The 62,841-nt window shown below is 33.1% G+C and overlaps 3 protein-coding genes and 4 long non-coding RNA genes across 8 annotated transcripts; 2 read left to right on the forward strand and 5 right to left on the reverse strand.

Annotated features, from left to right (window-relative positions):
* The first annotated feature begins 25,861 nt into the window (after positions 1–25,861).
* LOC110688734 lies at positions 25,862–27,467 on the forward strand. Its single transcript, XR_002504655.1, has 2 exons — positions 25,862–26,293; positions 27,107–27,467. It is a non-coding gene; the product is annotated as an uncharacterized LOC110688734 (long non-coding RNA).
* Positions 27,468–27,813: 346 nt separating this feature from the next.
* Positions 27,814–29,345, reverse strand: LOC110688735. Its single transcript, XR_002504656.1, has 3 exons — positions 29,219–29,345; positions 28,958–29,054; positions 27,814–28,112 (listed from the first exon to the last, which is right to left on the reverse strand). It is a non-coding gene; the product is annotated as an uncharacterized LOC110688735 (long non-coding RNA).
* A 1,207-nt stretch (positions 29,346–30,552) lies between these two features.
* LOC110688733 (protein FAR1-RELATED SEQUENCE 7-like) lies at positions 30,553–33,066 on the forward strand. The gene is made up of 2 exons (XM_021865496.1): positions 30,553–30,865; positions 31,124–33,066. The coding sequence occupies exons 1-2, from the start codon at positions 30,558–30,560 to the stop codon at positions 31,716–31,718; spliced, it is 903 nt and encodes a 300-aa protein (XP_021721188.1). The 5' UTR covers positions 30,553–30,557; the 3' UTR covers positions 31,719–33,066.
* Positions 33,067–33,699: 633 nt separating this feature from the next.
* LOC110688785 lies at positions 33,700–35,036 on the reverse strand. Its single transcript, XM_021865549.1, has 5 exons — positions 34,925–35,036; positions 34,678–34,837; positions 34,228–34,371; positions 33,907–34,113; positions 33,700–33,813 (listed from the first exon to the last, which is right to left on the reverse strand). The coding sequence occupies exons 1-5, from the start codon at positions 34,969–34,971 to the stop codon at positions 33,700–33,702; spliced, it is 672 nt and encodes a 223-aa protein (XP_021721241.1). The 5' UTR covers positions 34,972–35,036.
* A 12,993-nt stretch (positions 35,037–48,029) lies between these two features.
* On the reverse strand, positions 48,030–51,012 carry LOC110688786. Its single transcript, XM_021865550.1, has 5 exons — positions 50,293–51,012; positions 50,196–50,214; positions 48,873–49,030; positions 48,504–48,680; positions 48,030–48,413 (listed from the first exon to the last, which is right to left on the reverse strand). Exons 1-5 carry the CDS (start codon positions 50,728–50,730, stop codon positions 48,030–48,032), a joined length of 1,176 nt encoding a protein of 391 aa, XP_021721242.1. The 5' UTR covers positions 50,731–51,012.
* Positions 51,013–51,863: 851 nt separating this feature from the next.
* On the reverse strand, positions 51,864–52,408 carry LOC110688791. The gene is made up of 3 exons (XR_002504671.1): positions 52,372–52,408; positions 51,991–52,255; positions 51,864–51,880 (listed from the first exon to the last, which is right to left on the reverse strand). It is a non-coding gene; the product is annotated as an uncharacterized LOC110688791 (long non-coding RNA).
* Positions 52,409–53,509: 1,101 nt separating this feature from the next.
* On the reverse strand, positions 53,510–54,915 carry LOC110688792. Of its 2 annotated transcripts, none has more exons than XR_002504672.1 (3): positions 54,856–54,915; positions 53,666–53,758; positions 53,510–53,560 (listed from the first exon to the last, which is right to left on the reverse strand). It is a non-coding gene; the product is annotated as an uncharacterized LOC110688792 (long non-coding RNA). The 2 variants fall into 2 exon arrangements; XR_002504673.1 differs by lacking the exon at positions 54,856–54,915 and adding an exon at positions 54,578–54,711.
* Positions 54,916–62,841: the final 7,926 nt, after the last annotated feature.

The following is a 62,841-nucleotide window of genomic DNA, read 5'->3' on the forward strand; positions in this document are numbered from 1 at the left end:
ATAAGCTCAAACCCTTCATTGGCCCATTATTCAAAATCGACCCAATAAAACACTTTTGAACTCCAATAATATTTAAGAATTGATTATAATTAATTTGAGTTTCAAATGAAAAAAAAAATTATAAGAAAAAACTAATACTTCCGCTGTTAATCTATTTTTTATTTTATTTTTTATTATTACACCACATAAGTTGGGCACAATAATTTTGGTGGTGAGAAAAAGAAAGATAGAAAAAGGTAATATAAAAATACAAAAGTGTCCATATAATGTAATTGTAAACATAAACTAAAGAATAAGTGTGAAAAATAAGAGTACTTTGGGTATTTGGTGTGTGAACAGAGATAGCTTTTGTCTTAAAATGAAAAGGTGTAATATTTGTGAAACTTTTCTAAAAGGCAAGTGGTGCAATATTAAAAGAACGGAGGAAGTGAGAAAGATGAAAATTAATTCGTATGGAACATCACAGTTCATGCGTCATACGAGCCATCTAGCATGAATTGCCGCTTCTTTGAGTGACGCACCATGTAGTAGCGTACCCTGTTGTAACATACCACCTTATTCACCACTCCCTCCGTTTTAAAATATTTGCTCCACTTTCTATTTTCGGTCGTTTTTAAATACTTGTTCCATTTCCTTATTTGGAAAGCTTTTACAATATTTAATTCATTCGCTCAAATAGTGGGACCCAACATAATTATATTTTATTACCTTTTGATTCTCTCTCCTCCAGTTTACCTTCCACCAACCTCAGTACCTCCTTATTTTAATAATTTCTCCAATTTCTACTAAAACTCTGCGCATGAAGAAATGAAACAAGTATTTAAAAACAGAGGGAGTACTAGGTTAACCTCGTGTTATAGATGCACGACTGTTCAATAATAATTTTAAAAGTTTTTTTTTTTTGAGGCCGCCATGTATAAAATTATATTAAACAATTTAATAAATAACCACATACTTCCTTTTTTAAAAAAAATTAACATCGTTTGACTTTTACAGTATTCACACAACATGCTTTGACTCTCTTTTGTGGTTTATGGATACGATAAAACATATTCATGTGGGATCTTGTTTGAATCATTTCAATGTATATTTTATTAATAGGCCACTTCTATAATTTTACAATGTTGATAATTAGAGATATTAATCGTTAAAACCATGCATTGACAAGCGTGATAATAGAAAAGAAATTTTGTCAACAACTACCAATTATAGCCTCTGTTTTGAAAACATCTACCTTTTAAAAAAAATTAAAACAACTACCACAAAAATGTTATAGCACTACCACATTAGTATTTCCGTCTAGAATCTCCGATGAGGAGGGCCCACTTTTTACCTTTCCCTCCAATATGACCATCTGAAATTACCTTATTATCCCTCATTTAATCCGGACCCAAATACCTCCCCTTCTCTTCATTAATTTCCCGCCTAACTCTTTATTTCATCTCTATCTTATTTACCTGCTCTGCTGTTCACAGAGAATATTCTCCATTTCTCACCTCACACTGTAAACTAGCTTAGGTCATTGAATTACCCAATTTTCGTCATGTTTTCTTTTTCTTTTTATGTGGTCCAACCTTTCAACCCAAAAAACCTAACTTTAGGAGTTATCATTTCTACTTTGGGAAAGAGGTGGAGCTTTAATGGAGAAGGGGAAGATGACGACAGGTCGTAAAGGACAAATTCCACTTAAAATCAGATATATTATGCAATTATAACTAAAATCTATGGGCTTTTGTTTGCGAAATTAAAATTCATTTAAACCCTAATTTTTTAATCTAAAATGTCATAACCCTAAAATAGAAATTAAGTAAATCAACTTGTATTTAAGCAATTGGAGTACCCAATGTGAGTAATTAGTTAAATATTGTTGTTGTTGCTGCTTTGATTTTGATAAAATTGTATTTTATCACTGGGAGCATGTGTTTTTGCTTTGCAAGTGTTGAAATAATCTGCCTAATAAACAATGAATTGAAATCTGATTATACCTTATTTAATTGTAGGCATGTTCCTCAGTATATTGACATGAATGTATGGGTAGGGGGTGTGTTTGAATATAAAAAGGGTAAAAATATTACATTGGGGGAGGAATGTTTATGAAGTTAAGTTTCTGGTTGAAGGAGTTAACTGTGAACAATATAAGGAGAGTAGTGATACAAGCTTATAACTTGGTTGTGAAAAGAGTGCCAATGAACTTCAGCGTATGGTAAAGGTTGCATGGAAGAAATTTGACAAATGGGAGGAGGAAGCTGGAATCAGAAGAGGACTTGATGAATTTGGTTAATGGGAGGGATTTAAATGACAAGGTTATTACATGGGTTGTAGTTGAGCCTGATACTCCACAAATTAGGCCTAACAATAGTATTAGGTCCAAAAATCCAATATATGTTCCACCTAGACTAGCAGCCCCAATTCTATCCAACCCCACCAAAAAGTCACCTCCTAAGAAGTTTAAACCCATTAAAAAGGAGAGTGTTGAGATAAGAAGAAGTTGTAGGTTATCTCCAGCCAAAGCGAGTGGTTCTAATGTGGATATAGATGTTGTGGTTGTCAGTAAAGAGGAGTTTAAAGAGCACATGACTTCAGTTGCTAGACAGGGCCCACTGCTGTCTTATACATCCACCAACACTACTGTCCAGACATCTAACTCTCTTTTACAGTGCATTGCTTACTCTCCTAAACCCATAGCATCTCAAAGTAATCCTTTACCAACCCCTGAACCCAATGTATCATCTCAGAACAACAACTCTCCCTATAACAACCCTAAAACTAGATATGTATCCCCTCTAAGTAAAGGAACACCCAAAAGAAAGAGTGTTGCTATGAAGAAGAAGAAGAAGAAGAAGAAGAAGAAGAAGAAGAAGAAGAAGAAGAAGAAGAAGAAGAAGAAGAAGAAGAAGAAGAAGAAGAAGAAGAAGAAGAAGAAGAAGAAGAAGAAGAAGAAGAACAACAACAACAACAACAACAACAACAACAACAACAACAACAAGAAGAAGACAGGGAAGGGAGTACAGGTGGGGAAGAAAGGGCAAGGCAACAAGAAAGCAAAGAGGGTTCTTAAGTTAGGATGTGCCTTTGACTGTAGTGATGAAGGGCAGTGGTCAAGTGATTCAGAGTTCTTTAACCTTAATGTTGATTTTGATCCATGTGAGGAAGATGATAGTGAAGAACATGGAGAGGAAGAAAGAGCCGTAAGGGTTACAACCAGGGCAAATGGAGAGGGTACATCTCAACCCACACCACAAGATGACACCAAAGGTAAAGCAGATAGTGTGCCACAAGAAGATATGGTCATTGGTTATGTGCAAGAGGTTGAGTATGATTCAGAGGAGCAAGGAAGCTTACATGGATCTGATGATGAGGTAGATCCATACCCCACCTTCAACCCTGAGGTAGATTTTAATAGTAAAATTAACTTCACAGTTGGTTTGAAATTTCCAAATTTTTATGCAGTTAGAAATGCAACTAGGAATCATAGTATTGAGAATAATTATGATTATTATTTGTTGCATAACAGTAGAAAAAAAGTGACTGCATATTGTAGGAATAGGTGTAACTATCCATGGGATAAGAAACATGGGAAAATAAAGGAGTGTAAGTGTCATGATGAAAATAAGTGCAATTTTAGGATATATTTAAGACAATTGAAAGGTGAATCCACTCTTCAAATGAAAACCATGAACCTGAAACTTACTTGTGGCTTTTTTCATTCAAATTCAAAAGTGAACTCAGAGTGACTTGCATTGAAATACTTGGATGATTGGAGGTCAAATCCCACATGGAAGTTGGTTAGATTTAGGGATAGGGTGTACAAAGATTTGGGCATACATATCAGTTATTACAAGGCTTGGTATGTTAGGGCTAGAGCAAAATTGATATTGTATGGAGATGCATCAGAAGAGTATGCCATGATTTTTTACTATGGGTATGCAATCTTGATATACAACCCTAGTTCAAGTGACATAGTTTTCATTGAAGGAATTGAGAGACCTCCCCTTTAATTTCAAAGAATGTATGTTTACTTGGAAGCTTGTAAAGTGGGATATAAAAGGGGTTATAGGCCATTTATTGGTGTTGATGGCTGCCACTAAAGGGTGCTTTTCCAGGCCAGATTCTGATTGCAGTGAGTAAGGATGGGAATAATAATATGTTCCCAGTTGCCTGGGCCACTGTGGAAGTTGAAAATAAGGATAGCTGGACTTGGTTTTTAGAATTGTTGTTGAAGGATACTACCTTTGAAGATGGCCTTGGATAGGGATGACCATTGTTCAGATAAAAACCGAAATCCAATCCAATCCAAACCGAATTATCAATTTGGATCGGATCCAAACTTTAAATCGGATTGGATGGTTGATTTTTTTTTTGAAAAATCTGCTTTTTGGATCGGGTCGGATTGACCTTGTTCGGATCCAAAAAACCGAAATAATCGAATTATAAAAGCGTTATTTTACGAAAAAATATTGTTAATATTAGTCATGTTAACCTATGTTTATGATTATAATAGTAGTAATCATGTAAACCTATGTTTTCAATACTTGTATAAATCATGTACTACTATACTTTCAAGAGTTGAAATTTTATTATTGCGATTTATTTTTATAATCGTATTAGACACAAAAAAATTATCAACGTATTTAATTCGGATTTTCGAATCGGATGCAAATAACCAAATTATAATTTGGATCGGATCGGATTGGATTTGATAAATAATTCGGATCGGATTGGATTTGGAAATTAAAAACCGAAATTTATTTCGGATCGGATTGAATTTGGGCTAAATCCAAACCGAAAACCGAATGGACACCCCTAGCCTTGGAGTAACACTTGTAATGTATTTTGTTTTGTCATTCCATATTGTAACACCCTAGAAATTCCTTTCTTTTAAAATACCTGTTGTAGGGAATAGTTTCAAGCCTTTAAAAATCCCACTAGCTCGAACCCCACTGTGATCATACACTAAAGTACGGTGGCGTCCAAAAGGGAAGAAAATAGAGCAAAAGAGTCGCCAACAAGTTTGTAAGGAACTTGTAAACCGTTCACGAGGTGAAGGTTACACCCCTTAACGATCCAAGAGATCGTCAACTCCATAAGGTCATGAACCAAATAAGGGTCCGGGGATGAAGGTACAAATCCAACCTAAAAGAGATTGAACCTGCCCTAATAGTAGGCCTCTACTTTATTCTGCTCGTATTCATGTGCGCTTTCTGACTAACATACAATCAATAGGATTAACCCTAAACCTGTTTATCTATGTTGGTTAAACATTAATGCACAAACAAATCTATTATTGGTGATCACTTGAAATTATAATCACAATTAACCTAACAAGATTATTAATTATCTTATTAAGCGTGGTTGCAAATACCAATTCCCTTTAAACATGCAATAAAGGTGATCAAGCAATAATAATATAAAATAATATGCATATCAAGCAACATAATAAATAATTATAATAAATCATAATCATAAACATTAGAAAGAACATAGGAAGCATCATACTTTAAATCATACTTGATATAAGTTATCCTAGACATAATACTACGAATCAAAATAACGACCTAAGCATGATATCTACATCATAAAAGCAATTAAACCATTAAAGTACTTACTTGGATGCCTCGTACCTCTTTCTAATTACAAAATACACGCGTTAGTAACTTCAAGGAAAAATAATAATCAAAACAATTAAATTAAATAATTGAAATAGAGATTTGGGACCAAACCCTCAGAAATTAAAACCTTTCACGTCTAGGGCGAAGGCAACTTCGAATATGGCTAGATGTATCAAGATCTTGTGAATGCGGAATTTTGTATTAAAGAGCAAAGTTTAGAAAGAATGCTAAAAGATCAATGTTATCGAAAATTAATGAATGAATGATGAAGATGAATGAAGAGGATTGAAGATTAGTAATTCATAAAGTAATTGTTGATGATTGATGATTGTAGATGATGAATGAAAACGGAGTTTATTAAAACTTAAGAATAAAAAGAATTGGTGAATGATAGATGTAGATGATGATTGAAAACGAAGTTTTTGATACGATATTTATAGAGAAAAACATCCAAAAAAGATAATTTATCAAAACAGAGTCTGAAGATCGAAAAACTAACTTGGCGCCAGCCCTGGCTCATTGGCGCCTGGACCAGTGGCTAGCGCCAGGCGCCAATGGCTGGCGTCTGGCGCCAATCCTGATTCCAGGCGCCAAGGCCCGGGGTTGGACGCAAAACCGGCTTTTAACGCGTTTTCGAAAATCTGATAATTTTACCGTACTTGAAGATAAAATAATATAATTTCAGTCGAAAATGCTATTTGATCTAATTAAAACTCTGAAGAATCCTAATTGAATTAAGAATGATAAAACCTTCTAGAATGTTCTAGAAGACCAAAACCATTCCTAATTACATTAGGAATGATAAATCATATTAGGCCCTCCCCTAGATCATTGGGCCGTACTTAAAGCTCAAATCGGGCCCAGTTTAGTAAATTGGCCATAACTTCCTCAATATTCATCGGAATTGGGCTTATAATATATCGTTGGAAAGGTCTTTGCAAGCCCCATCCAACTACACCACTATTGGACCCATATCATGGACCAACCAAACTGGATTGGCTGTTTTCTTAAAATAAAGTTTTCAAAAAAACAGAGAGAAGAGAAAAGAAATAAAAAACTTTCCGCAACACTAGACCTTTCCACACTTTCGTTTCATTCGATTATTATTCGACGCGAAAGGTACTCATCACCGGGTTTGGTTTTGGGGAGACACAAATGGGTGTCTACAGGTGTAGACACCCATTTGTGTCTCCCCAAAACCAAACCCGGTGATGAGTACCTTTCATGTCGAATCATAATCGAATGAAGTGAAAGTGTGGAAAGTCTAGTGTTGCAGTTAGTTTTTAATTCTTTTCTTTCTCTCTGTTTTTGAAAACTTATTTTAAGAAAGTGGCCAAATTACTGAATTGGGCCCGGTTTGATTTTTATATGCGGCCCAATGATCTAGAGGAGGGCCTATTATTGATTTATCATTCCTAATGCGATTAGGATTGATTATAGTCTTCTAGAAGGTTCTTTTGAATCCTAATTTAATTAGCATTGATAAATTGAATTTTAAGAGTTTTAATTAGAATAAAAGAAGTGTTTTTAATGAAATTACAGTTTTACCCTCTCGTACGCTTAAATTTTTATCAAAATATAAAAACGCGTGGAAAGATTGATTGCAGCGTCGTACGACACGTCTGTCACTTGGCGACAGACCTGGCGTCTGGTGACAGGCGCGTGTTTGGTGACAGCGTCGTGTTTTATTCTTTTCGAAACTCTGATTCGTTTTTTTTAGATCCGGCTGATTTTCTCTATAAATAGCCTCCTAAAACAACCATTTTTAATCATCAATTCTTCTCATCTAATTCTCACCAACTCTCATCAAGAAATTCTTGATTACTCTTTCTCTCTTTTCTAAACTACCTTTTCTCAAATACAAAATTCCGCATTCACAAGATCTAAACAAACCTAACATAATTCGAAGTTGCCTTCGCTTTATGAGGGTTTGGTCCCTAATCTCCATTTCAATTATTTAATTTAATTCTTTGATTTTATATTTTCCTTGAAGTTACTAACATGTGTATTTTGTTATTAGGAAGAGGTACAAGGCATCCAAGTAAGTGCTTTAATTGTTTTATTAATATTATGATATAGAAGTTATGCTTAGATTGTTATTTTGATTCCTAGTATCATGTTTAGGGTAACAACTAAAAATTCCTAATATCAAGTATGATTAAAAGAATGCTTCCTATCTTCTTTCCTAATATCATGTTAGTATCATGTTAGGGCTAAAGCCTTGATTTTTATTGTTTAGTGACATGCTAGGGTTTGTTATTAATCTTGTTAGTATCATGCCTCGGATCTTATTATTAATATTATGCTTTAACATTATTATGATTATGTTAATTATTGCTATGAATACTATTATTATTATTATGTTGCTTGATTATATTATTTATTGTTGTTGCTTGATCACGCCTTTTATGCATGTTTAAAGGGAATTGGTACTTGTAATCACGCTTAATAAGATATATAATTAATAATCTTGTTTAGGGTTAATTTGATTATAATTCAAGTGATCGCCAATAATAGTTTTATTTGTGCATTAATATTCAACCAACATAGATAAACATGTTTAGGGTAAACCTAATGATTGCATGTTAGTCAGAAAGCGTACATGAATACGAGAAGAATAAAGTAGAGGCATATTATTAGGGCAGGTTCAATCTCTTTTAGGTTGGATTTGTACCTTCATCCCCCGAACTTTCAGTCATGGTTCCAGACCAATTGGAGTTAACGATCTCCTAGATCGTTAAGGGGTGTAACCTTCACCCTGTGAACGGTTTACAAGTTCCTAAAACTTGTTGGCGACTCTTTTGCTCTAGCTTCCTTCCCTTTGGACGCCACCGTACTTTAGTGTATGATCACAGTGGGGTTCAAGTTTGGGGAAATGCTTTAAATATTCCCTTGAAATTTATTTCGGCAATGATTTAGAATGAGTGGATGAGACTCGAAACGTTCTAAGTATATCGTGTGCGTAATTTTGATTAACCTTATTATCATATGCATAGAAAAGATCTCATTGGAAAGACCATCCTTAATGAGTTAAAAACATATGATTTTTAAATGTAGGAAACTTGAGGAATATCTTTCACAACTAGGATCGAAATAATGCTGCGAAAAACTGAAAAATTTTATCGAACACAGAAAGCTACTGAGGCATGTAGGAACTGGCGTTTAGAAAACAGAGCCTGTCGTCGATGATGTGGCTCTGTCGCCAGGCGACAGAGCTATATTGCGGCGACGGACTCTGTTGGTTGGCGTTGCGTTCTTCCACTACCGAGCCAGAAATATAAGTTCTAATTTTCACCAGTTCTAGCGTTGTTTGCTCGATTCTACTTCCTGATTGAGTTTTTCTCACTTTTCTGAAACCCATATGTGTTCTACATATGGACATAACCCTCTGGGAATTCATGCTCCATCTACCTGATTGAACGCTCTGTGCAACAAAGGGTACATCCGAGAATGTTGAGTTCACCAAACCATGGAAGCGAGTTTTTAACTCGCGGGGTCCCATCCACTCACGCCAACCCTTCAAAAGGTAAGGCTTCCGCGCGGTGCATCCGAACTCATAACCATGGATCCTCTTTGACTGAACCATATCCCGAACTTTAGAGAACTAGAGCCATGGTTAGGTTGTAAACTCATTGCATCATATTATGCCTACTTGACTAATTGTGCATTATTTGTTGTGCATGTTCTATGTGTTTTTTCCTAACCGTTTGTTTGACTCATGTTTAAGTCTAAATAAACTGATTAATGACTAAAAGGACTTTGCATAATTAATTAATTATTTGAATAATTAAAGTCTAATAATTTAACCTGAATTGACTTAGTACGACTTTAGGCATGTCCCGTAGAGTAAAAATACTGAAAGCAGTCCCAGATTAATGCTCCAATAATGGCACCACGATTTGGGCTGCAGCGCCACACGCTGCTGTGCAACGCCGAGCGACACCTCTGTCGTCTGGCGTTGCACTGCAGAGTGCAGCGACAGTCCTGTTGCTTTGGCGACAGTTCAGCATTTTACTAGAGTTATCACCACGAGTCTAATTAAACAGTTTGCTAATTAGTTCGATTATTTTGTCATTAACAATACCTTTGTTAAGTCCTTAATCGAGTCTAGTCACATAGTCTAGCAGCATGGTCTTACATGAGAATCTTAACATGTCACATACACTCACTAGTGTTAGACCACACTTTATATAGTCACCATGACCATGTCTTAGGTCCATGCATGAGTCGGTTTATTCCGTCATTTAAGTTGGGGGTACATTCTATTCCTAATTCTTTCATATCTCTCCATCTACATCATCTTTCCATTCTCTACGGGTTTTCCCTATATCACAATATTCATTCATCCAACCTCCTTCCATCTATTGCGTGTTGAATAGAGTTTGAGTCAAATAATTAACAATGAATATCCCTAATTTCCCTTTCCACATTACTTGGTCAAGGAGAGAAGGGCGATTAATCAAGGACAACACCTTCATTCAAGTTTAACCTTTTGATAAACCAGTGAGTCAGAAACGGAAAGCTAAGAAGATAATGGCAAGTCAAGAAGAAGTCAATGAGCTTAAGAAGCAAATGGCAGACATGACTGAGGTGTTGAAGACTTTAACACTCTAAATCAATGACCCTGTGAAACAACAACAAATGGAGCTCATGCAAGAAAGCTTGAGCAAAATATCCAATGGCTATAAGTTCCAGGGCATTAGTTCACAAGGGGTCTCGGTGGACAAGGAGCTTCTTCCGCAGAAGTTCAATGCCACTGACATCCCTAAGTTCAAGGCAACAGATAATCCTTATTTCCACTTAAGAGCCTTTGAAACTATAATTAAAATTAAAGGGATTGATAGGAAAGTATTTCATTCTCTATTTTCCTTATCTCTTGAAACCGTTTGTCAACAATGGTTCTTTTCTCTTGATAAAGAGAAAACTTCTACTTGGGATGCTATTGTAAACGCTTTCATTGATAGATATAAATGTAATATTCAAGTCAAAACTAATTATAGACAACTTGAGATGCTAAGACAAAAATAGAATGAAGGCTTTACTTCTTTCTTTAATAAGTGGAGGGAAACTTCCGCTAAGATGATCGAGGTGCCCTCCGAAAAAGAATATGTGAGGATGTTTATCAAGAATCTCCAAGAGAAGTATTCGAAGCATTTAAAATATCAACATAATTTGAATACTTTCAAGGCCGTCTATGATATCGGTATTGGGATCGAAGATGACCTCGCAAAGAAAAAAGCTACTAACAATAGTAACCACGGTGGCTGGAAAAGAAAGAAGAACGACAATCCTTCTTCTTCCGAAAACGCCCACTTTAGTAACAATGTTAGTACCTTTGACCATAACGGTGTCTTAGCTATGGATAATCAAGGATATAAAAAGAAACCCAGGAGAGAGTTCACACCCATTGGAATGACCTATGATGTTGCTTTTGATCGTCTCTACGATCGAGGATTAATCAAACCTATTGGCCCTACCGAGGATCCAACGCCAGAAAAGCGATCTTCAAGATGGGATCCCAATTCCTATTGCAAGTACCATCAAGGAAATGGTCATACCACTGATGAATGCTACATGTTTCATAATCTCATTCAAGATCTCATAGAAGCAAACAAGATCCCATTACCTCTAGCTAGCAAGATGACTGGGTGACGATGAAGCAAACGACACAAGACAAGAGGCGAGCATCAAAAACAAGATTTCACGACCTCTTTTCTATTTATTTTTCATTCTTCATTTCCCCAATAAAGTTTAGCATAGGCACCTTTCTTTTCCCTTAGATTTATTTTGTAAGTTTTTTCTTTTTCCCTTTAATAAAAATGAGCATTTATTTTCTTGCATATGATCAGTGCATTTCCCTTAAAAAAAAAAAAAAAAAAAAAAAAAAAAAAAAAAAAAAAACCCGAATTAAGCACAAGGTATACCAGTGATTTTAGGCACCCTTTGTAGCCATATCATATCATCTTTTACCCTTCAAATATACATCCTTTTTTGATAAACCACTTTGCGCCTCGTCTAACGATAGACCTTTCTTTCTTCAACCCACATCTACCTAACCTGGGTATGGGATGGTGTGCAACTTATGCAAATTCTAAATATGAAAGCTTAAGTGGTTTTACATAGAGCTCAAAAATTCAAAAGATCAAAATAAATAAAATAGAAAAAACAATAAAAGTGTACAAAAGGGCAAGTGTTCCAATGTCTTTGACATGAACATGTCTTTGATATGAACACGTCTCAGATTGCGTTTCTTATCGGGTGCTCTGTATCATGCCTGAGAAACATGAATGTCAAGTGAGTGATAGACCGCATGATCGCGATTGCCTACACTTATAAAAATAAAATAAATGCTAAAGCAAAAGAAAAAAGAGCTCAAAAGTGAGAAACCTCAAGCATAAAACTATAAAGATTCAAAAGCAAGGTTGCACACCTTGGGGGCTTATCGAGTATCTTGAGCCTTTATCCCCTTCTTCTTAAAACCTTTAGCCTAACCACGTTACAACCCTTAAAAAGACCTTTTTGAGGTATACACACTTGTGCGAGGTTCGGCTAGAGCTACGTTCGACCTGATTCCTAACGGATATGTAGGCAACCTCACATCGAGGTGCGACCGTAATAAAAATTCATTCATTCATATCTACTTTAATAAATGATCATATCAAGGGATCTCATATGCTCATCCTTTTTCACTTAGAGCTAGACTTAGGGGCTTGATCCTTACATTATTAGCCTACCAAGCCTAAGAGTCACCACTATTTGACTCTCTTCAAAATATTTTCCATACACTTAGCCTTTGCGACCTAACTTTAGTGTCACTTTCACACACATCACAGATACATGACCAAATATACTTCCTTTAGGAACCTTTGTCATGAAATCTTAACATAACGCTGAAGCATGCCTTGTCATATCAACATCAATCATCATTGCATCACAAAGTATGAAGTACTTAGCCTCCGCGCCTAAGTCACCTAATTACTTTTCATTATCGAGTCAACTAGGATAGTCTAAGATGTTACAATCCTTGTAATGTGAGAGACAACGTTAACGGATTAAGCTCATTCAACATACACCTTCAAAAACTTCACTTCTTTCTTTTTCGCGTGTTTCTTATTCGGGAGAAAGTCGGTACCCTCCACAAAAATGACGGAAGAAAGTCAGTACCCTCCACAAAAATGACGGAAAATTTTTTCTTTTTTTCATTTTCGAGTCGCATAATCACATTACAATGCACACACGAGTCATGTATACATTGAGTCATGTCGTGTTATCATATCGAGTTAACACTCCGCACACACAAGTCACATGAAGTGAGTCGTCATACCTTGAGTCATGTCAAGTCAATGAGTCAAGTAACACTAAGTCTTAGGTTAACCCTAAAGAAAGATGAGCAAAGTCCTATAGTAAAAAATATAAATGCACAGCAAGCGAGGACATTCTCTGATTTTTTTTGAAAAACGGCAAATATGATACATGTAATTCTTCCAAGATGAGAGGAGTTTGAGCAAAATTACATAGAGATGAAGAGATTTAGTTTACAAAAGATTTGAGCATATTTAGTTGAAAGGAAACGACCAAGTTCAAAGTTCGAAGTGAAACCGATCAACGAACAGCAGCAGGAAAGGCAAAATAAGGATGACCCGAATCCAGCGCCAGACGACAAGGCTGTCGCCTGGCGACAGAAGAAAACTATGGAGCCAGAGTCTTCCAACAGGCACCAGTATGGTGACACGATGCGTGGCCCCCATATTAGATTATGCGGACCTCTTACAACAATTTCGGGGTTCCTTGGTACGCCAGTTAGCCCCTATAAGCAAATTGACATGATTAATAGTCGGCTCGATTACAATCGCAGTAAGTGATTGACCTGACGATGATCGTCTCACTTAGCTTAAGCGCCTAAGCATTGGCTCATTACAAGCACCAAGGCATCGGTTCAAAAGCAAGCACTTATACGACAATTTTTCCAAGATTGGATTGTCATCCCCAACTGACAATATTTCCAAATATGGATTGTCGCGCATCTTCTTCAACGACAATTTTTCCGAGATTGGATTGTCATCTCTGGCAAAGTTTCCAAGCGTGGATTTTCGTGCTCCTTCTCTATTTGGCAAATTTTTCCAAGTTCGGATTGTCATCTCTGGCAAGTTTTCTGAGATTGGATTGTCATACACATAGTTCCCGATGGCAAAATTTCCTAAAAGATTGTCGTAGGTCTCCACTCATCATAAATTTCGGCAAAGGTTCCTCAACGTGGATTGTCATTCATTTCAGTAAGTGGCAAATTTTCCCGAAGTGGATTGCCGAGCGGCTCTTTTTCGCAAATATTCCACGATGCGGATTATCAATAGTGGCAATATTTTCCTAAAAGGATTGTCGCATAGCATTGACAAATTTCCAAAGTGGATTGCTTTCAAGAGTTATATTCCAAGATGTGGATTGTCGTTCGTAGCAAAGTTCTTATGATAGATTTTTACGAAGCATTGGCAACTTTTCCCAAATTTGGATTTTGGCAAATTTTTCGAGATACAGATTGTCGCTTCATCGTATCAACATTTCCTAGGATGGTTGTTACGTGGCATTGACAAATTTCCCTAAATCGGATTGTCATACATCATACAAGAGTTGAGTTGGCAACTATTCCCAAAGAAAAGAGGATTGTCATCACCCAAAGCATCAACAGCAAAATTCAAGCAGCATCAAGGATCGACAAGCATTGATCTTCGGTAATTTTCTTCGGAATATTATCGCAACAACTGAAGGTCGTTTCAGGCGAAGCAATCTTCGATAATATTAATTGGAGGCAGTTACAGCGCGTAGCAGTCTTTAGGCGGTATCCCCTAGCTTGAGGAAGATCGTCAAACAATATAAGCTCTTTGCTCAGAGACGCGTGGGCATATCATTCAGAGCTCTTTGTTCAAAGACGCGTGGACATATCAACATTAAAATAGCAAGATGGCGTTACCTAGCTTGTGGAAGGTTTTCACAACGACAAATGCAGCAACAACTCAGACGTGTGCTCGACGGTACAAGATACGCGTTTCTTAACTCTCTTATCTGTTTTAACTAATGCTAGTTTGCAGGTATCGACGTTACAAGAATGATTTAGGATCACAGAACGTTCTGAATCATTCTCCGTCCCTATCAATACTTTGACTTTTGTCTTCGAAACTGATAAATCACATTTATATAGGAATTGTAGGCACGTTTATGCTAAGTTTATAGTTGCTTTTTAGGTCTTTTTGTCGCTTTTTAGGTTGTAAATGCATAAGTTGTTTGTTTTGTAATCTATTACGCTCCGTTTATGTTTTTCTTAATGTTCCAGGTGATTTCAGTGATCATTTAGACGCTTTCAAAGTGTTTGGAGTTGATTCGGATGATAATTAGATGAAAGCCGATGAATTGAGTTTATTAATTGAAGATCCCATGTTCATGGATGTTTATTTCGAGATTTATATGCATGAGGAATTAATATAGCATCCACAAGGGTCGTTATGCACTTTTCGGAATTGAATTTGAGTTAGAAACGAAGAAAAACGATGGTTTGCAAAGGGTCAATATAGACCTTTTCTCACTCTTTTGATCATAACTTGATTTCTACATATTTGATTGAAGTGATTCAAATTGCGTTGGAAACTAGACTTGAAGAGATTTCCAACGATAGGTCACACGCCCCTATAAGCTTCCTAAAACGTGACATATAGCTCCTGAAAGAAGACCCTGCTAACCAGCGGACAACCAGCGCCCGCAGCTCGACGAGCAACATATGGAGGAGCTACTGGTCAGCCTGCTTGGTACCCAGCGCCCGCTGGTTCAAGCGTGTGCAGCAGCAACATGCCTCGTCTTTGGGCTTCACCTTCACGTCTTCACAAGTCTTCATCGACTACGATTCTTTCAATCAATCAACCATTGGATCACTTTTATTAATTTATTTTTCTTATCTTTTATCTTTATTTTAATTATCTTTAGATTAGTTTTAGGATATTATAAATACTTAAGGGATATTATTTTTCCCTTATGCCTTTTTATACCTTTTATTTTACGTTCGTTTTAGTTTTCTCCTTAGCCCTAGTTTTTCATGTCCATGGATTCCTCCATGGATTTGTTCTTTAATTTCTTACTTTAATTTATAGAGGTAATTTTATTTCTTTATTTTTATTATGCTTTCTTCATTAGATTTAGTTTTTATTATTTATTTCATGATAAAGTAGTTTATTTCTAGGGTTTGGGAATCCATGTTTATACAATGAATCTTGATTGATGTTTTTAATATTTTGATTATTAATTTCTCTAATTGATAGTGTTTTATTGTTAATCTTACAACCTGATCAATTGTTTGATTAATTCATGTTAATAAGAGTTTGAATCAAAAGATCTTACTTTTAGATGCTTCCCTACAATTAGCAATTCTGATTATGTTAGCGATCGTACTGCATATGTTGAATTGAGAGCGTTAAGACCCGATTGTAGGCTTAGCAATTGCTCTAGATAATTGATTGATTGAATTGTTATTGATATTTGATAGATTTAGAGCTATAAACATGGTGAACCATAACCCTAGGTCTTTTTATTAATTGTTTTATTTCTATTTTAATTTAGACTATTTTTCTATCCCAATTTCGTGACATAGTTTAGTTTCTCCATACTTTAGAAGTTAGATTGAATAACCGTCTCTCTGTGGTTTCGACCCTACTTACCCTACTACATTGTTAATTGGTTTTGTTAGGAATTTATTTTTGACAGGTGAACGACAACCTATCAGAAACTTGCGTTTCTCCAAACTCAGTCAAAGTGAGGGCTTCTGTAGACACCCATTTGTGTCTCCCCAAAACCAAACCTGGTGATGAATACCTTTCACGTCAAATCATAATCGAATGAAGTGAAAATGTGGAAAGTCTAGTGTTGCGGTTAGTTTTTAATTATTTTCTTTCTCTCTGTTTTTTAAAACTTATTTTAAGAAAATGGCCAAATTATTGAATTGGGCCCAGTTGGACTTTTAAATACGACCCAATGATCTAGAGGAGGGCCTATTATTTATTTATCATTCCTAATGCGATTAGGATTGATTATAGTCTTCTAGAATCTTCTAGAAGGTTCTTTTGAATCCTAATTTAATTAGCATTGATAAATTGACTTTTAAGAGTTTTAATTAGAATAAAAGAAGTGTTTTTAAGGAAATTACGGTTTTATACTCTCGTACGCTTAAATTTTATCAAAATATAAAAACGCGTGGAAAGATTGATTGCAGCGTCGTACGACACGTCTGTCGCTTGGCGACAGACCTGGCGTCTGGCGACAGGCGCGTGTTTGGTGACAACGTCGTGTTTTATTCTTTTCAAAACTCTGATTCGTTTTTTATCATATCCGACTGATTTTCTCTATAAATAGCCTCCTAAAACCTTTGTTTTTAATCATCAATTATTCTCATCTAATTCTCACCAACTCTCATCAAGAAATTCTTGATTACTCTCTCTCTCTTTTCTAAACTACCTTTTCTCAAATACAAAATTCCGCATTCACAAGATCTAGACACACCTAGCATAATTCGAAGTTGCCTTCGCTTTATGAGGGTTTGGTCCCTAATCTCTATTTCAATTATGTAATTTAATTCTTTGATTTTATATTTTCCTTGAAGTTATTAACGTGTGTATTTTGTTATTAGAAAGAGGTACGAGACATCCAAGTAAGTGCTTTAATTGTTTTATTGATATTATGATATAGAAATCACGCTTAGATTATTATTTTGATTCCTAGTATCATGTTAGAATGTTTTATTACTTCCTAGTATCATGTTTAGGGTAACAACTAAAAATTCCTAATATCAAGTATGATTAAAAGAATGTTTCCCATCTTCTTTCCTAATATCATGTTAGTATCATGTTAGGGCTAAAGCCTTGATTTTTATTGTTTAGTGACATGCTAGGGTTTGTTATTAATCTTGTTAGTATCATACATAGGATCTTGTTATTAATATTATACTTTAACATTATTATGATTGTGTTAATTATTGCTATGAATATTATTATTATTATGTTACTTGATTATATTATTTATTGTTATTACTTGATCACGCATTTTATGCATGTTTAAATGGAATTGGTACTGTTGTAATATAAGAAGTATTTTCAAGGCTATATTCTAAAATAAGAAGATTGAAAAGATGATCTTGAGACAATGAAAGAGTACGGTGTGTCGTGATGCAAATCACTGACTTGAAAACGAAATTCCGGCGCAACCGAGGTGCACTATTGTATTCGCCGACACATTCCCTAAGGTTAACACACCACATCCACACAAATGCACTTTTGGGTGGAAGGTTGGAGCCAAGTAACTTATGCCCAATATAGAGTATGTGTTTAAGCAAGCTTGTGTTTGATAAGTATTTCTTATATATATCAAAATCAGAAAACATCCTCCAGTTTATAGAGATGAATGAAGAAGATGAAAGATCACGGAGGAATCTTCTATGAACAAAGAAGAGAAAATCAGAAATATTATGGTGATTAAGAACACCATAATCAACCTCTTAAATGGGGGGTTACAAGAAATCAAACAAGAAGATGTATCCAAGGGAATCGTTGGAGTCCAACGGACAAACACGCGCCCGATCGGGCGGGGCTCGCCCGGTCAAGCGCCAGGTCGGGCGCCCGATCGGGAGAAGCTTGCCCGGTCGGGCGAAGGAACTCCAGAATTTTACGACTCTTCTCGTGCCCGATCAGGCGGTCTCGCTCGGTCGGGCGCCCGATCGGGCGCTCATATCTGACCCTTTGAATTTCCTTTCTTTATTTCCAAGAAGTACTTGTAATCACACTTAATAAGATAATTAATAATCTTGTTTAGGGTTAATTTGATTATAATTCAAGTGATCGCCAATAATAGTTTTATTTGTGCATTAATATTCAACCAACATAAATAAACATGTTTAAGGTAAACCTAATGATTGCATGTTAGTCAGAAAGCGCACATGAATACGAGAAGAATAAAGTAGAGGCCTATTATTAGGGTAGGTTCAATCTCTTTTAGGTTGGATTTGTACCTTCATCCCCGAACTTTCAGTCATGGTTCCAGACCTATTGGAGTTAACGATCTTCTGGATCGTTAAGGGGTGTAACCTTCACCCTGTGAACGGTTTACAAGTTCCTAAAACTTGTTGGCGACTCTTTTGCTCTAGCTTCCTTCCCTTTGGACGCCACCGTACTTTAGTGTATGATCACAGTGGGGTTCAAGTTTGGGGTAATGCTTGAAATATTCCCTACAACACCTGTTTTGCTCTTTTAAAAATTTTAAATAGAAATATCTAAGAATTACCGCCACCGTGAAAACGGTTAGGGTAACTATCAAAGACACACAGCGGAAGACTAATTTCAAAACCATTCAAATCAAGTTAACTTAAAAAGTCAATCAACGAAAGTAAAGTCAAACCAAAGTCAAACGATATAAAATAAAATCAACCTACAACTTGGAACCACTATAGGCCCTTATTAAAAACCAAACCGAACTCAAAACCTTTTTGTTGGCCACGTATAATAATAACGTCATAAATAAATAAAGTAATAACACATCATACACTTATAGAAAATAGCATGATTTTCTCTTCACTCATACCCGTTCATGAATATGCTTCATCACCTGAAAAGCCTATATCTACTTATTTCCACTACTCTTCATTAAAAATGGGTCATCATAGGCTCAAGATAAAGACAAAGACAACAAACACATAAAACACATAATCAGCAAAGCTGAGTACATAAGCGTAATTAACACACTAACATGCATTTACCTATTAACGCACAACTTACCTTGTTGCATATGTTTTTCAATCATAAAACATCCAACAAAACTTCTCAACTAGACAACTACATAATTTATTTAGCTTTGATTACGTATCGAACGGGTTTCCCCCTAACCTCCCCCAAATAAATTGAGGTTACTGACACGGGAGCTAACCGTGCCAGCATCAATAACCACACATAGGTGGCGGAATTCCTACGCACAATAATAATATAAGGAATGTGCAACTTCCTGTACTCCAGTAGAAGTTATGGTTAAATATAAAACCCCATAACTCCCCACATATGTTCATACTCAAGGTATATACATTCCAAGAGTTTTGGTGCGTAATCTCTTTCACTTTACGTTATTTACAAATTATTAAACTTGGTGATGACTCTCAAACCATAATCATTCAATCAACAATAACTATTCAATCAACCAAATATAACAATTTAATTCTTGAATAATTATCGACCACAAAATATTTAATGTTTAATCCTTTTTAATTCTATCTCGGTGCCAATGACACCTTAAACGCATAAATTGCCACAAATCCTATCCCTCGGTGTTAAAAACACCTCAAGTGCACTAAGGCACCAACATACAATTTATTCCTCGTGTACATAGACACTTATATAGCTCTTTCCTTATGCTTATAGCATCAATAAAAATTATATGAACCATAATAAAATTCCTTTTCAATATTCCAAACCAAATTAAACATTTAGTTTAATTAAACACGCTCTCTAACATGCCGAAAATAAATATGTGGTTCATAAATAATATTCCAAACCATTATTTTCCATTCAATAATCCATTACAAATAAATCATGCTTCATAATCCAATCACCAATGACATCCAAACCATAATTTCCAATCCAACCTAGCATGATACTACTTTAATCAATCAAACATATTCAGCATGCTACTATATCAATATAATTATGCTAAGTACGCGAACGTACCTCAAATAAGCCTTTAAAGTAGCCGATTACGCTACAACAATTCCCGAATCAAGTCTCCTACATAAAGGGACAATAATACTATATTAATTACTCTTGTATACACAATTTTCAGCAACTTAAATTCACTTTAGACTACTTAAAATAATCTGAAAATTATTTTTAAACCCTTAATTAAACTCTTTGTTAATGGGTAATTAAACCTTCCATTAAAATCACAATTCCACTACTTTAAATAAAATTCCAACAACATTATTTGATTAAAACTCCCCTAAAAACTTTATTGAAGCATACTTTTATGCCCAATTAATCAATAAAATCATTAGGTATACAACAGCCCCAAATTAATTTGTATAAGAACCCTAAAAATCAAGTATTTAATAAATTAGAAACCCTTACTTTAATCATATCAAAATCTAAAAATATTAATCATAATAATAATAATTAGAAATTATATCTTTAAATCGATTAAAACATGATTTGATACTAAATTAATCATTTTGAAACCAATAAAATTAAAACTAAAATAATAAATAAAAATAGGAAAAGGAAGAGAGGAATCAAGCCAAAGGGGTGGTGGCTGGCGGCTGGCGGCCTGCTGTTGGCCGGAGGTTGCAGCGGCGCCGACGGACAGCTGCGGTGGAGGAGCGGCAGCAGTGAGGTGGCAGCGGCGGTGCCAAGTGGCGGCTCCTGTGTGAAACAAAGAAGAAAAGGAAAAGAAAGGGGAAAAAGGAAAAAGAACGGAAAAAGAGAAAAAGAAAAGGTGAATGTTGTTTACCTTGACCACTTGACCTTTTGGGTGGACAAATTTTGGGGATTGAGTGAGTATTTATAGTTTAGGGTAGGTTTGGGCTTTTAAATGAGGAAATTACACCCCTAAATCTCCCTCTACGGAAATACTAGTATAATACGTATAATTATACCATAGAGATAAACTTGGGCGTATTATCGTCGCGTGATTATGCAAGGCTACTCAAATTACTTAACTCAACAGCAAAACTTGCAGCAGAAACTTAATTTTATTTTATTAATACTTACAAAAATAGTAACATTGTTATGAGTGCTTAAAAATAAAGACAAGACCAACATTCCTAAACTAGGTGAAGCAAATCCCTAGACTCCCATATGCACATTCATGACTCAACCTGAAAATAGTCAACACTGCTTACCATTACGGTAAATAGGGCGAACCAAAACAAATAAAAAATAAGAATTAGCAAAATATGCTAAGTACGATAAGTGCAAGATAGTGTAAACTCAATTTATTCGCAAGCATACTTTTAAAACCAATTCCAATAATTAATCCAATAAATTCAAAATTCATTATTCCAAAACTGATTCCAATGATTCAATAAAACCAATTCCTTTATTAAGAACCAATTCCTTTTAATCAAATTCCTCACCCAACTGTGCACACCCCCCAAGCTAGTCTCCTTATCTTACAAGGCTATTCTTGAGGAAAGACCCGGTCATACAAAGTCCAAGGCCTTATCAATAAACCAAATCCGCATAGTGGGATTACTAACATGCTTATAAAGCATTAATAATAATAATTCAATGGTTCAATAAATCCTTTTAATATCCAATAGTTCCCAATATTATTTAAACACGATAGGTAATCCAAACCATTCAAAACATGATTTAAAAATCAATCATTCAAATACTTTTATTAAAATCAATATTTTCAAAATAATTTATTTCAAAATCAATTTAATTCAATCACCAATCAAATCATGTAAAACATGTTATTCAAACCAATTACTTTCAAAGGTATCTAGCCACCTAAACGTACCTTGATCCTTGCTAGAAAAACCACACAAAAAGAACCTCAAGAACCTTGATTGAACACACCCTACAAATAAATATAACCTTAATCAATATAAGATTAACAAATAATCACAAATAATTAAATTAAAACCTCCCAACTATATGTACATGAACCTTTCAACATAAACATTATTAAAAATCTGATTTTATATAATTAAAACTACTCATAATAATTATTTATAAATACCCCATAATAATAATAATAATAATAATAATAATAATAATAATAATAATAATAATAATAATAATAATAATAATAATAATAATTGAATAAGAGAAGAGAATAAGAAAAGATAAGAAACCAAGGAAAAGAGAAGAATTGGATTTGTGTTGGAAAGAATAGGCAGAACTTGCAGAGGCTATAACTCCTTTGATATAACTCCAAATTGGGTGATTATTGAGCCTAACCTCAAACATTTTTCGAGAGGAACAATCTTCTTTGGAACGTCAATACCCCAAAAACTGACCAGAAGTGCCCGAAAATTGGCTTCAAAGATAAACGGGATGATTTGTATAAAAAGAGGAGAAGAAAAGTAGAGAATTGGTGTGAATAAGTGGGAAGAATTAAGGGTCTATTTATAGTGTTGAGGGTGTAGAAAGAATAGAGCTTAAGGTGTGATATGATTACTAGAAAATGTGATAAGTTTTTGGGGTTGTTAAGGTACTTGAATCAAATTAAGTCTAGATTAATAGTTGGGTTAAAAGATAAGAAAATATTAATGGATATACATATGGTTGGGAGAAGAAATATATGAACAAAATGAGATAATGAAGAAGAGAAGTAGAGGTTAATTTAAAATATAATAATTAACAAACTAAAGTGATAACAATCACTCTTCAAAACATGATCAAATCACGTTTCACCATTATTTTATTTATTTTATTATTATTTTTTTTAATATAAAAATGAAAATAATAATAATAAACTAATTGAATAAATAAATATTTTAGATAATATAAAATTAGTTAAATACATAATGTATATTAGATATTTCTCTTGAAATAGTTAGTATAATAAAATATGGACCGACCTTACAAAAGATAATTAAACCTATATTATTAATTTAGAAATCCGAAAATAATTAATTATTCAAATGATTAAATACTTATATTTGGCGCCAAAAATTCAAATATTATTTTGGCTCCAAATAATGAATTTACTAAAATACCCTTTTTATAAAATAATTCTTAATTAATTAATTAGAAAATACGTATGAAAATATGGGGTATTACAGCTGCGGTGGAGCAGCGGCAGCAGTGAGGTGGCAGCGGCAGTGCCGAGTGGCGGCTCTTGTGTGAAACAAAGAAGAAAAGGAAAAGAAAGGGGAAAAAGGAAAAAGAAAGGAAAAAAAGAAAAAGAAAAGGGGAATGTTGTTTACCTTAACCACTTAACCTTATGGGTGGACAAATTTTGGGGATTGAGTGAGTATTTATAGTATAGGGTTGTTTAGGGTAGGTTTGGGCTTTATAAAAATTATGGAGTTGAATAATAATATAGTTGGCCCAAATTATAAAAATAAGGTGAAAATTTTATCCTACACCCTAGTGTAGGGTGTGTTCCCTACACCCCCCTTAAGCTACGTCGTTTTGTAGCTGGGGTGGAGTTCTCATGTGCAGCTTCATTTTGCGATTCTTTCCTTCTTTATTTTTTTTCTTTCTTCCTCTTTTTTCCTTTTTTCTTTGTTTCTTATTATTCAATCTATGTAAATATATGATTTTAAACCCTATTTTTTCTCTCTCTTCAATTGATCAACCTCCATTTTTTATCTACATTTTTCTCTCGTTATTTCATCTTCTTCATTTGATTTTTTTTACGAATTCGATAATTGTTACCGATCATCAATGGCGAATTCTGCATCTGGAGATTGCGTTGATTTTGATCGTGATTGTGAGCGTGTGTTTCGTTCTGGAGTTCGTTTGGTTGATTCGTTGGTAAAACAAAGTGAGTAATTGTGATCATAATTTCGCAATTTTTAATCATCTCTACTTTGTTCTGTTATAATGCTCTGTTTATTTGAACTTAATTTATGTATTATTCTTCACCTTCGATTTTTGAATTTACTACTTTGTTTACATTATAATGAACGTTTTTCGATTGTTATACTTTGTATGAACATTTTGTTGCTTCTTTTGTTTTCTCTGTGTTTTAGAATTGTGTGTTTTTGTTGTATATTTTTTAGATTAATTTTATACTTTCAATTAATCATTTATGTTTTCTTATTTGTACTTATTAATTTGTTTATGTTCAGTCTCAAAGTCATTTTTGATCATTTATTTTTACATTTTTATATCGATATTATGTGCAGTGGTAAATAATGAAGATATTGTTTAAAATATTATGTGCTGAAATTTTTGCAATTGATCATGTGTTGTTTTAATATTGAACATTTTACTTATTTGTTATTGTTCATTCATGAAACTCTTTATGATCATTTATAATTTTATATTAAAACTTTGTGCAGTGGAAAAAGGATGATATTGTTTATTTAGAAGCAGAAAAGGTCTGAATTAAAGGATAAAGAATTTAAATCTGAAGATGAAGCTTTTGAAGCATATAATGAATATGCTTGTAGGAAAGGTTTTGGAATTCGAATTGGGAAGTGTAAGAGAAGAAGAGATGATTCTTTTTTGATGAAAAGATTTGTTTGTTGTAATGAGGGATTCAAAGATAATAAGTGTAAGAATAAAAGGATTTATGAGAAGTTGGATCATCGAACTGGTTGTTTAGCTTTTGTGCAGTTTCATATTGATCATTTAGGGGTCTACACATGTACAAGACATGAAATGGTTCATAATCATGATATGATTCCTCCTGAAAAAAAAGGCATTTGATAAGGTCTCAAAGGGATGTGAATAAAGAGCAACTTCTTTTCATTTCAACAATGAAATTGAGCGGAGTCAAAGTTACTGATTCTTTGAGGGTTCTAAAGAAGGAGGTTGGTGGATCTCTTAATCTTTCTTTTACTGCTTCTGATGCGTATAATGCATTGTCATCTGAAAAAGCTGCCCAAATTGAAGGATGTGATAGTAACCAATTGATTAAATATTTTGCCAAGAGACATGTGGATGAGGCAGATTTTTATTACGATTTTGAACAAGATGATAGTGGTGCTTTAGTTAGTTTTTTTTGGCGTGATGGTAGGATGATGAGAGATTATCATTACTTTGGAGATTTGTTGGTTTTTGATACAACTTATAGAACTAATAAATATGGAATGATATGTGCTCCATTTGTTGGGATGAACCATCATGGTAACTGATGAGTCTATTTTATATATATTTTTATTCCTCGTTCCACGGTCATATTTGTGCTTATTTGAGCTCTACGGAGCTATTTTTATTACTAATATATGTTTTGTAGTGTTTTTGTAGAGTTGGTATTATTTTGTAGGAATTTGCAGAATTGTAACAATTTCAGAGCTTATTAGACCACTACGAAAACAATGGAGTCGGATCGTATTTTAAAACCAAATATTTTAAGCCCAAGACCAAGTTAGAGGAAATTTAATTTGGTGATTAAGGCCTTAAGGGCTCGATTTAATGAAGAGGTCTAAAGTTTTAATGCTTAATTATTATCATGGACCAATCAAGTGTTGCGGACCAAGTATGAAGGAAATAAGTAATGGCCCAAATCAAAAGAAGACATGAGGCCCATTTCCAGCTCTAGCTTACCTGGCCCGGTCAGGCGGATTAATTAAGTGAAAATTATACCCTACATCCTAGTGTAGGATGGTCTACCTACACCCCCTGATGCTACGCCGTTTTGTAGCTTGCGGGGAGTACTCACGAGCTAATTCATGCTTCAATTCTTTCCTTTTTTTTATTTATTTTTTTAATTCCTTGTTTCTTATTATTCAAGCTATGTATATAAATGATTTTAAACCCAATATTTTCTCTCTCCTCAATTGATCAATTTCCATTTTTCTACCTACATTCTCTCTAGTTAATTCATCTTCTTCATTTGATTTTATACTAATTTTGCCGTTTATTTTTCCTACGATTTTGATAATTGTTGTTGATCATCAATGGCTGATTCTTCCTCTGCTAATTTCGATCGTGATTACGAAAGTGTGTTTCCGTCTTCTAGAGTTCGATTGATTGATTCGTTTGTTCATCAACAATGTGAGTAATTACAATCATAATTTTGTAATTTTTATCATCAATACATTGTTGTGTTATAATGCTCTGTTTATTTCAACTTAATTTATGTATTATTATTCTTTTCGTTGCTTCAATTTTCAAAATTTGATTATGATTATGATGAGCGTTTTTGGATTGTTCATACTTTGTTATGAATATTTCGCTGCTTCAATTTATTTCATTGCTCTATGTTTGAAAATTGCGTGATTTTGTTTTTATGCTTTTTTTTTTTTTTGGATCATTTTTATATTTAAAATTAATCAATTATGTGTTATCATTTGTACTTCTTAATTTTTTTATGTCATATATGATTATTTGTTTTTACCATTTTTTCTTGATAATATTATGTGTCAAAATTTTCCATATTGATCATGTGCAATTTTGCTATTGAACATTGTATTTGTTAATTATTGTTCATTTTTGAAACATGTTATGTTCATTTATAATTGTACATTAAAACTTTGTGCAATGAGAAAAAAAACTGATATTTCATATCTTGCTAAGGTTTTGATCTTATCTGTTTATTTAAGTGTTTGAAATTGAACATTTATATATTTTAATATGATCATTTAACTTTTATTTGAAGGCGAAGGATTTAGTGTTTAAAGGATTTAATATGATCATTTTTTGAAACTTGTTATGTTCATTTATAATTGTATATTAAAACTTTGTGCAGTGGGAAAAAAAGCTGATATTTCATATCTTGCTAAAGTTTTGTTTTTCTTATCTGTTTATTTAAGTGTTTGTAATTGAACATTTATATATTTTAATATGATCATTTAATTTGTTTTGCAGTCGAAGGATTTAAATATTCCTATAAATAAAAGTGTTGCTGGTGTTTCTGCTGCTCAAGCTCAATGTAATGTTCCTATAAATAAAGGTGGTGCTGGTGTTAAAAATGATGCTCAAGTTAATCCAAGAGTACTAATGCGTCTACAAAATCTCAAACTAGATATTTTGTTCCACCCGTAGTTCTTGGCATTGTTCCAACTTCAACTCAGGATTGTTCAACCTTCAATCTAGAAATGTTTAAACCCCATTCCAGAAATGTTCAATCGACAAATGTTTAAGTTATTCCTCCCACGGTTCCAATAAATGATCAAGGTGCTCTTGTTCAAAGTTCTTCAAGTGTTAAAGACATAAGAATTTGTTTCTATATAGTACCTTTTTTAGTATATTGTTTTTTTAAAATTCAACATATGTAAATGATTATTTATCAATTTGAAAATGAACAAAAGTAAAGAACCAACAACCAATTCATAAAACCTAAAAATTATATATATTTTTTCATACAAATAAAGATTAAAATGAAATATCAATTACAATAATTTTTTTAACAAATAATATCTATAAGTCTATTTTCCTCCAAAAAAAATCATCTATAAAACTATATACTTCCTCCGTTTTCTTTTACTTGCAACACACCTTTTAGGCACGCAATTTTAGGAGATGATTAGTGAGGGTAAACGAGCTATTTTATCAATATAATTTTTACACGGAGATTAGAATAGGGTTAAGTATCATTTGTAAAAATTATAATGAATAATTTATCCGTTTACATTATATAAACCCGACCTCAAAACACGTGCCACAAGGCTGTGTTGCAAGTAAAAAGAAATGGAGGAAGTTTAAGATATGATCATATACACATTCATTAATGAACATATACACTTTCATAAATGAACATATAACATGTACTATTCATTTGCAAACTTCCTTGCTTATCTTCGATTTAACCTATATTTAGTGTTTTTCTTCAAATAGCATCAGTTCCGCATCCTTGCTTCCTAATTTGGTTCACCTGTTGAACAAAATGAATTAACAAATGTTAATTATTATATACACTACTTTATAAATGAACAATATATCTTACATTATTAAACATTTATCACTTTTACACTATTTGGTTTCAAATCACAAATCTAACTCTCATTAAGTTTAGTAGTGAATGTTTCTATATGCTTCATAATTTATACTCCGCAGTTTGTATAATCAGCGTTGTTAAGCCATTTTATCTTCTCCAAAACAACTACGTATTCTTCAATTCCATGTGCAAATTTATATCAAATGTGTAACTTTGGACATCACTACAATATAGCTAGATTGGTTGTAAGATATTAGTTTTAATGCATACAAATGAACATTATCAATATTATACATGAGGATAATGTATAAAAGAAATGAACATTCGTTATTTAGGCATATAAATATATATGTAAACTGAAATGAACCAATATTAACATATATTTTAAAATGAACATTACTTTATATGTAAATGAACATTATGAATTTCATAAATGATCAAAAGATTTGATAGAATAAATAAGTCAGTTTCTCAACTCAAATGAATGATTATTTATGCATTTCATAAATGTGCATAACATATCATAAAAATGAACATTATTTATTTAGGCATATAAAGTCAAATATAAACTCAAATAAATTCAAATATACAAATGAACATTTATAATTCTATATATGTTCATATATTAACTCGGAATCGTAGAAATGTTAACATCTATACCATAAGACTTTTTAATATCTTTTAAAAGTTCTAGATCTACAACTTGAGACTTTTGTTCGTTGTTTTTTTTTTTAAAAAAAATTTCTACTCTTGTTTAAATAGGTTTTTGAAATAATACTTACGTTTCTTCAGACTATGCCTTGTTATGTTCAACGAACATGATTCTTCTCTGAATCATCATTCTCTTTATCTCTCTAATTCGAAATATATTTTTCGGTTCTGTAAAAAATAAAAATAAAAACACAAAACATAGTAGATTTTAATGATTTTTGCATAAAATAGTTCTAATCAAGTTAGATTATGTTTCTGAACATGTAATTTCAAAATGAAATACGTAGTAGAAAAAATAGGTTCATACAAAAAAATTTAGTAAAATTACTTACTCTTTCTGTGAATGTTGTTGCGATTGTTGAATTTCTTCGCAAATGTAGACATTTGAAGGAATTTAGCAATATTTTGAAGCAATTTCGTAGTATTTTGAAGCAATTTTGTAGTATTTTGAAGCAATTTTGGTTCATATTTTCTGGTTTTGATGAGAGAGAAAGTCTAGAGAAATGAAGAAGAAGGTTTTAGAGAGAATGGTGGGTAGTTACAGTAGGTTAGTGGGTTATGGGATGTGGGTAACATGATAAACGCATCGTTTAGAGGGGGGTGTAGGTATCCCTACCTACACTAGGGTCTAGTGTATACCAATTATTAATTAAGTGTCACGCTATTCAGTTTTTTTGGGCCTGCGAAGTAATGAGTTTGCTAGGAGTTTGAGTGGGATTAGGGAGTTGACTTCCATTTTCTCATATAAGGGAGTAGTAGTAGTAGATACGTGGGAGTAGCTTTTAATTACTAGTTTTTCTTAGTTTAGTTTTAAGTTTTTATTAGTTTATATTTAGTTTTATTTACTAGTTTTTTAGTTTTTAATTTAGTTTTCTTTTATCTTTCTCTCTCTAACTTTTCTCTATCTCTCCTCTTAATTAAACTCTTAGTATTTCTTTCTCTTTTGTTTCTCTCTCTACAACTCTTGGTTTAATTCTATCCTTTATTTAATCTCTTTCCTTGATCATGTCTTGTTTAATTGCTTTGTTTAGTTTATATTTATTATGTGTGAGTAGTTTTCTTTCTAGGGTTTGTGGGGTTCCATAAGTAATATGAAGGGGTAATTTATTGTTGTTGATTGTCAATGCTTAATTAATTTCCTTGATTGATTTAATGCTCTGTGACTAGATTCGGCCTGATCTTTTATACATGAGTTTGACAATATTGATTCGTGATTCGACAGATGAGAATTGATGTTTAGGTCTAGTTTCAATAGGCATGTTAATTTATAAATGGTTGAGTCGAGATTCGAAAGATGAGATTTAATACCGGTAAATTAATTGTGTGATTGTAATACGTAGAGAAAGCCCTTTATGATCTGATTAATGTATGCATTGATGATTGATTATTATGTTTTACCCTGGAATATTATTTATTGGTGAACTTATACCCTAGGTCTTTTATTCATTGTTTCTCCTACTTTTATTCTTTCCCACTTTTACTCTTAGTAGTTTAGTTTCCTTCGATTATTATATTTTGGTTACTTTATAATCTAGATTATATTAATTAATTAGGAATAGAAAGACTCGTTTCTCTGTGGATTCGACCCTACTTCCCTATCTACATTAGTTAGAGGATTTAGGAATTACTTTTGATTAGGGGATACGACTTTACCCTGTCAGTAACAATGTCATGTTTGGTATGGGTTTTATTCTTAATGAGCGCACCGAGTCTTTTGATTGGTTGTTTGACACATTTTTGCACTCAATGGGGAGGAAAAGTCCCATTACAATTATGACTGATCAAGCACAAGCGATTGCAGCGGGTATAAGAAACATTTTTCCTTCAACTGTTCATCATCGTTTATGTGTATGGCATCTTGAACAAAATTCTAAGAAACACATTGGAGCATTGAGAGCTTTGGAAGGCTTTACAGATTTGTTTGGATATCTTTTGAAGTATTGTGAAACTCCTGCTGAATTTGAATATTTCTGGAAAAGGTAAATTATTGTTTTTTGTTTTTTGTATTTATTTTTTATTTTTATTATGTTATATATTTGATTATTATGTGTTATATATATGAACATTTAGTGTTTTACATATGATCATACAGTTTTTTCTTTTTTTTTTTTTGTATGTTATCATAATATTATTAGTGTCCATATTGTTTATGATCATTATTCTTTATACAAATGTACATATTTTAATTTATATTTTGTTCATTTTTCAAATAATATATGATCATTTCTGTTATATAGGATGTGTGATAAATACAAATGTGAAAATGATGATTGGTTATGTGATTTGTATAAAATAAAGGAAATGCGGTGTCCTGCTTATTCTAAGAAGTATTGGTCTGGTGGTATATTGTCCTCTCAACGTAGTGAAACTACTAATAAGTCAGTTTCACAACGTCTTAATAAGACTCAAGGTTTATGTGATTTTTATCATGTTTTTCTTGATGTCATTTCTGAGTGGAGAAGTAAGGAAGGTGGAAGAGATTACAATACTTTGAGGGGTAATAGGCACCTAGCTTTTGCTAATGTTGTTATATTAGTTCATGCAAGATCAGTGTACACTATTCAAGCTTATGTGCTTTTTGAAGAGGAGTTCATTAGGGGGACAGCTTATGATCATGTTGATAATGGTTTGCGTTTTCCAGAATATTCATATCTTCTTTGGAGGCCTGGGAAGGATATAATTAAGCATGAAGTTGTTTTTAATAAGGAAACACATGCAGTTTGTTGCACATGCATGTACTTTAGTGAGACTGGTTTACTTTGTTCTCATTCTCTTCGAGTATATCATTTGCATTGTGTGCATAATATTCCACAAGAGTATATAATGAAATGATGGACAAAGGCTGTCATGTGTAGTCATGGTATTGAAGAACCTACTTTGAGGACAAATGTTGTGGCTACTAGTGTTTGGAGGTCACAAACAATCAGAAAGTTTGTGAAGTTGATAACAAGTTGTCAGAATTCTTTGAATGCAAGGGCAGAGGTTGAGTGTTATTTCAATCTGTTAAAAGAAAAGGTTGCGAGCGTATCAGGTGTAATTGACTTTAGTGAACCTGTTAAAGAGGTTGAAATTGTTGATCTTGAGATCAAGAATCCTCCAAAAGCTAGGCCTAAAGGTGAGAGGAATGTAAGGCCTAAGAGTACCTTGGAGAAGCAGTGCAACAAGGCAAAGGGTAATTTCAAGAGGAAAAATTCTATGTACACTCCTTACAAAAGGGGTATAGGGCAAGCAGTTGTACAGGCATATGATCATTTAATATTTTCAAATTGATCATTTCAGTTATCGTAAATGATCATTTATGTTTGTTTTTTTTAATAGGAACTTGATGAGAACGGTTGTGATGTTACTTATGCTAATTCTATTAGTGATCACACTGAATTGATTGTTTTGAGCAATAAACGGTCTCAGGTAAATTCAAATGTGCAAAAAAAAAAAAAACAGTTTATTTATATTTTATTAATATTGGTTTTTATAATGTAAAAATATAGGTTGGCTTTAAATCAGCTGTTGTAGAAGAAATTCCTTCTAGTTCTAAGGAATCAGATCAGAGTATTTCTAATGATTTTGATCAGGTATGTTTGTTTGTTATTGATTATAAATTTATTTTATTTTTTGGCATTTATGATCTATATTATAATTTTTTTATTTAATTTTATATTTTTTTTTATTTTTTTTTGGTTTTTTTGTAGGCTACTAGTGAAAGCCCTCTTTCATCCAGCATATCTATTGATGTTGATATTTCATCTATTGCAAAGGTTTTTTTTTTCCTTATTTGTTTGTATAAGTGTTTGTAACTAATCATATACTGGTTTATTAATGATCAATTTAATTTTGTTTAAAGGCGAAGGATTTAAATCTTGTTGAAGGTGTTTCTGTTGTTCAAGCTCGTTCTAATGTTGGTGCAAATAAAGGTGCTTCTGGTGTTAAAACTTACTCTCAAATTAATCCAAGAGTTCCAATTCATACTAGTGTGTCAACAAAATCTCCTGCTGTTATTCAACCTACTGTTCCCAGGAATGTTCAAAATCCAACTCAGAATTGTTCAAACACCAATCCAAAAATGATCATATTCAACTCCAGGAATGTTTTATCAACAAATGTTCAAGTTATTTCTCCTACGGTTCAAAAAAAATGATCAAGGATTTCGTGTTCAGAATGTTCAAGTTATTATTCCTCCCACAGTTCAAAGAAATGATCAAGGTGCTCGTGTTCAAATTCTTCAATCAAGAAATGATCAAATAGGTTCTAAAAAGATTTCTTCTAAGTATGATAGGTTGTTAGCCTTTTTTGATACAAGTGTAGCTAAACGTTTGGCTAATAAAGATAAATAAGTTAGTATTTCAGAACTTAATAAACATTAGACTTTTTTGTAATGTTGATTTAAGTACTATTTTATAATTTTGAATTTTCGATCTATTATGTAAAAGACATAAATATTATATTTTATATAGTACTATTTTTAGTATATTTGAACTTTATATTAGAATTTTATATGTTTTTAAAATTCTACATTTATCAATGATTATTTAGTCATTAGAATTTTATATGTTTTAAAATTCTACATTTATCAATGATTATTTAGTCATTTGTATATGAACAAAAGTAAGAACCAACATCCAATTTATAAAACTTATAAAAAACTTTCATCCAAAGATTAAAATGAGATATCAATTACAATAATATTTTTAAAAATAAAATCTATAAGTCTATTTCTTAAAAATAAAAAAATAAAAAATAAAAAAATAAATAAAAACAAAATACAGTCTATATATAAGATATGAACATATACATAGTTGTAAATGAACATTTGAAACTACAAAGTTGCAAACTTTCTTGCTTTCCTTCTATTTGCTCTTGATTCAGTGTTTTCTTCAAATAACATCAGTTCTGCTGTGTATTGGAGCCTTAGCTTCCTAATTTGTTCCACCTGTTGAACAAAATGAATTGTCAAATTTTAATTAAACAATCTTTACTGTTTCATAAATGAACATTATATCTTAAATAATTGAACATTTATAACTCTTAAATTGTTTGGTTTTAAATCACAAATCCATCTCTCATTAGGATCAACAGTGAAGGTTTCCATATGCTTCATAATGTAAACTCCACAGTTTGTATAGTCATCGTTGCTACGCCATTTCATCTTTTCCAAAACAACTGTGTAGTCTTCAATTCTATTTGCATCTTCATATCCAAGGTGTTTCATGTACTCTGCCAATCCTTTTAACTAATAGAAGCAAGAGTAAAAATTGTTTAGAAGTTGGTATTGTGATGAAGACATGAACAATTAATAAAATATAATTGATCATGTAGCCAAGTATAAATGAACATATTATCTCACCATCATTTTTTGTTGTTCTTCATATTTTGCTTGGACTGATACATGTTTTGGTAGTTTTCTATTGTCAATTATATGAATTTTGTCTTCTATATGATTGACGCACAACAGAAAAAAATGTTGAGAAGTTGATACTGGGAAGAAGACCTGAACAAATTATATAATGTTATTGGACAATATATTGAATGTATTTGAACATTTGTATTAAACAAGAATTAATATTTGTTTATATCCAACAATGCTGTCAATTTTATTCAACTTCAGTTCATTGTCAATTCTTTCTATGAAGGCATTAAATCTTGTCTTCATTGATGATCCTTCTCGACAAACTCTATTTGTGCACATAATGTGCTGTTGAAATAGAAACAAACATATAGAAGTTAAATGAATTTTTAGCAATTATTTATCATAGGAAAATAGAATCAATAATAGAAAAAAAGAAGAAAGACTAACATGAAGCATTGTTGAGAAATAAATCTTGTTTCTCGGCTTTTTATGATTAAGAAACCTTGCCCATCCATCTATGGCACAATTTGTCACTTCAACATCATCTCCAAGAGTTTTCATTTCTTTTCTATTGATGAGATTCAAGCCATCATAGTATAAGAGTGCACTGCATTATGAACATTTAATAATATGAATGTGAACATATTTTTATAAAATATATTAAACCTTAAGTTTAATTAGTATAAGTAATTACCTTTCATCTTTTCCACCAAGAGCAAAGTCTACTGCAATTTGGTTCATGGCTTTCTCATCTTTAAACAGATCCTTGTACTTGACCAAGTAAGGAGATCGGAAAGCAGGAGGAATTGTTTGTTTTTCACGTTGTGGTCTTGTTGTTCAATATAAAATATTGTTAAATTAAGAAAATTATGAGGAATATAAATGAACATTTGAGTGTATATAAAAAAATTTGAAATTATACCTTTCAACCTTTTCCTTTCCAGTTTTTTTCTTCTTTTCTGCAATTGACTTTTTCTTTTCATCATTCCTGATCATATTACATAACACAAATGTACATTTAGGTATATGAAAATGTTCATTATTATTTTTGAACATTAACTTAATATAAATAATGTACCTTTGTAACACCCCCGATTTACTATTAACAATAAACAATAAATAAAAGAAAAACAAACAACCTTTAAATAAAATTGCGGAAGCATACACCTAAATCGGAGGTATTACCGCCACACTCAACAACCTGTCAAGTGTTAAGGCTTACAAAAATCCCAATAATTACAACCCAATAAACTAGGTGAGCTATTTATACAACTTTATAAACTCATGACATCACACTAATCGAAACACTTGAGCTCCTTTAGCTACGACCACTTGATCAACCTGCTTAGAAAATCTTGACTGCTCACCATTAAGGACAAATTCCAAAATAGATCGTCGCAGGGCCACCATAAGAAAAAGATATGGCCGCAAACACAAATAGCACAACAAAATAACACACACGCGTCAGCAAAAAGCTGAGTAATCACCACATATCAGAATACAGAGTATATTAGGATAATCAACGTTACTAGCTCAATTAAATAATGTATTTCAAAACTACATAACACATTGTACTCTGAAAATAACCTTTAACAACTCAACCTCGATTAATAGTTCGAACCTTTACTCAATCAACTCATATAACCCATAAGTGTGCCATGCTCGTTGTTCTATACCTAGCCTTGGACATGGGTAATTCGAATAAAACCAACAAGTATAAAAACTTGAATACTCCCAATAACTAGAAAACACCTTGAACCAGACCACATACGGGTCAATTCCCACTGTAGGGGACCATAGAAAAATAAATATTAAAGATTGTACCTCATTCTTAACTCATGATTATTACCCTCTTACCAACAAGCCAAGGACTAAGTTATATAACGTCGAGCCTCAAACCAATACCAAAATAATAATCCTCAACCTTTTGATCTCATACATCGATCAAATAATTATTCATAAATAATAAATAGTATCTCGATAATGGCACATGTTCCCAATTAACATGACAATTCGATTCATAATATCTCAACTCTTAAAACACATACTAATAACCCAAATATAATCATATCTCAACCCAAAAATAATACTCTGCATTAACAACCCTAAAACCTCGATAAAACAATACTCCCTAAAACAACATTAAAACCCTAGAAATAGAAACACAATCAATCAATATAATCAATAATACAACAAAATAATACGACAATTAAATCATATATCACGACATATTATCAATATATACAATAATTGATCATATGAATAAAAATTGTATAAGCCTACACATAATAAGACGAATTATAACACACCCAACTCCAAGAAAAGTTCGTGTGATTACCTTCTGAAAATAATTAAGCAAGGCAAGGTAATTCCATAATCAACAATTGACGCAAAAGATACTCCACCAGTCCACCATCACAATTAAACGCACAAAACTTGTACTTTTGGGGAAAAGTGATAATAATGGGCTTGATCAAGAGTTATCATTAAGATAAATGCTAATCATATGAATTCATAGATATTATGACTGCTGCTAGCTATAAGCCTGTTGAGTCCCTTAGGTTTTGATTGATAGTTTTGAATGATGACAAACAGCTAAGGGAAACAGGTCCTTGAAAGTGTTCGATACAGTTAGGGGAACCAGCTAACATAGAACACTGTTTCCCCAGACAAGTTATTACTTACATGAGTTTTCTTATTGAACTAACTTGTCTTTATACAGGGAACAGTTATATGGTAAAAGTGTTATGTACTGGTAGGGAACCAGTATGTACTGTTTCCATGGTTGCTACGTGGTACAGCAGTCACATACTCTTTATTGTGCATTAACCATGTTACATGTGCAGTAGTTGAGTTGATTCCAAGACTTGGAGCATAGAAGCCTTTCGAAGATATTTCGAAGAAAGATTGTTTGCTCATAATAGAAGTATTCAAGGAAGATTCAAGTCTTGAAGATTACATGAAGAAAAGACGATTTATGCTTTAATATGTTATCTAGGTTTTCATGTAATATGCTCCGTAGTATGCTTGCATGTTTGGGTTATATAAGTGCTTAAAAGTATATTGAAGTATGATATGAAATCTGGTACAAAGTTGGAACAGGTTTCATAACATGTTTCAATTCAGGGAACCAGGTTGGGGAACCAGGTTCACTGTACGAAATATTCGAGCTGCCGTTTTGGAAAAAGATTTTACAAAAAGATTTTTTTTCGAAAAGATTATTTTGAAAATATTTTGTGCAGCTGGAAATAAGATGAAATATTCTTGGTTACCTAAAAACTAGGAGTATTTATCTTAATTGATTCTATCTTTGTGATTAAATCAAATAAGATAAATACTTTCCTAAAATTACAATATATCTTATTCTCTAAGATTGTGTGATTTAAGGAAACTAGGTTTTAGGAATCTAAGCTTATATAAACTCATCTTATTTCACATATTTCGTGTGCCTCTCCAGAAATTAAAAGAGCAATTATTTGAGAGCATATACTTAAGCACTAATCCCATTCATCAAGTCATATACAAGAGCATTCTAGTACTTAAATATTTTCTCTTAATTAGCTTCGTAGAAGTGAGATCAAAGGGGAGTTCTTGATTCTTGTATTGAGTCTTTAACAAAGGGGTTAAAGGCTGGGTGAGTGTTTGTGAGTTCAAACACATTGGGCTTACGAGTGTAAGTCGAGAGCACACTCGGAGTAGAGTGTGGGGTTTGCTGGTTCCCGGAGTAGGGAACAGCAGAGTGTTCTTTGTCTTTGTTTTTCGGAGTAGATTAATAAAGAACTTAGGATAGGAGGACGTAGGCCTGAGTTGGCTGAACCTCGTTAAATTTGTTGTGTTCTTTATTGCTTTGTTTTATTTCGTTAAATTTGTTGTCTTCTTTATTGCTTATTTATATTCCGCTGCGTACGGGAACCAGCACAACTGGTTCCTCACACATAATCCGAAAAGAAGCAAAATTAGCCAACGATTACTTAACACTCAATTCACCCCCCCCCCCTCTTGAGTGCCCATTGAACCTTCAATTGGTATCAGAGCCTAAGCTTCTCGAAAGAGTAACATCTAGAGGAGTTAAGAATGAGTACTCAAGAATTAAGTGCAATCGGTTATGACAACAAGTCACCCAAGTTTAATGGAAATAATTATGCTTGGTGGAAGAACAGGATCCAGAATGTTATCATGGGTATTGATTATGAATGCTGGCTCGTAGTTAAAAATGGTCCTAATATCATTCTCAAGACAGATGTTGAGGGGAACCAGGTTCCCAAGAAGGATAGCGAATTGGTCACTGCTGATTACAAGTTGCTGGAGAAGAATGCTAAGGCAATGTCAATACTACAACAAGCAATAGGTGAGACCGAAACAAATCGTATATCTGGCTGCAGTAGTGCTAAGGAGATATGGGACACCCTTGAACTTGCGTTTGAGGGAACCAGTGAGGTAAAACGGTCTAAAATTGATTTAATCATGTCTAAATATGAATTGTTTGCCATGAATAAAAATGAAAAAATCAATGATTGCTTTCGTAGGTTTATGACTATTGTAAATGATCTTAGATATCTTGGTAAAAATTTATCTGACGAGGATCTTGTGAGAAAATTATTGCGTAGTTTAACAGATGCATGGACAGCCAAGGTAACAGCAGTATATGAAGCAAAGGATCTGTCTACCTTGTCTCTGGAACAGCTGATTGGTTCCCTTATGACTCATGAGATGCTGATTGACTCTAAGTCTGAGAAGGAACCAGCAAGAGGCATGGCGCTTAAGGGAACAGTAGAAGATGATGAAGATGAAATTAGCATGATTGCAAAAAGATTTGAGAGATCTCTTCGAGATCAAAGAAAGAATTTCAAAGGTAAGCATTTTAAAAACTATAAAAAATCTAACTCTAATTCTTCTTCTACAGGATGTTTCAAGTGTGGAGAAAAAGGACATCTTATTCGAGATTGTCCTAAGTGGAATGACAAACAGTCTAAATCCGGAGATAAACAAGCATACAAGAATGCCATGATAGCTTCCATGTGGGGAGACTCTGACTCAGGGTCAGATGAAGAAGAAGGATCACCCAACTCAGATGTTTGCCTAACTGCCTTTACAAACATCAAGGAAAACAGCACTGGTCCAGGAACCAGAGGGGGAACCAGTACATTCAACAAATGCTTTATGGCAAAGAAGGATGTACTACATGAACGCAAGGTAAGCTTAGAGCAAATTAGAGAAGATATGCATGAATATGATAGAGAAAATATGCTTGCTTGTATTGATTCCTTACTAGATGAATGCTATAAACTAAGTGAAACATACATAACTTGCAAAAGAGAATTAAAAGAAAAACGTGGTGAATGTAATATTGCTATTGCTAGTTGTGATCATCTAGAAGGAGTCTGTTATGAACTAAAAAATCAAGTAGCAGAACTAGAGGTTGAATTGGACAAGTGTAAAGTGGAACTAGAAAAGGAAAGATCGTTTGAACCAATTGATGGTGAAGAGGATCTGACCTCCTGGTTCCCTAGAGACTTATCAACCACTAGTGATACTCTTGATTTTTCAGTAGCTATAAGTAAAGCAAATTCGTGTACTAGAACTTCCTTGTTGAAGGCCTTTGAAACATTGGCTTACAACCTGGAAAACTCTCACAAGGAAATTGCTTCACTTAAAGCTGCACAGTTCACTGTTTCCCCTACAGGTACCAGTGTAGATGTCAGTAATACGATTGATAAGTATGAAAGTAATATTTGTGATTTGCATGCGGAAATCAATCAACTGAAAAAGGACAAGCAACCAGTGGTTGTTGACATGTCTATTGACTCTATGGTTTCAAAGCTTAATCTACAATTCGAAGCTTTAAAAAGTAACTTTGATTTTCTTAAAGAGAAAAACGAATTGTTAACTAAAACACTTGAAACCAGAGAAAAAGAACTTAATGATAGTCATAGACATGTGGACAAATTATTGAATGCTCAAGAATCCTTAAATTACCTGACTTCATCAAGAGGAAACAGAGGAAAAGTTGGTCTTGGTTATACTAGACAGAGAACCAGGACTAACTGGTCTCCCAGAGAAACCACCTGGATCAAAGAATATCAACGAGGAAAGTATGTCATGACTAAAGAGATGCATGTGTGTTTTCATTGTGGTAAAAATGGACATAAAATACATGAATGTCCAGCTAAGAAAATTAGTGCTAATAAGAACAACAAGGGTATAAAATATGTGTGGAGAAGAAAGGATCAACAAGATGTTAATGTTGTTGAAAAGGGACCCAAGTATGTTTGGGTTCCTAAAACTAATGTTTGATTTGCTCTTGCAGGCTAGAGTGAAGGGAGACACCTATTGGTATTTGGACAGTGGTTGCTCAAGACACATGTCCGGGGATAAAGATCAATTCCTTTCACTAGTGGCCTTTGATGGAGGAAGTGTCACCTTTGGGGATAACAGCAAGGGAACCATCACTGGTTTAGGTAAGGTTGGTAAGACACTTTCTAACGCAATAGATGATGTTTATTATGTTGAAGGCTTGCAACATAATCTCTTGAGTATTTCTCAATTATGTGACAAAGGTAATATAGTTGAGTTTCAAGCCAACCTATGTCACATAGTTAACTCACAAACAGGAGAACTTGTATGTGAGGGAACCAGGAAGCATGATGTTTACATCACCTTCTTAGATAAAATCCCTCAAGACAAGTCCATCTGTTTGAGAGCTGTTTCTGACAATAATCAATGGATTTGGCATAAGAGGTTTGGACATGCTAGCCTAACACTTCTAAACAAACTTAAAACACGTGACTTAGTTGTAGGCCTTCCTAACATTAAGTATGAAGCTGATAAAGTTTGTTCTGAATGTGTAAGGGGGAAACAGGTCAAAATCTCTTTTAAGCCTAAAACTGTTTTGAGTACCAGCAGACCCTTCGAACTTGTACACATTAACTTGTGTGGTCCCATGAGAGTACAAAGTCGAAGAGGTCATAGATATGTCTGTGTTATGGTTGATGATTATTCTAGGTACACTTGGGTAATGATGTTACACACAAAGGATGAAACGTTTGAAGAATGGGTAACATTGGTGAAACAAGTGGAGAACCAGCTCACCCACAAGCTGGTCTCGGTAAGATCAGACCATGGTACTGAATTTGATAATGCTAACTTTATTGATTATTGTAGGGAACATGGAGTTAATCACAACTTCTCAGCCCCTAGAACACCTCAACAAAATGGTGTTGTAGAAAGGAAGAATAGAACTCTTGAGGAGAGTGTCCATGTCATTTTTGATGAATTTAACATGTCTTCTGAGATTGCGCAGGTACAACCTGATGAAATGATTGGATTGATGGATTTCACGGGGAACCAGTATACTGGTCCCACGGATGAAGTGCAAGCAGATCTAGGCCTACCAAATACTCCACCAGTTGATAATGATGAAGTGCCTAGAGAAGAAAATGAAGATAATGAGGACTCTGAAGGGGAACCAAGTCCTGATGGTTCCTCAAATAATAGACAGGTAATGAGTTCAGGGGGAACAGAAGAAGGTACCACCCCTGAACCTGAGGTAAGTAATGATAGAGGAAACAGCATGAATGTGATTCCTCCTGGCTCCTCAGAAGAAGGAGAGATCCATGAACATGCTGGTTCCCAACTTAATGAGAAAGCACAAAACAGTCTTAATTTTAAAAGTTATAGATATCAATCTTCTCATCCCACTGATCAAATAATTAGTGATATAAATAAGGGGATTCAAACGAGAACAAATGTTTTTCAAAACTTTTGTGCTTTCTATTCTTTCCTGTCTAATGTAGAGCCTACTGACTATAAAATGGCATTGACTGATCCTGATTGGGTACTAGCTATGCAAGATGAGTTAAATCAGTTTCAGAGGAACCAGGTTTGGCACCTGGTTCCCCGTCCCAAGGAAAGATCAGTCATTGGCACTAGATGGGTCTTTAGAAACAAGTTAGATGACCTTGGTACTATAGTCAGAAACAAAGCAAGGCTAGTGGTGCAAGGGTACAATCAACAAGAAGGAATTGACTATGATGAGACGTTTGCACCAGTAGCTAGGCTAGAGGCTATTAGGATTTTAATTGCTTATGCTGCTCACATGAATTTTAAGCTGTTTCAGATGGATGTAAAGACTGCCTTCCTCAATGGATATTTAAAGGAAGAAGTATATGTGGAGCAGCCACCTGGTTTTGAAGATGCACTGTTCCCCCAACATGTGTACAAGTTGGACAAAGCATTATATGGATTGAAACAAGCTCCGAGGGCTTGGTATGAAAGATTGTCCAATTTCTTGATGGCAAATGATTACAAGAGGGGAACAGTAGACAAGACCTTGTTCATAAGAACCAGGGGGAAACACTTGATTGTAGTACAAATTTATGTTGATGATATTTTATTTGGTGCTACTAATCAGGTTTTATGTGATGAATTTGCTAATCTTATGCAGAGTGAATTTGAAATGAGCGTGATGGGAGAACTAGGATTCTTCCTAGGGCTGCAGATTAAGCAAATGGATGATGGAATAATGATCCATCAACAAAAGTACTTAAAAGAGTTGCTGAAAAAATTCGGCATGGAGAACAGCAAAGCTTATGATACACCTGTTCCCCCATCTACAAAATTAGATGCTGATCTTAAGGGAAAAGATGTTGAAGCTTCTCTTTATAGAGGAATGATAGGTTCTCTACTTTACCTAACAGCTAGTAGACCTGACATTGTGTTTTCTGTTGGTTTGTGTGCTAGGTTTCAAAGCAATCCAAAGGAATCTCACTTGAAGGCTGTTAGAAGGATACTTAGGTATCTTGTAGGAACAGCAAATCTGGGATTGTGGTACCCCAAAGGCAGTACCATTGATCTTATTGGATACACAGATGCAGATTATGCTGGTTTCTTAGTTGATAGAAAGAGCACATCAGGTATGGCACACTTTCTTGGCTCTTGTCTAATTTCATGGGGTTCTAAAAAGCAAAATTCAGTGGCCCTATCCACAGCAGAGTCTGAATATATAGCTGCAGCTTCATGCTGTTCCCAGCTACTGTGGATAAGGAACCAGCTGAAAGATTTTGGTGTTATTTATAAAAGTGTTCCTATTTTTTGTGATAATACTAGTGCAATCAATATTTCAAAGAATCCTGTGCAACATTCCAAGACAAAACACATTGAAATAAGACACCATTTTTTAAGAGACAATGTGGAAAAAGGATTGGTGGAGATGTTGTTTTGTAAAAGTGAAGATCAAATTGCTGATATCTTCACAAAGCCTTTGTGTAGAGAGTCTTTTTGTAGGTTAAGAGTCCTTTTAGGTCTAGTTAGATTTTAGGTTTTGGCTTCAATTACTTCCTTCAATGATTGGTTAGAATGGTATTCTCTTGTATAGTGTGTGTACATACTTATGTTGATATCTTTCAAGTGTTGTGTAGATGGTTCAAAATCTCAAAAAGATTGAGAATCATTGTTGTAAGAAACAGGTGAAATCAGGCTGAATTGCCAGAAACAGCGTGACATGGTTCTATACAGGTACCAGCAAAGGGAAACAGCAGACCAGCTCTGATATGTCATCCGATAATATCTTTTATTTTCGGAAGATTACTATAAGATATTTCCTTTTGGAAGGAATTTATCTTATTTCAGTTATTTAATCCCATATAAAAGGCAAACATATCATATGCCTTATTTATAGTTGGTTGAGATAATTATGGTAAAAGATAATTACCAAATTTTTGATTTCAATTTAAAAATATCCTTTACAGTTGCTTTTTATTGGCTCAACTAACTCTTTTCTTTCCTTTTTCTCTCTTTGTGCTTCATTGTTAAAAATATACACTAACCCTTTGTGCAGATCATCAATCATCATCACTCGAAATTCTCTTTCTCTCTCTCGTATGCTTTAAATTCATCATTGTTCATTCGGTTACTGTTCACTCAAGGAACCAGCTCAGTCTCAGGGGGAACATCAGAAGGAAGCTCAAATGTCCTTAAGCCCGAAGTTGGAGGAAATTCAGAAAAGTCAGAGTGAAAAGGATGAAATAGAGGTTGTTGGTTATTATGAGGAGACACCCACTGCTAAGACCATGGTACGAAGTAGAGTAACTCAATTAAAGAAGTTCACTGAGAAGGTGCAGGAGGAACAGTCCATTGACGCTGTTCCAGGAACCAAGAGAAAAAGGGTACCAGCAAGAACCTCTTTGCTTGATTGATGTGATGCTAGTTTTGCACTCGTTATGCAACAAGGAGAACAGTTTTGCACTCGTTATGCAACAAGGAGAACATTCTGAATCAGTACATATCTCTCATGTTTTATAAAAAAAAAAAAAAAAAAAAAAAAAAAAAAAAAAAAAAAATAGAGGAACCAGCAGGTCAGGAAGTGGTTTTGAAACAGATTGGGGAATCACAAGAATATGCTTAGTAATATAATGATTTTGGTTTAAGCAGAGCATGGTGACAAAGATGAAGAGGAATCAGATGATAATACAGAAGATGTTGCAAAGTTTGAGGAGGAGGAAGGGAACGAGAATGATGATGAGGAGTGATGCTGTTTCTGTTCTTGTTTCCTCACCCTCATGTTTATTCTAAAATAACTGATTTTGTTGGTCTGTCTACTTCTCTCCATTCCATGAACTTTCTTTTTGGATGGATTTGGGCTTCTTTGGTTGAACTTTGTTGGCTTGTATGAACTACTAACTCTCCTATGGTATGAACTGTTTGGCTAATCTCTTTTTGCAGCATAATGCTTGAATGGTGGTTGATGCCATTGTATGGATAAGCACATTAACTTGTGCACATTGCTTTTACTTGTGGATACTTTTTAATGATGCCAAAAGGGGGAAGTAGTCTGAAGTTGAAGCCTAAGGTTTAGCTAGTTTAGATTGAGTCAGTTTGAGTCTTTTTATTTCGTATTTTCTATTTTCTGTTTAGGGAACCAGTTGGCCTAACTGACTTGTTCCAAAGAGTCTTGAGTCCTTGAAGTTTTTGACGGTTTTCCTTTTGAGCATGTTCACAGGTTCAGGAACTTCAAAAGTTTGTCATCATCAAAAAGGGGGAATTTGTTGAGTCCCTTAGGTTTTGATTGATAGTTTTGAATGATGACAAACAGCTAAGGGAAACAGGTCCTTGAAAGTGTTCGATACAGTTAGGGGAACCAGCTAACATAGAACACTGTTTCCCCAGACAAGTTATTACTTACATGAGTTTTCTTATTGAACTAACTTGTCTTTATACAGGGAACAGTTATATGGTAAAAGTGTTATGTACTGGTAGGGAACCAGTATGTACTGTTTCCATGGTTGCTACGTGGTACAGCAGTCACATACTCTTTATTGTGCATTAACCATGTTACATGTGCAGTAGTTGAGTTGATTCCAAGACTTGGAGCATAGAAGCCTTTCGAAGATATTTCGAAGAAAGATTGTTTGCTCATAATAGAAGTATTCAAGGAAGATTCAAGTCTTGAAGATTACATGAAGAAAAGACGATTTATGCTTTAATATGTTATCTAGGTTTTCATGTAATATGCTCCGTAGTATGCTTGCATGTTTGGGTTATATAAGTGCTTAAAAGTATATTGAAGTATGATATGAAATCTGGTACAAAGTTGGAACAGGTTTCATAACATGTTTCAATTCAGGGAACCAGGTTGGGGAACCAGGTTCACTGTACGAAATATTCGAGCTGCCGTTTTGGAAAAAGATTTTACAAAAAGATTTTTTTTCGAAAAGATTATTTTGAAAATATTTTGTGCAGCTGGAAATAAGATGAAATATTCTTGGTTACCTAAAAACTAGGAGTATTTATCTTAATTGATTCTATCTTTGTGATTAAATCAAATAAGATAAATACTTTCCTAAAATTACAATATATCTTATTCTCTAAGATTGTGTGATTTAAGGAAACTAGGTTTTAGGAATCTAAGCTTATATAAACTCATCTTATTTCACATATTTCGTGTGCCTCTCCAGAAATTAAAAGAGCAATTATTTGAGAGCATATACTTAAGCACTAATCCCATTCATCAAGTCATATACAAGAGCATTCTAGTACTTAAATATTTTCTCTTAATTAGCTTCGTAGAAGTGAGATCAAAGGGGAGTTCTTGATTCTTGTATTGAGTCTTTAACAAAGGGGTTAAAGGCTGGGTGAGTGTTTGTGAGTTCAAACACATTGGGCTTACGAGTGTAAGTCGAGAGCACACTCGGAGTAGAGTGTGGGGTTTGCTGGTTCCCGGAGTAGGGAACAGCAGAGTGTTCTTTGTCTTTGTTTTTCGGAGTAGATTAATAAAGAACTTAGGATAGGAGGACGTAGGCCTGAGTTGGCTGAACCTCGTTAAATTTGTTGTGTTCTTTATTGCTTTGTTTTATTTCGTTAAATTTGTTGTCTTCTTTATTGCTTATTTATATTCCGCTGCGTACGGGAACCAGCACAACTGGTTCCTCACACATAATCCGAAAAGAAGCAAAATTAGCCAACGATTACTTAACACTCAATTCACCCCCCCCCCCCCCTCTTGAGTGCCCATTGAACCTTCAAAGCCGACGAGAAAGGAATTCTAATATATATCAAAACTTACGGCAGCACAAATAGTTATAGGGTTAAAATACTTTATATACACTTAAAAATATAGTATCCTATTTAAATTAAAATAGGGTTTTAAAACCTTTCGGACTCTAAAATAAAAAAAAAATATATGAGATTAGGAAAGTTATTTAATAAATAAAAATAAACTATTGTTTAATAAAATATATTATATAAAATCATAAAATATTCGGGTATTACAACCTTTTTGTGACTTTTGAGGATGAAGCAACAATCTTCTTGTTTTCACTGAAATGTCAAACAATGTCAGTACATATTAATAAAATATAAGCTTCTTATATAACACTTTGTGTGCATTTTCAATTCATAAAATGAAAGATATTGATTTAACATAAACCACACATTCATATTACATATTCAACAAAATATTGTACACACATACAATAGTTTATGAAACTCCAGTTTCAAGTTACAACACGATAGTTACATAAGTTAAATTGTTCCATCTAGATAATTTATCCTTACTAATTACATAACCCTAATAGTAAGACATGTCTTCAAGATTTTACCCCTCCACTTTTTCATCATTTTTTGTTTTTTCAAAAACATCTTCCTTGTTTTGTTCTGCACCTCCACTTGTGTTTTTTGGATGATCACTTTTTTCACCAACATCTGACCTAGGGTCAGCATCAACCACTGAACCAGATCCTGCATCTAAGAAAAAATTCAATTAGATATGAATATTATTTCTTTGTAAATGAACATTTGACTCTTTATAATTGAACATTATAACAGTTCTAGGCAATCCTTCATTATTTGACCTAGTGTCAGCATCAAATTTTGAACCAGTTGCTGCATCTAACAAAAAAATACAATTAATAATGAATATTTCTTCTTTGTAAATGAAGATTTGACACTTTTTAATTGAACATTATACCAGTTCTAGAAAATTCTTCAATTCTTTGTTCTGAAGCTGCTGAAGTTTTACCCACATCCTTTTCTCCAGCTGTATTATAAATCATTATTATGGAGATACACTAAGTTAATAGTATTTACACATAATAATTAGAAATGAACATTTCTACTTAAGTTTATTTACATTATTATTAAATAAATGAACATATTACCATTTGTTGAAATTATTGGTTGTTCAGTTATATTACCAAGTGTTGAAGAGGTGGGCCCTGTTTTTGTTTTTTAAAATAAAGAAATTAGGACAATTTAGACCACAAATTGAGAAATTTTCATATCAAAATTAGGATAGTCTCTTTGAGTTAGAATTTACCATTGGCTGGAGAAGGTGGAGTCAACCCAAAGCTGAAAGCTTTTCTGATGTCATATTCTTGTTCTTTTTCCTTTCCTTTTTTGGTTAATTTCTTCCCAGTCATTTGCTTCTCAGTTGTTTGCTTTTCAGACCCTTGCATCAGATTCTTCTCAGCTTGTGCAAGTGCATTTAGGAAATCCTCACTGCCAAAGAATTCTTCATCTTGGCTTAGAATTGATGGTTCCCTAGCTACCACCTTTCCTAACACTTCATCAACTTTTTTCACCAAGTCATTTCCAGGGAAGATGTCCTTTGTCTTCACCAATTTTGAAGAAAGCTTTGACACGTTTGAACAAGTCGTGTTTACAAGGGAAACAAAATCATCCATGAAAACCTATATGAATGAATATTAAAAATTATGCAGGTGAACATTTAAGATGATACAAATGAACATTTATGTTAACAAAATTGATCATTGTATAACCTCGGGACTTTCTTCAACTTCTGCAGCAATCCTTGGCAGAATTTTTCCTCTCCCAAATCCCAATTCTAATTCAATCTTCAACCTCTCAAGAACCATGTCTTTATTCCATGCAGATATGATAGGAAATGTTCTTGGAGGCCTTTTGTCTAACCTCTGAACCCTATAAAAATAGAACAACTACAAGAAAAAAGAAAACATGGAACAGAACATAAACAATAAAAAAAAGTGCATTTATTTAAATTTAAATGAACATTTTGTATCTAAGAATATACCATCAGAAATTAAAGAGGGCCTTTGTAGAACCCCTTGCCTTGCTGCTTTCTCCAATCAACATGACATTTGATAAGTGAGTCATATACAAACTAACACCAATTCAAATTTTTTATTTTTTCTGTCCATTATAGAATAAAGAAATTTGAAATGGCATTGATTGTTTGATACACATTTCATCATGCAGTTCACAGCCACTGCTAAAAAGTTAGTAATGAAATGTTCACTTGGTGGTCTGTTGTTGGTGAATTTATCATTTACGGCTATTTCACCAAATGCCACTGACAAATTTAAAAATTCACCAAATGCCATCGGACTTTTCAGAATTCACCAAATGCCACTCAGTTTTTAAATAATTCACAGAGTGCCATTAATGACTAACGGCCGTTAACTCCGTTAGTCATTAGGGTCTAATCATGACACATGTCATGATATGATTAGTATATTTATTTTAATTCTTAAAAATTAAAAGAAAATAAAAAAATTAAATAAAAAAACAAAAAAAAAACCCAAATTTTCCCAGCCACCTTCCCACCTCCGCCAAACCCTAGCCCTCTCCCCATTTCTCGCCGGAAAACAGCCGACCACCCCCTTAACCACTAAAAACGGTCGATCGGCCCTTAAGCACTCCACCTGACCCACCGCCGACCCCCAAAACCACCCACACAACCTGCCCCAACCCCAAATGCCACCAACATTAGCTTTGATTTAAACACCCATAGTTTTCCAACCACCGCTCAAAACCTCTCCTCATATCCTCCACCCTTGAAACGATGAAATAGGCCATAGAAATCGACCATTGTAGATTTCCATGGTTGATTTCTATCGTTTGAGGGTGAAGGGTTTCCACAATCGGGTTCTATTTTGGATTTCTGGGTTTCCATGGTCGGTTGTGGTGGCTATGTGATGCGTCGTGTTGGTGCGTGAGGTGGTTGCGGAGGTTGGAGTGGGCATCAGCGCAAGGTCGTCGGGTAAACGGAGTTTTGTGGGTCAGAGTGTGGGTGCTGGAGTTATTGGGCATTGCGTGAGATGGTTGCGGTGGTTTTTCGAGGGATTAAGAGGAGTCGACGGTTTTGATGGGGTCAAGGGGTTCCAGCGGGACATCATGGGTTCCGGCGGGTTCTGACGGAAGGTTAGACGGTTCCGGTAGGAGGTTAAGGAGTTCCGGCGGTTGGCTTGGGCAGGTGGTTACAGTGGTGGGGTTGGGTTGGGTTAGGATTTAGAGTTTTTTTAATTTAATTTTATTTATATTTTTTAAACCAATAATCGATTGCCATGTGTCATGATTAAGCCTCTTAGTCATTAATGGCACTCGGTGAATTATTTAAAAACTGAGTGGTATTTGGTGAATTCTGAAAAGCCCGATGGCATTTGGTGAATTTTTAAATTTGTCAGTGGCATTTGGTGAAATTTCCGTATCATTTATGTATCCATTCACAATCTGCAAACAAAATGAACAAAAAATTTATACTTTTGATCATTTAATGTATTTAAAATGAACATTTAAAACTGATCATACCTGACTCACTGATGGAGTTTTTCCTGACCATGATTTTCTCCATTTCTTCAGAAATTCTGCATACTCCTCACTAATTTTATCAGACTTTGGCTCAACAGTTGGAATTTCTCCTGTAGGCAAGCCATAAACTACCCTCACATCCTCTACCTCAATTTCTATTTTTTCATTCTTTGGTAGTTCAAAACACTGGCTATTCTCTTCAAAACTTCCCAATAACCAATTACAGAACTTTTGATCAAGTTGAGGTAAACTAATGTCAAGAAGTGATCCTAACCCTATATCAACAACTTGTTGTTTTTGGGTAGGTGTCATCTTTTTTATCCATGCAATGAACTTCACATGTCCTCTTCTCTTTGAAGATTTCTCTTCCTCAAATTCATCTTCCTGTATTTCCTCAACTTCATCAGTTTCCATTGCTTGAACAATTTCAGTTTTCATTTTCTTTTTTTCCTACCTTCAATCTTTCCTTCATCATACAGTACCATCTTTTGCTCCCCCTTTTCAGCCTTTGGCTTCACTGAATTCCCTTTCTTTGCCTGTTTCTTCTTTGGCTTTACTTCTTCCTCTTCCTCCTCTTCCTCCACCTCATCATCATCCTCACTGACAGGCTCTACTTCTGCTTTGTAAACTGACTCTTCACTATCATCATCACTGTCAGTAGAACTTTCATCAGTAGGATCTTGAGATGGTTCATCTGATGGTACTTCTTGTATTTTTTTTCTCTTTCCAACATTTTTCTTGGCAGGACTGACATTTGAAATTTAAATTTATGATTTTGTTGAAGTATTGAAAATGTACAGTAAGCAAATGATAAAATGAACAAAATTGTTTTCTCAAATGATCATTCTATATATAGGAATTGAACATTTATAATATATCATTATATACCTGCTTTTCTTTTGCCAACAACCTTAGAAGTTTTCTTCACTTCTTCTGGAGTTTTCTTTTTTCCACCTATATATTGAAATTGAACATTAATGATATACCATCATAAATGATCATTCTATACATTAATATTAAACATTTACCCTTTTTGCCTTGGTCTTGTACAACTTTTTTAGCAGAAGCACCTGGCAATTTTTTGGTTGGAGTAGGTGCTGGAGGATATTCACCAGGAGCACCTGCCATCTTTCTGATTGGAGTAGGTGCTGGAGATGGTGCATCAGCTTCCTTTTGAATAGGAGAAGTCCTTGTAGACATTCTTCTCTTCATTCCTATTTTTGCGGTTTCTTCAGCAGGTTCAACATCCTTCTTCTGGCTTCCCTTTTCAGATTCATCTAACACAACATCTTTTTTTTAAAAAAAAAAATTATGTTAGTATATTTGAAAGTGTAATATTTATTGTTAAATAGAAAAGTATTATGATTACCTTGGCTCCTTGTAATTCTACCACTTGTCACAACAACAGGGCTTTTGTTTTTGTTTTTCCTTGCAACCATTTTGTATCTTGTTTTCATTTTGGTTGACTGATCACTTTTTTGTGATGATGGAGCTGTCTCCTCACTAAGTTTTGTGAAAACTTTATCATCATCTTGATCTAGAAGATGAGTTTCATCCTCAATTTGAAAAAGATCAGGTGCAATTTGTGCTGCATATGAAATGATCAAATATAAAAGATTAAATAAACATTTATGTAAATAGGATGACAAATGTTTACTATATACAATATAAATGAACATTTCAGATAATGAATATTACCTTTCTCTTTTGCAGTTGAATCTTCCATTACTTTAGACTTTTGTGTGTGTTGCTTTTGTCCATCTATGTAATTTTAATTAGTGAAATTTATTAATATTTTTGAACAATTATAATTATGAAGATTTAAAATGAACATTTTGTGTAAAAAATATGTACATTTTCCACTATTTACCTTTCAGATCTGTTGTCTTTGGAGACTCATCTTCCACAGTTTTCTCTTTAGGGATTTTCTCCTTTTCAGGCTCTTTTTTTCCCTCTTGTCCTTCTATGAAAATTTAATTAGTTAAAATTTATATTTTTTAATCTGATTGAACATTCAATATTATGTAGATCCAATATGAACATTTTATGTAATTAAAATGTACATTTAAAAATTTTTACCTTTTACATTTGTTGTCTTTGGAAAGACATCTTCCACAATTTTCTATTTAGGGATTTTCTCTTTTTTAGTCCCTTTTTTTCCCTCTTGTCCTTCTATTAAAATTTATTTAGTTAAAATTTAATTTTTTTTTAATCTTATTGAACATTTAATATTATGCAGATCCAATATGAACATTTTTTGTAATAAAAATGTACATTTTAAAATTTTTACCTTTTTCCACAGTTTTCTCTTCTACTGGCCCTTTTTCTTTCTTTTTTGCTTCACCTTCAAAATTAATAGTATTGTTAAAATTGATATTTATGACTATTAAACAAAAAATATTCAATAAATATGATCATTTACCTCTCCTGATTTCCTTGCTTGCCTTTTCCATTCTTTTGAGATTTCTCATAATTCTGATTATCGATTCTTTGTACTTCCTGTAAATGTATGATACTGTTATATAACTTTGAAATATATACATTAACTGATTATATTAATTCAATTATTTAAATTTAAACATACTTTGGGTTTCTCTCTATGTCTAAATATATTTCTTGCATCTTGTCCTTTAATGTTATTATTCTTGCATCATCTTTGGGTTTTCTGATAATTCATTAAAAATATGTTTGAATTTACAATTTTGATTAATAAATAAAAAAATGAACATAAAGTCTATAAAATATGAACATTTAACTTATATTACTATTGGCCATGAGCAAACTTTTTTGTACTGATTTGCAAATGAACATATAGTCTATCTAAATTGAACAAGTTTTCTTACTTTTGTCCAAGACTATTCTTTTCTAGATTGCTTTGCACTTTTGGTTGAACTTCTTCTTAGCTTGCTTGCTGAAATCAATATTAAGAAATACTTTAAATAAAAATGAAATAAATGGTACACAAAATAGATAGTTATAAAAAATGAAATGAACATTATATATTTATATCTTTGATCAACTTCATTTTTGTCCTTTTTCTCAGGAGTATTCTTGTCTGGATTGCTCTGCTCTTCTGGCTGAACTTGTTTTTGCCTGCTGAAATCAATTTTAAGAAATACTTTTAATAAAAAAAAATGCACATAAATTGTACACAAAATATACAATTATCAAAAATGAAATGAAAATTATTCATTAATACCTTTGATCTTCATCATGTTTGTCCTTTTCAGGTACAATTATATCCTGGTTTTGTTCTACATTCTTTTCACTGAATATTGTTTATATTCATTAATTAGAATTTGTATTATAATAAATGAAAAAAATTTGTATGTAAAATGAACATTTGTTTATATAAAAGTGATCATTAGTATACCTTTGATCCCTACTCTCTTTGTCAGTTGTGTTATGTGTAGCAGACACACTCTTAGTTGTTGCATGAGTAGCAGGAATGTTCTCACTTTGTTCACTTAAAAAAACAGAATTATTTTATATAATATGATATTAAATTATGAACTAATTTATACAATGAAGATGATAATTAGTTATTTTGGTATAAAGCTTTTATACCTTATTGTTTGATTTGTCTCTAGTGGTCTTGATTTTGACATAACAAATTTCACTCGAACCTTTTTTTTTCACTAAAATTTTAAGAATTATCTAATAAGTTTGGTATATATATACAATGTAAAATAATTGAATGTAAAAATAATTATTTTATACACATAAACTTACTTGTTTAAAGTGTATCTTTGATAACTATTACCATATTCATTTTGTTCTATAACCTTCTTTAGAGTTAATGGTTAAGATTTTCCATCTCTAAATTGAAGCAAGTGTATCACTCTAAATGGCACATCACTACATTATAAATTAATTACATGACATTAGTTTGAATGCATATCACTGAAATGATTATTATCATATTTATATATGTGCATGATGTTTTAATGAAATGTACATTTGTTATTTAATTCTCAATGAATACTCAAATGAACAAATATACATATATGATCATAATTATATCTATAAATGAACATTATGAGTATCAAATATGATCATATACAATGATGTTTCAATGAAATGTACTTTTGCTCTTAAATCTCAATGAATACTCAAATGAACAAGTATAAATATATGATCATAACTATAGCTATAAATGAACATTATGAGTATCAAATATGATCATATACAAATAACATATTAAACAAAGATAAAAACCAATTTTTATCAAATACAACTAGCATATTAGAAATGAACACAATATATTCTGTAAATGACTAATTACCTTGGTAATGGAGACATTTTTAAATCCGTACCAATTGACTTGTCAATATCTTTTAAAAGTTCAGGATCTACAATTGGATCATTTCGGCGGTTTTTTTTCAATTTTTCTACTCTTGACTGAAGAGGTACATCATCATCATCGTCGTCTCTGTTTTATTTAATAGATTGTTAATGTTTTAATTGATTTGTTAATTTTCAGTAAAATCTTACTACAATCGCAATAATATGAACAAAAATTAGGGTTCATACATAAAATTGAACAAAAATTAGGATTCATACATTTCTTCAGGATTTGTCACTGATTTACTCGTCTCTGAAGTGTTCTTCTCCAAAGAGATACTACAATTGCGAAAAATTGAACAAAAATTAGGTTTTACATATAAATTCGCTCTATAATTTTCATCGCAAGAAAATGAACACAATTACTTACTCTTTGGTAACATTTTACTCCGATTTTCCAGTTTCGTCTTGCATGTTCTTCTCTAAAGCGTTTTTTTTTTTCCAAAATCACTCTACAATCACAAGAAAAAGAACCAAAATTAAGCTTCATACAAAAATTGTACTAAAATCGTAAGTAAATGAACAAAATTACTTACTCTTTATCAAAATGTTGTTGCGATTATTTAATTTCATCTCGAATATCAGACATTTGAAGCAATTATGAAGTGTTTTGAAGCAATTTTGCAATAATTTAAAGGGAATTTCGTTCCGATTCGACGGTGTTGATGAGAGAGAAACTCTAGAGAAATGAAGAAGATGGTTTTTAGAGAGAGAAAATGATTTGAAATGGATAGGTTTTTTTTAATATATATATATGTGGGGTAGGGGAAGTTATTTTCTAATTTACAGCAGTTACTGCGGTTAGTGGGGGTGAGTGGGGGTAGTTACTGTTGTTTGTGGGGGAAGGGGAAAAACGCAAAACGCTGCGTTTTGTAGGGGGTGTAGGTTATGGTACCTACACTAGGGTCTAGTATATACCAATTAAAAATAAGGTGATTGAGTTTGTTATAAAGATGGGCTACAATTGGATTAAAGACTTATTGACCCAAGTGTTAATACTTGTGTTTTATTTATAATCCAATAATTAAAATAGTTTAACCCAAAATATATTTATAATTAAATAAATGATATATAAAATACATTTATTTTATAATTAAATAAATAATATATAAAAATACATTAAAAATACGGGATATTACACATATGTACCTAATGAACTGTATACTGACATTTAACTACATACAGGGCCTGATTGAAGCTATTGCATTGGTGGCTTCAAAAGCAGAAGTGAGGTTTTGTGTCAGACACATCTGGGCTAATTTTAAGCTCAAATTCCATGGTGATACATTCAAGGAGCTGTTTCGGAAGGCAGTCAGGTCAACAAACAAGGTAAAGGATTGGTTTTGTGCATTTTTAAAATTGTCTTGTTCCATGATAAGTAATGTTTGTGTTGTTAAGTGGGATTTAACTTTGTAATTGTTTGTGTAACACCCCCAAATCTCCCTCTACGGAAATACCAGTATAATACGTATAATTATACCGTAAAGATAGACTTGGTCGTATTACCGCCGCGTGATTACGCAAGGCTACTCAAAATACTTAGCTTAATAACAAACTTGCAGCGGAAACTCAACTTTCTTTTACTAATACTTATAAAAATAATAACATTGTTATGAGTACTCAAAATAAAGACAAGACCAACATTCCTAAACTAGGTGAAGCAAATCTCGGGACTCCCATATGCTCATTAATGAATCCACCTGAAAATAGTCAACACTGCTTACCATTATGGTAAACAGGGCGAACCAAAACAAATACGAAATATGGATTAGCAAAATATGCTAAGTACGATAAGTGCAAGATAATGTAAACTCAATTTATTTGTAAACATGATTTTAAAATCAATTCCAATAATTAATCCAATAATTCCAACTCATGATTCAAAACCGATTCTCAATATTCCAATATCAATAATCAATAAAACCAAAATACCAATTATTTTATAAACCAATTCCTCATATAAAAAACCAATTCCTCATAATAAACCAATAAAACCAATGAAACCAATTAAATCAATTCCTCTTCCAAGTGTGCACACCCCCCAAGCTAGTCTCCTTATGTTACAAGGCTATTCCCGGTCATACAAAGTCCAAGACCTTATCAATAAACCAAATCCACATAGTGGGATTACTAACATGCTTATAAAGCATAAATAATAAATCAATGATTCAATAAATCCTCTTTTAAATCCAATAATTAAACCTTTAATGATAACAATCCAAACTCCATTATAATAAATCCAACATGCTTTCAAAATCAAACCTTGTAAATAAATACTTGAGAATAAAATCTCATATTAATAACTTTTCAAAATCAACAACTCTTCCTTGAAAAACCTTTATTTAATTCAACAAACCTTTTAAAATAAATTCCTTTGTTTAAACACGATAAGTAATCCAAACCGTTCAAAACATGATTTAAAAATTAATCATTCAAAATAATTTTATTAAAATCAATACCTTCAAACATAATTTATTTCAAAATTATAATTCAAATCAATTTAATTCAATCACCAATCAAATCATGTAAAACATGTTAGTCAAACCAATCACTTTCAAAGGTATCTAGCCACCTAAACGTACCTTGATCCTTGCTAGAAAAACCACACAAAAAGAACCTCAAGAACATTGATCGAACACACCCTACAAATAAATATAACCTTAATCAATATAAGGTTAACAAATAATTAAAAACCCCCATCTATATGTACATGAACCTTTTAAATTAATTTCTCATAAACATCATTAAAAATCTGATTTTATATAATTAAAACTACTCATAATAATTATTTATAAATCCCCCATAATAATAATAATAATAATAATAATAATAATAATAATAATAATAATAATAATAATAATAATAATAATAATTGAATAACAGAAGAGAAGAAGAAAAGATAAGAAACCAAGGAAAAGAGAAAATTTGGATTTGCATTGGAAAGAATAGGCAGAACTTGCAGAGGCTATAACTCCTTCGATATAACTCCGAATTGAGTGATTCTTGAGCCTAAACTCCAAAATGTTTTCAGAGGAACAATCTTCTTTGAAACAACAATACCCCAAAAACTGACCAGAAGTGCCCAAAAATTGGCTTCAAAGATAAACGGGATGATTTGTGTAAAAAGAGGAGAAGAAAAGAAGAGAATTGGTGTGAAGAATGTGAGAGGTATGGAGGGGTATTTATAGGCTAGCTCATGCAAGAATTATGACAAAATAATTTGGGAAGAATCATGACAAGTATGGTTTATGGGATTATTTGAAGAAGTGAGTAAAAGAATTAAGGAAAGTTTGGATATTAAGGTGATTGTGTATACTTGAATATGGAAGGTATTTATGTCATGAAAAATAATAAGGAAATTAGAATTACTTGGGGAATAATTAATAAGAATGAATGGAAAGAAAATATGATGATTAGATATTAAAAAGATGGAGAATTAGAATTAAGGAAAATAAGAGATTTTGGGAGATAATAAAAAATATAATTTTACTAATTAAATTCCCCCAAAATAATTCAATAGGGCCGAAATATTAATCTTACCATAGCTCAAATTTTCGGACTCTTATAAATATATTTATGAATATTTTTCTTGGTTTTAAGGAATAAAATAATTATATAAATAATATAGAATAATTAATTAATTAATTAATCAATTAATTAATTAAATATCAATTATTTACCAATAAATAATCAAGAAAAATCAGATTTTCCATACATGTAAAATTCAAAAATCCTAGCTAATTATTGGAAAATTTCGGCCATAATAAAATAATTAATAAATATTATTTTGCTTTAATTAAAATATCCGAAATATGTAAATAATTCGGTTTTTAAAATAGGATAAAGGGATAATAAATCTTATCCAAAGTAATGATTAGTTTTCAAAATGCTTTTGGCGTCAAAATTCAAATATTATTTTGGCTCCAAATAATAAATACCCTTTTTATAAAATACTTCTTAATTAATTAATTAGAAAATACGTATGAAAATACGGGGTATTACAGTTTGGGTCAGGCTGATTTTGATGCTCAATTGGAATGCATAAGACTGTTAGATCAGGATGCATTCAACTACCTACATGCTATCCCACCACAACATTAAGCAAGGCATGCTTTTAGCACTTTCAGTAAGTCTAACATGTTGCTAAATAACCTTTGTGAGACCTTCAATGCTATGATCAGAGATGCTAGAGATAAGCATGCGATAACATGTCGTGAATGGATCAAAAAGTATGTGATGCAAAGAACACGGAGAAGTGGGAGAAAGTTCAAGCTCAGGAAGGGAGGTTTATGCCTTATGTGAATGAGGTGTTTAAATGGATTTCATGATATGCAGCTAAGTGCACTGTTGTGCCATCTAGGTTAGATGTTTGGGAGGTTGATTTTGACTGTGATAGGTTTGTAGTCAACCTAAATGATAATACATGCACATGCTTTCACTGGGAGTTGACAGGTATTTCTTATCCTCATGCATGGGCATGTATTGTGAAAAAAAGACTCAAGCGTGAAGATTATGTCCATGAGTGCTACACAAAGCAAACATATTCGGAAGCTTATACCCAAAAAATCAAACCCATGCCTAGAATGAAGCAGTGGGAGAGATCCAAAATGGTTCAGCCCTTGCCACCTTTAATGAAGAAAATGCCAGGCAGACCATCCTAAAAAAAAGAGAAGAAAGGTGCTAGGAGAGGGAGAAGAGTCAAGGTTCATCAAGAGGGCAAAAAGACAGAACAAATGCTCTAACTGTGGAGTTACTGGCCATTACAAAAATAAATGCAAAAACCCTCCAAAATAACCATCACTTGACAAAGGTGGAAGGCCCTTTTCAATTGATGCTTAGATTGTCTGAAGAAGGAAGAACAAAAGGGATAGAGTTTTGAGACAGGGAGTGAGTACTTAAGGTATTTGTTTAATAAAGTTATACATTTGGTCTTGAATATGATTTTTATGTATTCCTCTGCTGATGCAGGATCTACTAGCCCCAATGACTCAAGCCATGGATCCCCAATGCAATCAGGAAGGGTCTTCCAATATCACTGTTGATCAAGCACAACATTCATACCAGGCTTTGACAAAAGGAAAGGGTAAACAAGCTACAAAATCAAAGCAGCCTCCAAAACAGCAACCCAAAGCAAAGCTCCCTGTCAATTCAGCAAGAAAAAAACAAGCACCCTGAAAACCTTGATATTTTAGCCTTATTGTAGTTTGTTTGGATTATGTCATTATTAGGTTTGTAGTGTTCTGTAACTGGGATTGCACCAACAATGTTTTTTTTGCTTCTTTTGACAATCAGTGATGTAATGAAGCTAAGTTTAGTGTCATTTTGCCTAAAACAATTAACATCTATTGTGCTCATTCAACCTTAAACTTTTGTAACATTTCCCATTTATGTTCTATGTATTCAAATTTTATTTGCAAAAGATAAGGAAAGATAATAATGCATTTTCATTTCATATTCATCACCAAATAGAAAAATGACAATTTCATTTCATGGTCATCACCAATGCACATATCAGTACAAGTTTGCCACTTACATAATACATATATTATAAAAAAATTAGTGGCATTCATTGATTGTGCATGAACTAACTACAACAACTCAAAGCATAAAAACAAATGCTAAGTACATAATCATCACCCCAAATACAACATAGAAACAAACTGTCATGCAACCTTTCTTGGTAGAGGAACTTGATTTGTTCAATACCAAGGACGAAACCTTCAATTTTTTGCTGAATTTTTCATTTTGCTCAACCAATCTTGCGTTTTGATCTTGTAGCAAACAAACTCTTGCTTCGAATTAGCAATTTCTGCCTTCATCAACTTCTTCTCCAATACAATCTGATTGGTGATGACCCTTTGCCATTCCACAATCTTAACATCAATCCATTCAAAAAACTTGCATCCGCTGCACGCCTACCAATATATGCATCGTAAAAACTTACAGGCAACAAATCTCCTTCCAGGATTCGTGTTAGTCCAAGAAGTCTCCACTTTGGGGGGGATTCCACAATAACACTTGGGAGGAAAAGGTTGAGCTGATTCATAAGATGAATTAGACATGATTCACTTTGCAAATTTCTTGCAATTACACGGATAACAACCAATTAAGTAACCCCTAGCTAATGTGGATATGAAATCGATACAATTCACCCAAAAAGAAAAATTCAAAAAAGCAAAACCTTAATTTTCCCATTTCCCCCAATTTTAACTCATTAATAACCCTAATTAGCATATATACGATATTCTCAAATTGGCTAGAACCTAAACACAATTACCTAATGTAATGCTCCAGAAATTATTCCTCTTGCTCAATTGATGAAAAAGGAAGAAATTTGAGAAATAATTTTTTTTGTGAGGGGTCTTTGTTGTGAAACGACAATCAGCAGTTATATAGAGAGGAGAGAGAAACAAATATTGAAGGGAAAGGTAAAAAGTGGGCCTCCCTCACTGGAGATTCTAGCCGGAAATACTAATGTGGTAGTACTACTCTAACTTTTAACATTTTTGTGGTATTTGTTTTAATTTTTTTTTTAAAATGTAGTTGTTTTCAAAACACAGGATATAATAGATAGTTGTTGACAAAATTTCCTCATAGAAATGTATCAACTAAAAAAAAGAGATATCGAACACTTTAATTATTAGAAATTTTGATTTATATTTTATGTAAAACAAATAAAATAAATCAGATTCAATCCTTTATTTAAGTATAATTTCTTAAAGTAAGGATTATTGTGGAAGATTTTTTTAGCAAGTATTATTAGCTAGAGGAATTTTTTTTAATATAATGCTGCCCAAGTGCCCCCCTTGGTTTCACCTTTAAAATTTACTTATTTCAGGCAAAGAAAACATTTTGTGAATCGATTTTACAATAGAACAATTAAGGACTTGTTCTCTTTACCTGAAACAAGTAGATCTGGTCTGAATTTTATAAGGTCTGATCTGAAATTTTCTGATCTGATTTAACAATTTGACTAAACTTTGACCGCATTTTAATACTAATCTATAAAGAAAAATATCATCAAAATGGATCTTGTTAGATTCGTCTCATTATGAACTTTTTAAATATGTAATTTTTATACAAAAGTTTAAGGTAAAGTTTTGGGTGAGACGGACTCACGTGAGTCCACCATCTTCATTCTCCTTCTTCCCTTTTCTCTGTTCTCCCTCATCAATGGCGGCCAAATCCTCCACCACTCTCCGCCTCCTCTCAACTTGATGGCGATGAAGCTCCCCCAACTCCCCCGTAAATCTACTCTCTCTCCTCCGAACCTCAATCCAAAACCCTTGAATAGATGAGTTCATCCGATAGCAGTAAAACGAAGAGTATTCTGTCGAAGTTGGGACAAAGAACAAGCCTTTTTCGAAATCTTAATGGATGAAGGAATCTGATTTCCTCCCTTCCACTCACTTCTCATGAATTTCATTCTGTTTGGGCAATATAATTTTTTGATTTTAGATTAATGGAGAATGAAAAAAATGTCAAATTGGTTTCCTCCACTATTGAAGCGACTTTGAGGTGATGATTTTTTTTAATAGTAGGTTATCAATTTCAATATATTGTCAGTTTCATTAAATGTTTAGTGTCAGGTATTAGATTAATATTGTCAAGCATTAGATTAGTATTGTCAGTTATTAGATTGTTAGGATTAGAAAATTTTAGTCAGGAATAAGATTATTTTTATCATAAACAAGATAATTTTAGTCAGGAATAAGATTATTTTTATCAGAAATAAGATAATTTTAGTCAGGAATAAGATAATTTTTATCAGGAATAATACCATTTTAGTTAGGAATTAGAATATATTGTTAGGTATAAGAATATTAGTGTCATGTATTAGAATATTATTGTCAGATATAAAAATATTAGTGTCATTGTATAAGAATATTATTGTCAGGTATTAGAATATTACTGTCATGTATTAGAATATTATTGTCAGATATTAAAATATTAGTGTCAGGTATAAGAATATTATTGTCAGGTATTAGAATATTACTGTCATAGTGTCATGTTTTTGGTGTTGCGGGCCTCGCGACCGGGTTTAGTTAGCCCGTGCCTTTTTGTTGGACTTTTGTTATTGAGCCTGGTCTCACACAAAACCTTTTGAAAATTTAATACGCAATTAACGATATTTAGCAATAAATAAATGACAATTAAAAGTTCTGATCTGGTCTGATCTGAATCTTTTTGATCTGATTTGAAATA

Source organism: Chenopodium quinoa, unplaced genomic scaffold (genome assembly GCF_001683475.1).
Source record: "Chenopodium quinoa cultivar QQ74 unplaced genomic scaffold, ASM168347v1, whole genome shotgun sequence".
Lineage (NCBI taxonomy): Eukaryota > Viridiplantae > Streptophyta > Magnoliopsida > Caryophyllales > Amaranthaceae > Chenopodium > Chenopodium quinoa.

Coding starts and splice junctions, on each gene's coding strand:
- LOC110688785 (XM_021865549.1), bottom strand. CDS start 34,971: ATGAACCAAATTGCAGTAGACTTTGCTCTTGGTGGAAAAGATGAAAG. Junction 34,372..34,677: donor ATTTCTCAACAATGCTTCAT/GTTAGTCTTTCT, acceptor TAATTTGTTCAG/GTCTTCTTCCCAGTATCAAC. Junction 34,114..34,227: donor AAGAACAACAAAAAATGATG/GTGAGATAATAT, acceptor TGCTTCTATTAG/TTAAAAGGATTGGCAGAGTA.
- LOC110688786 (XM_021865550.1), bottom strand. CDS start 50,730: ATGAAAACTGAAATTGTTCAAGCAATGGAAACTGATGAAGTTGAGGAA. Junction 48,681..48,872: donor AAAATAAAAAATTTGAATTG/GTGTTAGTTTGT, acceptor TTTTTCTTGTAG/TTGTTCTATTTTTATAGGGT. Junction 48,414..48,503: donor AAGTTGAAGAAAGTCCCGAG/GTTATACAATGA, acceptor TCATTCATATAG/GTTTTCATGGATGATTTTGT.
- LOC110688733 (XM_021865496.1), top strand. CDS start 30,558: ATGTTTGGTATGGGTTTTATTCTTAATGAGCGCACCGAGTCTTTTGAT. Junction 30,866..31,123: donor TTTGAATATTTCTGGAAAAG/GTAAATTATTGT, acceptor TCTGTTATATAG/GATGTGTGATAAATACAAAT.